The sequence below is a fragment of the Somniosus microcephalus genome, chromosome 16 (assembly GCF_052327205.1).
Source record: "Somniosus microcephalus isolate GS21.2 chromosome 16, FLI_Smic_1.0, whole genome shotgun sequence".
In the NCBI taxonomy this organism is placed as follows: Eukaryota; Metazoa; Chordata; class Chondrichthyes; order Squaliformes; family Somniosidae; genus Somniosus; species Somniosus microcephalus.
The window spans coordinates 83,344,923-83,417,011 of NC_141002.1; positions in this window are offsets into that span (position 1 = coordinate 83,344,923).

The following is a 72,089-nucleotide window of genomic DNA, read 5'->3' on the forward strand; positions in this document are numbered from 1 at the left end:
CAAACAAGCAAGCGTTCCATAAATCACGTGTAATGGTATTGTATCATTTTAAACAAATTAAGAGTTTGCACAAGGACAATCAAAAGGTCAGCAGGACAGAAATATCTCCAGACAAGGTTAGTTAATCATATATTCTGTCAGGAGGTTCTGTCTGAATCTTGTTACCAAAATGATTTACTTACTCATGTCTGATCATCTTGTTACCAAGATGATTAGCTTACTCAATAGTTTTGCTTCTTTGTCTAGCGACAATCATTAATAGTTTATCTATTCCATAGCCTTATGCCTCCCTTGTGCTAGTGAGTCAATTATAGCTGTTATCACATCCTCAATGTGGGTGGGTATTATGAAAGATCTCTTGGCCCTGGACACATTGTGACACATTTACTTTTTCTTGCTTTAGCTACAACCTAAGCAAGTTTGTTCTTTTACTTGGCCATTTTATTCTACCCAGCATGCTAAGTATAATGTCAATTTCCACCCCCCTCCGCTTTTTGTCGGTAACCCTGCAAGTTCCTCATCCTCAAGTACCTGTCCAACTCCCTTTTAAAATTATTTATGGAATCAGCTTCAACCACCTTTTCAGGTGGAGCCGTCCAGATCCCGACAATTCTCTGAGTGAAAAAAAATTCTCCTCAACTCCCTTCTAGATCTTTTGCCAATGATTTTAAATCTATAACCTCTGATTATTGACCCATTCGCCAGAAGGAACAGCCTTTTTCCATTTACTCTATCAAAAGCCCTCATCATCTTGAAAACCTCTATTAGGCTCCCTCTTAACTGTCTCTGTTCCAAGGAGAACAGTCTGAACAGATTTCTGACTGTCCATAAATTTGGGGGGTAGAATATGGACCTCATTGCAGCTTGTTTTATGGGCAATGAGGGACAATTTTGGGGACCAATGTCCAGCGCCTAAAGTACGCCTAAAGTACGCCTGAAAGACGCCTGACCTGATATTGGGTCGGGCCATTTCTTAGGCGCGGACCAATATCTAGGCCATAACACCTCAAATCATTTTAAAACAAGCTGGCGGCATGATGCAGTCACATGCTCAAGGGATTCTAGTGAGATTGCTGGTCCTACCTATGTGGACAGTCGTAGGTCTGGGCAACCTGGCTCAGGTACAGGCAACCCGCCTCTGATGAACCTTTGGGAAATCTTTATTGTCTTCTAATTGCCTGAAAGGAAGAGGACTTGAAAATGCAGGGCCCAACTAATTAGCAGGAGCTGTTGCCTATCACAATAAAACTGCATGGAGTGCGTTTTCCTCGTGAGCGATTTTTGGGTGGCTGGATAGCAAAACACGTGGACCGGGCCGCCTGGTGCTACTGGTATGAGGCCTGGTCCATTTTGAGGGCCAGGTCTTATTAGCATTGGGCCAGCAGGCTGCGGCCGGAGATGAAGTGCCCTGGGGCAACTCAGCTGGCCTCCGGGCTGCAAGAAGGTAAGTAAGAAGATGGAGTCCCGATCTCTGGAGGAAGGAGTGCTGGAGTGGCAGTGCCCAGGCTGGTTTAGTACTCAATGGGAAAGAAAATTGGGCAGGGGGGTAAAACGGGTTTGCTGACTCACTATTGCCCATTTTGCACTACCACCCAAGATCGGTTTCGCCTTCCTTATACCTACACACACTTCCTGTCTACGAAACCTTATTTTCTATTGTCACTTATCTTTACTCTTTTGTGTCAACCTTTTCCATTATTGATTCCTCTGTCCAAATTTGTAAAGGAGACTGTCTACCCTGTAATTGCACAAGCCAACTACTAGGTGGCACTACATTATCTTTTCCCCACAAATCAAAAGTTTGGACCTGCCATTTTAATTGAAATTTCTTATTTCCAAAATAAGAGTTTAAACAATTTTCAAAAATTATGCACTGCACAGTAACATGATTGCATTTTAATGCCTTTAGTAAAAATTTTATTTGATTTTGGATTTTATATTTCTGGCCAGAGCTGTGATATTGTTTGTTGAATTCAGGCTGTGCAGTTTGAGCAGGTGAAGTGTACCTAATTTCTAAGGATGCATTAATAACATTCAGCCAGTTGAAAGGCTGGAATATTTTTCTTTAGCTTTAGCAGTTTCTGCTCTGTTGTTTTCCCAAATGTTGAAAACTTTATTAAGGTAAATTTATGATGATTTCTAAAAATTTACACTGGGTTTTGTTTGATTTTTTTTACCCTATTGCTCCTGGCGGGGTAAGGGCGGGTTCGGCTCGGACTCCCGTGTTACACTACATCCAATTTTAAGCTCCATTGACCTCAATGTATTTTTTTAATGTAAAACTAGCATTTAACAGGAACCTGTCATGTTCCCACTCGGCGGCTTAGGCTAAGATTACCCCCATAGTGGCCGTGTGTGCCTGTGTGAGAATAAGAGAAAAGAAATACAAAATGCTAATTATATACCAATTATCGGTTTAGTTTTGTGTTTTATAAACTACACAAAGCATATTTGATTGAATGTCTTTCCTCATCCTAATTTTAGTTCATTTTTCTAAACAAAAGTTGAATTTCAAAGCAAGGAAAATCACTGTTTATCTCACCTCTGCTTTGTTGATAGTTAGAAAATGTAAAAATTCTAATTGCTAATACCTATGAGACAGAGGGGATGAGAGACAAAGAGACATACAGATAGAGAAAGACAGGCAGACTGACCAAGGCCGGGGTCCTCCTCTGCATACGCAGCAGAGAAGGCCAGAAAATGCAGGTGGTGTGGTCTACTGCCACCTGACCAGCCTGACTGGAATTGACTACCCGCCACGTGCCAATCATTGCAGGGGATTGTGGGGCCTAGGTCCCCAGTGGATTTCCCTCCTGTCACTCCTAGTTATTGTTGTTTCCTGGGGCCACCATGGGGAGAATGGTAATAGGCCCCAGGAAGAGATGGTAACGACCTTAGCTTTTCCTAAATAGAAAGAGAGGGCCATGTAAAAGAAACATAGGAACGGGAGCAGGCCATTCAGCCTATCGAGCCTGCTCTGCCATTCAATGAGATCAGGGCTGATCTGCGCTTTAACTCCATATACCAGCCTTTGGCCCATATCCCTTAATACCTCTGGTTAACAAAAAGCTATCAATTTCCGATTTAAAATTAACAATTGATCTCGCATCAATTGTCGTTTGTGGAAGAGAGTTCCAAACTTCTACCACCCTTTGTGTGTAGAAGTGTTTCCTAATTTCACTCCTGAAAAGTCTGGCTCTAATTTTTAGACTATGGCCCTAGAATTCCCAACCAGCGGAAATAGTTTCTCTCTATCTACCCTATTTGTTCCCCTTAATATCCTGAAAACTTCAATCAGATCACCCCTTAACCTTCTAAATTCTAGGGAATACAACCCTAATTTGTGTAATCTCACCTCGTAACTTAACCCTTGAAGTCCGGGTATCATTCTGGTAAACCTACGCTGCACTCCCTCCAAGGCCAATATATCCTTCCTAAGGTGTGGTGCCCAGAACTGCTCACAGTAAGAAAGAAAGAAAATACAACAGAAAATGCTGGAAAAACTCAGCAGGCCAGGCAACATCCGTGGAGAGAGAAACAGAGTTAACGTTTCAGGTCGAAACCCTTCTGCAGAACTGAGAAAAAGGCAGGAAATGAAACAGATTAAAAGGCCAGTTTGGGGGCTGGGAAATGGGGGAGGGGATGAAAGAACAAAAGGGAAAGTCAGAGAGGTGAAGTGATATTAAGAGATATTCAAGACGAGACAAGATGGTAATAGGACAGGTAAAGAGACAAAAGATGGCTCCAGATGAAGTGTTAAAGGCGCTGGCAGAATGAGAGACAGCTACCATGTGGGAGAGAAAAAAAGGAAAAGGCACAAACCAAAGGTGTGGATAAAAAATATATAAAAATATAATAGGGGCCGAGGCTATGATCTGAAATTGTTGAACTCGATATTGAGTCTGGAAGGCTGTAAAGTGCCTAATCGGAAGATGAGGTGCTGTTGCTATCGTAAGAAAGAAAGACTTGTGTTTATTGATGCAACGCCTTTCACAACCTCAAGATGTTCCGAAGTGCTTTACAACCAATGAAGTACTTTTGAAATGTAGTCACTGTTGTAATGTAGGAAACGTGGCAGCCAATTTGCACATAGCATGGTCCCACAAATAGCAATGTGACAATGACAAGATAATCTGCTTTAGTGTAGCTGGTTGAGGGATAAATATTGGCCAGTGTTATATCCGTGTATCTTAATGTTGTGTCCTTCAATAATCAGACTGCAGGGAACGATTCAACAGGTGTTTACTGAATGAGGGTTACTCTAGAACTAACTATACAGATCACTACTCAGGGTTTATATACAGGTGTGGTCACTGCCGGTACTACAGTATACAGGAGCTGTAAAAAGTAGTTCTCTCCCTCAAGGTATATATACATTACATACATTACAATTCCTCCCCTTTTAGATTAACAGTACCATAATACTCATTTAACAATTAACATTTTTAATATACAATGTTATATGAAAATAGTCCATTCATATATTCAGTCTCTGGGGAGGCTTCCTGATTCTTTCTGGATAACGCCTTTCCCTAGTGTCTCGCTCTTGGTGCGGAGGCGATTCTGGCCCCCTGTCGTCGGTTGGTTCATCAGCTTCCGATGCTACTGTTTCTGGGGTAGATGCTACCTGTACGTCGGGTTCATCACCAGGTACGTATGGGCGAGGCATGGGGTTGACTCGTTCCTGTGACTCTAGGATCTGGTCAGCATGGCATCTCACAATGTTCTCCCCAACATCCACTGTGTACATTAATGGCCCCTGCCGTGTGCATATCGTTCCTGGTTGCCATTTCTCTGTTCGGTAGTCGCGGGCTGTGGTGATTATTCTATGTTTAGTAAGAAGTATTGTGATTGGTTGTTTGTTTCCTGCCTTGGGATATGTGCTGTAATCTCATTGGTAGTTGATGTCATGTGATTTGTGGTGGCCATCTTAAATTCAGTTCTTTCCAGCCTTTAGTTGGGACTGGGTGTTGAAAGATGTGCTGCAGGATTTTTAAGTTAATAAAGCCTAGATTAGAAAGGCAAATCTATTCTTCATTTCAATTTATTAACTTTATGTCAGAATGGAGCGATATCTTCAACCAGAACGATTCAATGCTGACCCTAATTCTGCAGGAGTGGATGATAAATGGAAACACTGGTATTGTACATTTAAAAACTTTTTGGGCGTGTTGGATCAAGAGTCTCTAAATAAGCTGAATATGCTGATCAACTACATTGCTCCGGATGTGTATAAGTATATTTTGGACTGTAAAACTTACGAAGTGGCTATTTCTACATTGGAAAAGATTTTTGTTAAACCAAAGGATGAGGTATTTGCACGTCACCTTCTATCTGCCCGTAGGCAGCAGGTGGGAGAATCTTTGGATACTTATTTACAAGTTCGGTGCCTTAGTGTTAACTGTAATTATAAGGCCGTGACGGCTGAAGAATATAAGGAAGAATCGGTACGGAATGCTTTTATTAATGGATTACTGTCTAGATCAATTCATCAGCGGTTGTTAGAAAATAAGACTTTGGATCTTAAGAGTGCTTTTGAGCAAGCTTCTACATTGGATGTGGCTCAGAGAAGTTCGGATTCTTATGCTCTTTTTAATTGGCCTGTGACTGTGGTTTCGGCAGTTCCGGATGAAAAGGAATTATGTGGACTTAATAGGAGTGGTTTACTAGATTCTGAAACAGTTTCTACTTCAGCGGCTGTTGCCTCTAGGATTCAGAAGTGTTATTTTTGTGGGAACGTCCGGCACCCTCGTCTGAAGTGTCCTGCTCGGGAGGCTGTGTGTAGTAAATGCGGCAAGAGAGGTCATTACGCACGTGTGTGTAAATCATCAGGTTCAATTACCTCCTCTGTGACTATTCAGCCTTTAGATAGGGCGTTTATTGCATCAATTTCTGCTGCATTTGCTCATGGCCTAAACAAAGCTATAGTTACGGCCCAAGTTAATGGGTTGGAAGTGAAGGCCCTTATAGATACGGGCAGTACCGAGAGTTTTATAAGTCTTCAGTTTGCAAAGGAGAAGCATTTGAAAATTTCACCTGTTTCCTATCAGGTGTGTATGGCTCAGACGACTCTCACTTCACAAGTAGCTGGTTGTTGCCTTGTGAAATTGATTCTTCTAGGTAATACGTATACTGATATACGCCTATCTGTTTTGCCTAATCTCTGTGCGGATATTTTGATTGGTCATGATGTGCTTCAGTTACACGAGTCTCTCAGTCTTTCATTTGGAGGGACTAAGCCACCTTTATCTATTTGTGGATTAACCTCTTTATCCATTTCTCCATTATCACTTTTTTCCAATTTGATGCCGGATTGTAAGCCAATTGCTACCAAGTCAAGAAGGTATAGCAGTCAGGATAGAGAATTTATTAATTCTGAAGTTCAACGTCTCTTATTGGAAGGAATCATTGAACCTAGTTGTTCGCCTTGGCGGGCACAGGTAGTTGTCACGACTAACGAGAGACATAAGAAACGAATGGTGATAGACTATTCCCAAACTATTAATAGGTATACTCAATTAGATGCGTACCCTTTGCCTAAGATTGATGAGCTTATCAATAAAGTATCTCAGTATAAGGTTTTTAGCACTATTGACCTAAAGAGTGCTTATCATCAGATTCCTATTGTTAAGAAGGATCAACCATATACGGCCTTTGAGGCTGGTGGAAAGCTGTATCAGTTTTGCCGAATACCATTTGGTGTTACTAATGGTGTTGCTTGTTTTCAACGGGCAATGGATGCTTTTATAAGTGATAACTCTCTCTCTGACACCTTTTCATACTTAGATGACATCACGGTGTGTGGCAAATCAAGGGTGGAGCATGATTCTAATTTAGAAAGATTCCTTCAAGCTGCGGAAAAAGTTGGTTTAACTTTCAATAAAGAGAAGTGTACCTATTCGACCACTGAGGTAAATCTACTGGGGTACATTATCTCGGGAAACAAGATTAAACCAGACCCAGAACGTCTGCGACCATTGATTGATTTACCTTGTCCTACTAATTCTAAGGCTTTGCAACGAGTTGTTGGACTGTTTTCTTACTATTCTAATTGGATTGCAAATTTTTCACAGAAGATCCGGCCTCTTATTCGGGTTACGACATATCCTCTATCATGGGAGGCCAGGACGTGTTTTGATAATTTTAAAAAGGATATCCTTGGAGCAGTTGTGCATTCTATTGATGAGCAGGTTCCTTTTGTGATTGAGATGGATGCTTCTGATTTTGCAATTGGGGCTATTCTGAACCAAAATGGAAGACCTGTGGCCTTTTTCTCACGTACTTTGAACAATAGTGAAAAAAGGCATTCTTCAATAGAGAAAGAGGCGTATGCAATAGTAGAAGCACTGCGTAAATGGAGACATTATTTATCGGGGCGACATTTTACGTTGGTAACTGATCAAAAGTCTGTGTCCTTTATGTTTGATGTCAAACATTTTGGAAAGATTAAGAATGATAAAATAATGAGGTGGAGGATTGAGTTGGCATGTTACCATTTTGATATAGTTTATCGTCCGGGGAAGGACAATGTTGCTGCTGATGCACTGTCGAGGGCTTATTGTTCTGTGATTCACAGAGATACGCTTATTAATCTTCACAATGCCTTATGCCATCCTGGGGTTACGAGGATGATACACTTCGTACGCAGTAAGAATTTGCCCTTTTCAGTTGAAGACGTCAAGCGGATGACTTCATCATGTTCTATCTGTGCTCGGTGTAAACCGAATTTCTTTAAGCCTCAACGAGCTCATCTTATAAAGGCTACTTCTCCTTTTGAACGTTTGAGCGTCGATTTTAAGGGGCCTCTTCCTTCAACTACTCAAAACCGATATATATTTACTGTTGTGGATGAGTTTTCAAGGTTCCCTTTTGCTTTTCCTTGCGCAGATGTATCAGCTGCTACAGTTATCAAATGTCTGACTCAACTTTTTGTCATCTTTGGGATGCCTGCGTATATCCATTCGGATCAGGGAAGTTCTTTTATGTCTTCCCAGTTGAAGGAATACCTTCAGAGTCGGGGAATTTCTACTAGCAGAACTACCCCGTATAATCCCCAGGGTAATGGACAGTGTGAACGATACAATGGGGTGATCTGGAAGGCAGTTATGTTGGCTTTGACATCCCGGAACCTTAAGAATACACAGTGGGAAATGGTAATGCCTGATGCCCTGCATTCCATTAGATCATTGCTTTCAACGGCTACTAATGTGACCCCCCATGAAAGGCTCTTTAACTATCTGCGGAGATCTACTACGGGATATTCGGTACCTTCATGGCTTACTATGCAGGGACCTGTGCAGCTTCGACGCCATGTTAGATTGTCAAAATATGATCCTTTAGTGGAGGAGGTGGAGCTGTTGGAGGCAAATTCCCAATATGCTCATATTCGATTCCAAGATGGGAAAGAAAGTACCGTTTCAATTAAAGACTTGGCTCCTTGTGGTGGCCAGCCCTCTTCTGAGGATATTAACAATAGTCATGATTCAGATAATGTGGATGCTGTTACAGATACTACGAATATTTCCAATCCGACTGCAGATAATTATACTTCTATTAGTCAGCCCTCGATGGATGTTCATGACCGTCCCAGTTTACCTCCTGATGGGATTTCTAATCCGGAAACCGTTGAAAATCGGGATATGGATAGCCTTCCTGCAGAAGATACTTCTGTGTCTCCTGGTGTGGGAGGGCAAGGAATTTCACCAAGGTTAAGAAGGTCGACACGAACAAGATATCCGGTCGACTGATTGAAAATGGACTTTTAAATTGATAGTAATGTTTTAAAATTGTTGAAATATTATATTATATTGTTTTAGTTGAGAGATACTTAATACTTATGTGCAATGTTACTATTTGTTGTTGCTCACTTAGTATTGTGTCATGTTGAATAGTTTTATTTTGTCTGTGCATAGTTTTAGTTGTAAGTAATTAATTATAAATTGTAAAGGTTATTTAGGTTGGAGTATATTTTAAAAGGAGGGGTGAATGTGGTGATTATTCTATGTTTAGTAAGAAGTATTGTGATTGGTTGTTTGTTTCCTGCCTTGGGAATATGCTGTAATCTCATTGGTAGTTGATGTCATGTGATTTGTGGTGGCCATCTTAAATTCAGTTCTTTCCAGCCTTTAGTTGGGACTGGGTGTTGAAAGATGTGCTACAGGATTTTTAAGTGAATAAAGCCTAGATTAGAAAGGCAAATCTATTCTTCATTTCACGGGCCAAGACTGGTTGCCCTACATTGAAGCTCCTTGTCGGCTTCTCATTGATGTGCTGGAATTGCTTACTCTCAACATCTCTTCGTACATTTGGTCTGAGCAAATCCAGACGAGATCTCAACCTTCGGTTAAAGAACATCATGGCCGGGGCCTGGTTGGTGACTGCATGTGTCGCATTTCTGTAGGCTAACAGGAAATTGTCCACCTTATGCTGCAGTGGAATGTCGTCATCGCACATGGCCTTTACTGCTTTTTTAAAGGTTTGTACGAACCTCTCAGCCAATCCATTTGTGGCTGGATGATACGGGGCGGATGTGTAATGCCTTACCCCATTCCTTTTCATAAATCTTCGAAACTCTTCGGACACAAACTGTGGTCCGTTATCAGAGCAAATCTGCTCTGGCAAGCCGTTCCTGGCAAAAATGGTCCGTAGGACTGCAATAGTTTTCTCCGTGGTGGTGGAGGACATTTTGATCACCTCAGGCCATTTCGAGTGCGCATCCACGGCTATTAAAAACATTGAGTCCATGAATGGACCAACAAAATCAATATGCACCCGTTGCCATGGAGATGAGGGCCACTCCCATGGGTGTAGAGGGGCATGTGGTGGTGCATTTTGGACCTTCTGGCATCCTGAGCAGCTCTTTGTCAGGTCCTCGATTTGCTGATCGATCCCCAGCCACCACACATAAGCCCTAGCAAGGCTATTCATTTTCACCCCTCCCAGATGACCTTCGTGAAGCTCATTGAGCACTCTCTCCCTTAACTTGGGTGGAATTACCACTCGGGATCCACACATCAAGGTCCCCTGGCATACTGACAGCTGTTCTCTTCTGGATGAGAATGCTGGCAACAGTGAGTCGCCATGTGCTGGCCATCGCTTCACCGTCAAATCATATACCCGAGACAGTGTCGGGTCATTTCGGGTCTCCTTCTCTATACCAGCGTCAGTTACTGGCAAGCATTCAATTATAGTCGAATGAAATATTTCGACAGGATCCACTGCTGGTGCTTCCTCTGCAGTAGGCAGTGGCAGGCGTGATAGCCCATCAGCGTTTCCATGCTGTTTCGTGCCCTTATACTCGATTTCATATTGGTGCGCCCCTAGAAAAAGGGACCATCTTTGTAGCCGTTGCGCAGTCATCACCGGAACGCCCTTCTTTGGATTAAAGATGGAGACAAGTGGTTGGTGGTCAGTCAGCAAGGTGAACTTCTGCCCGTGCAGATAGTGATTGAACTTTTTCACTCCCCACACTAGGCTGAGGGCCTCCCTGTCAATCTGGGCGTAGTTACGCTCGGCTGAGGTTAGTGACCGAGACGCAAAGGCTACTGGCCTCTCCGAGCCGTCCGGGAATTTGTGCGACAGCACCGCTCCAATGCCATAGGGTGATGCATCACACGCCAACCGAATTGGTAGTGCTGGGTTGAAATGAGCCAACACCTCTTTTGATGTGCTCAATGCTCTGCTCTTCTGGAAAGCTCGTTTACATTCATCACTCCACTTCCATGGTACCCCCGTTTGCAGTAGGGTGTTCAGTGGGTGTAGTACGGTAGACAAATTCGGCAAGAACTTATGGTAGTAGTTCACCAGCCCGAGGAACGACCTCAGTTGTGACACATTTTCCGGTACTGGAGCCTTGACTACTGCCTCAATCTTTTCAGGGGACTTATGTAACCCCTCTTTATCAATAACGTGGCCACAATACGAGATCTGCTTCTGGAAAAACTCGCATTTGTGGCGATTAGCTCGGAGCCCATATTCCTTCAATCTAGTGAGCACCTGCTCCAGGTTGGCGAGGTGATCACTGTCATTTTCGCCCGTGACCAGGATGTCGTCCAAATAACACTGGGTCCCTGGAATCCCTTGCAGGACTTGTTCCATTGCCCTTTGCCAAATAGCCGGAGCTGATGCTACCCCGAACACCAGCCGGTTGTATTGGTAGAGACCTTTATGAGTGTTGATCGTGAGGTACTGTTTCGAGGCTTCTTCTACCTCCATTTGCAGGTACGCCTGGGCCAGATCAATCTTAGTGAAGCGTTTCCCTCCAGATAGCGAGGCGAAAATATCTTCAATCCGCGTAAGCGGATATTGTACAGTGTGAAGGACTGGGTTCACTGTCACCTTAAAGACCCCACAGATGCGAACCTTCTTTGGTTCCCCAGGCATATTACTCAACGACCTCTTCATTACAGGAACGATGGGTGTAGCCCACTCGCTCCAGTCCACTTTGGACAGTACTCCTGAACGTTCCAAACCTTCCAGCTTTGCTTCGACGGCTGGGCGGATCGCATAAGGTACCGGTCTGGCCTTAAAAAACTTTGGGCTTGCATTTTCCTCTATTTTGATCATCGCTGTTATGCCTTTTAGTGTTCCGAGTCCCTGCTGGAACACTTCTTGTGCGTCAGTTAGCATTTTTGATAGTCGTCCAGGTGTGACGTCGTCATCCTTTTTGGCATCTACAGTCAGTGCTTGTATGGAATGCTAATCTAGCTGTATCTTCCGGATCCATTCACGTCCTAGTAGTGGTGGTCCTCCATCTGGTAATACATATAGGTCCATTTTTGGTGTTTCCTTGCCGTTATATATAACGTTCACCCTTATTTTTCCTTTGGGGTAGACTTTTTGCCCTGTGTACGTCTTCAAGACAATCTTTGTATCTCTCAAGGGTATATGTGAGAATAACCGCTTGTAATCCCTTCGGTTTATGACTGTTAGGGCTGATCCTGTGTCCAATTCCATTTTCACTTGGACTCCTGCTATCTTGAGTGTGACCCAGATAGTTTGGTGATCCTCCGTTTTGATCACATTATGTAGTTTCAGACAACCCAGCTCCTTGCTTCCGGAGTCTGTATCACTTTTCTGTTCGTCTGAACTACTCTCCGTCACCTTATGTACCTTCTTGTACTTCTCCTGTGGAGATTTCTTGCTGCTGGTTTTCTTTCCCGACCTGCAGACTCTTGCTATGTGTCCTAATTTTCCACACTGTCTGCACACTTTGTCCTTGAACCAGCAATCCTTATGGTCGTGTGTTGTTCTGCCGCAGCGATAGCACTTCACTGTTCCGTATGACATTTCATTTGTGCCATATTCTTGCGGTCTCCGTTGTATCTCTGCAGCGCCCCGTGCTGCTGCTTCCTGTGATACTGCAATGCTGAAAGCCTTGTCCAGCGTAAGATCCTTTTCTGATAGAAGCCGTTTCTGGGTTCCTTCACTTTGAAGCCCACACACAAACTTGTCCCTTAAAGTATCTGCTAGTCCCGTTCCAAACTGGCAGTGTTTCGATAGCTTGCGCAGTTCCGTTAAATACTCAGCATTACTTTCATCTTTATGCTGGTTCCTTTTGTGAAACTTAAATCTTTCTGCTATCAGCAGCGGTGTGGGGTTTAAGTGGTCCTGTAGGATTGACACCATGTTTTCAAAATCCTTTTCTACTGGCTTCTCTGAGGTTACTAGGTTTCGTAGTAAGCCATACATTTTTGCACCCATTGAATGCAACAATACCAGCGCTTTCTTGTCATCTGGCACTTCATTCACCTTGCAGTATACTTCTATGCGTTCGACATATGTCGTTCAAACTTCGACTTCATTGTCGAACGCTGTGATACTGCCACTCTTCGGCATTTTTGGGTGTGGTTAGACTGGCTTAAAATGGTGTCTCCCGCGCTTTCCTTTCTTCCCCACTGCGGCTTAAAATGGCGTCTCCCGCGCTGCTGCCAACGCCGCTATCGGCGGTCCTCGTGGCAAATGGCGACGCCCTGTGGGTTTCGTGCGCTGCTCCTGCGCTGCTGCCAATGCCGCTCTCTGCGGCCCTCGTGGCAATGGCAGCGCCTCGCGTTTTCCTGCGCGCCTCTCTCCCCCATTGACGCTGCTCGGCCCTTGAACACCGGCTGCGCTCTGCTCTCTCTCGTCTCTCTCCCCGTTGACACCGCTCGGTCCTGAACACCAGCTGCGCCCTGTGCGCTCTGCCCTCTCTCTCTCCCCCGTCGACGCTGCTCGGCCTTTTTCTGTGCTTCTCGGTCGGGCTCTAGCCGCCACTGTCCGGGAAGGGTCTGCGCAGTACCTGTTGCCAGCCCGTTTCACTGGACCACCATGACTGGAAAGCCAAGCCTGGCTCTCGACAGCCTCCCCTGTGATGCTCAAATCTCTGCTGGATGACTGGGCGGTTGCCCGTGGTCGACGCCCGTGCTTCTGGACTCAACCTCCTTCCACTGTTCTCCAGGAGCGAATCCCTGGGAGGTGATGCAGAGTTGCAGGTAGGTTTGAATCTGCATCGTCGCCAATGTTATATCCGTGTATCTTAATGTTGTGTCCTTCAATAATCAGACTGCAGGGAATGATTCAACAGGTGTTTACTGAATGAGGGTTACTCTAGAACTAATTGTACAGATCACTACTCAGGGTTTATATACAGGTGTGGTCACTGCCGGTACTACAGTATACAGGAGCTGTAAAAAGTAGTTCTCTCCCTTAAGGTATATATACATTACATACATTACAGCCAGGACTCCCCTGCTATTCTTTGAAATAGTGCCATGGGATCTTTTACGTCCACCCGAGAAAGCAAACTTGGTTTAACGTTTTAATATCTGAAAGATAGCACCTCTAACAGTACAGTACTAAACAAGAGTATCAGCCTAAGTGTCAACAAGTGCCTTGGGACTCTTTACTGTTAAAGGCGCTATATAAATGCAAGTTGCTGTTGTTTTGTGCTGAAGTGTTTGGAGTGGGACTTGAAGCATCAACCTCTGACTCAGTCATGGCTCACTTTCCATTCCAGCCCCCACTTACCTTCTTGTGCAGTCCTTGGTCTCTGCTAAGGCCTACGAGGCAGCCAATGTTCCGATGTTCGGGGTGCTTCTGCTTCTTTATCTGCCTGGTCGGTCACTGCAGCATCACTGAAGTTCTGTGGCTTGCCAATGGCAGGCCCGCTCCTGCCAGCCGCCCACTGTGTGTACAGGTTGAGCCCTGAGCCAAGAAACTGGAATGGGGTTCTGGCAGTGAGAAAGAGGAAAGCGGGTGCTGGGAGTGGGAATCCTGACTACGTGTCTTTTTCCTCATCCTAATTTTATTTCTTTGTCAAATAAAGTTGAATGTTGAAATCAAACAAAGCCTCTTGGAGGGAAACTGATAGATGGGGAGGAGGGAAACAGGTTAAGGTTCAAAGGGCCTCTGGTCTCCCACCGCCTATCTTTGAGGGGAGCGAGTGGGATTGAGACGCAGAGTGGATGGAGGGTCATGGTTGAGGTGAGTAACAGTAGAATGAGGGGAAAGGGAGGATAGAGGGGTTGAGTGGGCAAGAAAGAATTTGCATTTATATTTATTGCCTTCCACTACCTCAGAAAGTCCCAGAGTGAAGTATTTTTGAAGTGTAGTCAATGTTGCAATGTAGGGAAATTCGGCAGCAAAATGCGCACAGCAAGGCCCCACAAAAAGCGATGAGATAAATGAACAGAAAGTCTGTTTTAGCGATGTTGGTTGAGGGAATAAATATTAGCCACGACACCAGTAGAACTCCTCTGCTCTTCTTTGAATAGTGCCATGAAATCCTTTACACCCACCTGAGAGTGCAGACAAAGCCTCAGTTTAACATCTCGTCCGACAGCACAGCATTCCTTCAGTACTGCATTGAAGTGTCAGGCTGGATTATGTGCTCATGTCCTGAAGTGGGGCTTGAACCGACAACCTTCTGACCCAGAGCTGAGTGCTACCATTGAGTCAAGGCTGTCACTTTGTTCAAAATACGTATTAAACGAGAGGAGATAGGGATTGCGTTAAAAGAAAGAAAAGAAAGACTTGCATTTCTATAGCGCCTTTCACGACCACCAGAATCCCAAAGCGTTTTACAGCCAATGAAGTACTTTTGAAGTGTAGTCACTGTTGTAATGTAGGAAATGCAGCAGCCAATTTGCACACAGCAAGGTCCCACAAACAGCAATGTGATTGGGATTCGCTTTGGGATTCCGGTGGTCGTGAAAGGCGCTATAGAAATGCAAGTCTTTCTTTTCTTTCTTTTAATGACCAGATAATCTGTTTTAGTGATGTTGGTTGAGGAATATATATTGGCCAGGACACCAGGGATAGCTCTCCTGCTCTTCTTTGAAATAGAGCCATGGAAGCTTTTACGTCCACCTGAGAGAGAAGACGGGACCTCGGTTTAACGTCTCATCCGAAAGACGGCACCTCCGACAGTACAGCACTCCCTCAGTACTGCACTGGAGTGTTAGCAAGGATTAGGGGTAATGATGGGAGTGAGGAGGCGATAGGAAGACAAAGTGATAAGGGGAAGCACGAGTGATGGGGAGGAGAGGGAGGGGAGCTGCTGGGGACCACATTTGCCTGTAACAGACACTGGTAATGCACTCTGTAGCTAACAGCAGTTTCTTTCCCTGCTGCACCAGCCATCACCTACCACCCGAAAGGAAAGAAGAGAAGAATAAAGAAAAAGAATAGAAAGACAGAGAGAAACAAAAAAAAAGAAGAAAAGAGAGAGAAAAACAGAAGAGAAAAAGAACGAGAAAGAGAAAGGGAAAGAAAAAGAGAAAGAGAGAACAGCCACACAAAAACAACAGAGATAGATGAGATAGAGGCTATGGCCGGTAATTTAATCAAAGCTACCGTAACTTCACTAAGTGTGGTGGAAACCCCACTAACGCAGATAAACAGGGTTTGCGTCACATTTCTGCAGTTTCCCCCTTTTAATAATTTATTGTTCAAACTAACCTGCATGCAAGGCACGTCGTGCTCACAACTCAGTATTTGTTTGCAAAATTCTCTTGCGAGATTTAATGTCACGACATTTAAACTGGTATTACAGTTTATACCACAAAACTACAAACAGATTCCTAAAAATGGAATTGTCGTAGCATTCCAAAACTAAGAAAAAGTTTAGACTATCTGTCAACAAATAAGCTTCCCACAATTTTATATACCTTGGCGATAACCTTTCGAATACCGACTCCTTGGCGACTTAAGGAATAGTAACATTTTATTTAACTATACAAAAATGAATTTGAAGATTACAAGATAAATAAACATTTGTTAACAGTTTTATTTAATTAAACTGAAAAATCTAAACTGGTAACATTCTTAAAGTAGTAATGACATATTACCATGAAATCAGTTAACATTATTAATTCTAGTGGTATGAAAAACATGTCTTCTGGCTCTTTTTAAAAAATTTGTTTATGGGATCAGGGCATCGCTGGCAATGCCAGCATTTATTGCCCATCCCTAATTGTCCTTGAGAAGGTGGTGGTGAGTCGCCTTCTTGAACCGCTGCAGTCCATATGGTGATGGTACTCCCACAGTGGTGTTAGGGAGGGAGTTCCAGGATTTTGAGCCAGCGACGATGAAGGATCAGTGATATACTTCTAAGTCAGGATGATGTGTGACTTGGAGGGGAACTTGGAGGTGGTGGTGTTCCCATGCGCCTGCTGCCCTTGTCCTTCTAGGTGGAAGAGGTCACGGGTTTGGGAGATGCTGCCGAAGAAGCCTTATTTGACATGTATTCCCAATAGTAAGGCTTACCATTTGACATCCCCAGGCTTATCCTTTCTGCACGTCCTCCATTTTTGACACAAATCCACCCCTTAGGTGCGTATTGTCATCTGCACCTCCCCCTCTTTCAGAAGTGCTGAACTTCTGGTATCCAAATCCCATCCCTGGAGCCGAATCCAGTCTGCTTCACAATATCATCCAGCCCAAGAAACAGCTTCTCATTGAAGAAGTGTTGCTTCATCTCATGGGCACAGTCAGGCATGTACCCATGTAGGACTACAGGCAGCACAGTGCAGGGTGGGCGACGTGGGCAGTGGGGCGCCGTGTTCAAAATGGTCTGACATTAACGGTGTCGACATCTGCGAAGAATTATCTCCAAAGTCTGCTTCCAATGAACTGTCGAGCTCCTCAAGAAGAGCAAACTTCAAGTTTCAAGAGCAAGTTCCCAAACACATGGATAGCACACAGGATCCTGCTAACCATGCCCGTATCGGTGGTGAGCAGTGAACGGAGCTTCTCGAAGTTGTAGCTCATAAAAACATATTTGCGATCGACCATGGGAGATGACAGGCTTTCTTGGTGAACAAAGTATTTTATTTGTTATTGTTATTTATTAGTTTAGTGAAACCTCTCCACCTCTCTACCTCTCTTTCCTCCTTTAAGACGCTCCTTATGACCTACCTCTTTGACCAAGCTTTTAGTCATCTGCCCTAATATTTCTTTATGTGGCTCAGTGTCAAATTTTGTTTTATAATGCTCCTGTGAAACGCATTGGGACGTTTTACTACGTTAAAGGCGCTATATAAATACAAGTTGTTGTTGTTGTAATGTTTGATTTAATTTTTAGTTTATTTGTCACTTAGCTATCATGTTATTTTTTATGACATATCATTTATTATTTAAATTATAAAAAACATTTGAGATTGCAGCTTTATTTCTGAAACTTTCACTAATACTGCTACATACTTAAACTCAAAGAAAGGGCGCCAAAATACAAGTTCGCCCAGGGTGCCATTTTCCCTGGTCTGCCCTGAGCATCTTGAGTCACTTAATTTGATTGACACTAATGGTGGTGAACGGCGCATTGTATGCACAGCCAAGGGTAACAAGATACCCCACTGGTGCCGACGGATTGAGGAGAGTGGAGGCAAAAGTTCCTGTGGAGCTCTGGCACACAGTATGAAAGAGCGCTTTGGGTCAGTGTGGATGCTTGTGGGCTTGGTGCTCGCTTTTCAGTTACAGAATGGACTCAGCAGATTGCTCGACTCAAAAGTCTGCCACGCATATATTTCAATCGCCAGACTGACCCATAGCATCCTGAACGTCAACAAATACACAGTGCAACGAAGAAAGAAAACACCAAGTCACTGGAGCGGTTCTGGTTCATCTGTACTGCTAGTCTGCAAAACACTTTGATTGATGTTTCCTGTGCCAAAGTTGACCAGCGTCACATGTGAGAGAGAAAGAAGAATCTGTCAGAAATTAGAAAGGAGCAGAAAGAGAGCGATCAACCAGGGAAAGGATCAGCCAAGGTGAAAACCAAGAGATATCAGACAGAGAAAGAGGACGAAACCAACAGAAGCAAATTAGCTCAGAGTGAAAAAAAGAAAGTTTCATGAGAAGAATGAGCCAAAGAAAGAAAGATTGAAAGGGGTCAAACAGAAAAGTAAATCACTGCCTGGTTATGGTGCACAATAATGTGCCTGCCCTGGAAGATTATGGGTAACAACAGATTAAGTGCTATATACAAACTTTAAATTGCTAGCTATGGCCCTGCTCCACCTTTTAACTTTAAAAAATGTTTTCCACCTGCCTGTGGTTGCCAGCCATGGGGGAACCACTGAAGAATCCTGAACCCTGTAGATCCGAAACCTGCCCCACTCATCATCGACAAGTTCCGAAAAGGGGGCCTTCAACGGGCATAAGGCCCAAAATTGACATATTTAAGGGGGCCTAACGCCTGATTTAGGCATCCGCCCGGGAGACCTAAAAGCAGGGCCTCATGAATTTCGCAGTGGGACCAACACATGAGCAGATTGGGCGCAGGCCCTCCCACTGTTAAATTGGTTTATTTTCCCACCCGTGTTGCGTCCAAATGGGAACACATACCAATTTCTACCCCAGAAAAGCAGTGGCATTAAAACCCCTGCGGTGTGGGAACGGAGAGGGGAATTCACCCGCTCCTTTTAACTGCCCCCACCCAGTTTCCAACGGGCGGGGCAGATAAAATTCCCCCCATGTCCTTGGATGATGTTGTCAAGCAGCAGCATATAGAAGAGGAAGAGGAGGGGATCAACGATAGATCCAGCAGTAATGTTGCAGGGACAAGAAGAGAAGCCATTGCTGGAATAAAAACAGAAAATGCTGGAAATACTCAGCAGGTCAGGCAGCATCTGTGGAGAGAGAAACAGAGTTAACGTTTCAGGTCAATGTTAACCCTCTTTCTCTCTTCACAGATGCTGCCTGGCCTGCTGAGTATTTCCAGCACTTTCTGTTTTTATTTCAGAATTCCAGCATCTGCAGTATTTTTGCTTTTGTAAGCCATTGCTGGAGATGCATTGGCTACGATTTGATAGACAGAAGTGGAACCAAGCAAGGGCAGTCCCACTGAGCTGGACAAATCACTCTCTAATACCCCCTCATTTATTTCTGCCCCATGAGTTACTGTACTCCCCTCTCCAAGACCATAACCCTTTACTTAAGCTTTTTGATCAAAAGAAAATATTTACATCTCTTCCCATTTATTATATCTGGCTTTCTTGTGACTAAATACTCCTCAGCAAACATGCCTCATAGCCTTTTTCATGGGTGCTTCTCTTTTGATACTTCTCTCTGGTGCTCCCCCTTTGACTTTAGTTCTTCTTGTTACTCCCCTTCTAAATTGTTCCCTTTTAAATTACCTGGTTTCCAATGCTGCCTCAGGGTTTCTGAGTGAAGGTCTCCCTGGATGAAGTACTGCACCACTTTCTTCCTTTACCTTCAAAACAGAGGAAGCTACAGGCCTGTAGGGAGAGAGAGCTGAGCTGTTTTAGATTTCTGTAGCAAAGAGCTGGCACTGACACCACGGGCTAAATGATCTCCTTCTGTGCTGTAAACTTCTATGGTGCAATGAACTTCCTTTAATCTGTTTCTGATTTCTCAAACGTTTGGCATCTGTGCACCTCAATGCTGTTGGATCGCTTTTGGCGATTGTGGGAATCCCTCCTGAGAAGAGCCATGCTGGTTAACCAGAAGTAGGGAATATTGGGGGAAAAATTCGGTATCGCCCCATTTGGGGCGCTATTATTGGCGGTGCGCAAAGTTTAGCGCCTGGCGCTAATTATCGCCTCCGACAGCAAACTTGGCTTCTATCGCCCCTGGAGGTGATTTGAGCGCTAAATCAGGTGCTACACACCTCTCTTAAGGCGCTAAGGCCGAGGAGCGAGGCGCTACCTCAGAGCGCTGGCGAAGCTCATGTGATTTCAGTCAGCAATGGAACACAGACACACTGGCACCGTCCAATTCCTAAAGGGGAGTTCTGAAGAATGGTCATCGACCTGAAACGTTAAATCTGTTTCTCTCTTCACAGATGCTGCTTGACCTGCTGAGTTTCTCCTGCATTTTCTGTTTTTATCTTAAAGGGGAGGGTTGATCTTGCTCTCCCTCCACATCCTGCTCATTGCAGCCTTGAATCTCGGACTGAATCTCAGCCTGGAGAGACCTGTACATCAAATCTGCTGGAAAGTACAACGGAGAGAACCAGGGGAAGAGCTCAGAGTGCAGACCCCACAGTCTCTTCTAAATCGATACAAGGAAGGGCAAATCAAAACCAACCTGCAAAGTGCTGCTCAGTGCCCACAACTCCTTCACACTGCGTTGAATCTCGCCAGAAATCTCCCTCTCTCTCTCAGAATGCGTGGTGCAAAAATGTCACCGACAAAAAAAGGCAGGAAGCGGTCGCCTTTAAATAGCGCTCCCCTAGTCCCTTTCTGACAGCATAACGCTTCCCTCAACCTGTCGTTGCTAGCGGCAGGCGGTAAGGCAGGGGGCGCCACTCAATTTCCGGTTCTGGGCACTAACGGGGCGTTGCGTACTCGACTGACGTCACGATCTGCCGGCGCAGGAGATCGTGGTGGTATTGTTTAGCGCCGCCGCAAAATGTCCAGTCAATTTCGCGAGAGGCGCAGATATCGCCGCGCCTGGGCGCTAGTTGCTTTGCACCCCACTTAGCGCCCTCGTAAGGCACTAACGGGTGGCGCTACCAACTGAATTTTTCCCCCATTCTGTTTTAAGATTGATTGCCACAGAGAAAGGAAAGAAAGTCTTGCCTTTATATAGCGCCTTTCACGACCTCAGGACGTCTGAAAGCACTTTACAGCCAATTATGAAGTGCAGTCACTGTTGTAATTACATAGGCCCATATTTTTCAATCGGAGGCTACCTGCGTGCGGAGGCCTCCGATCTAGAAAAAAATCTACGCCCTTACCTGAGGGCTCCGGAGATCCGGACATTTCCACTCCTGGGCCTTTGTGTAGGATAGAGTGTACCTGTAGGATTTAGTAAACATTATTAAGATTCTATAACCATTATTATATAACTATAATATGTGAAGTTGTATGTTAAAAACCTAAAAAGCCTGTATAAAATGGCAAATGGCTGAGACCAAAGCAGGATGGGAATTATGCCAACCTGACTAAACTCTGTTAGAAATTGATGTAATTCTGTAAAATGGCCTGTTAAGTAAACAAGGAGATAGTGGGGAACGAGAAATTCAGCAACATTGCAAAAGGAGATAGGGGGCTGGAGACAGTCACCACTCCCTGTCTTCTCAAAAATGCAGAACCGGCTAAACAATGAGCTGATTAAAAAGCAAAAAGACATCTGTGAGAATTTAGTGTGAAGGTTGTTCTCAGATAAGGATAGCTTGCTTACTAACTGCCACGTAGGCAAAACGGAGGGAAAAAAGGTATAAATGAATGGCTATTGAACACCGAAAGCAGCACAAAACCAGAGGATGAGAAGCTTCAGTCAACAGAACACAGCAAGAGAATAAAGAGCCACAGTCACTCGGAAGGAACGCCGGGGTTCAATGAACAGACTGCGACTATGTTCTTGTTCAGTATTACTTTCTCTGTACTGGATGTTTAATGTTTAATAAACCTGTTTTACTGATGCACAATAAACCTGGACCCAGAGTGGATTGTGTAGTCATGGACTGTTTTACTGATACACAATATACCTGGACCCAGAGTGGTTTGTGTAGTCACAGACTGTTTTACTGATACACAATAAACCTGGACCCAGAGTGGATTGTGTAGTCACAGACTGTTTTACTGATACACAATATACCTGGACCTAGAGTGGTTTGTGTAGTCACAGACTGTTTTACTGATACACAATAAACCTGGACCCAGAGTGGATTGTGTAGTCACGGACTGTTTTACTGATACACAATATACCTGGACCCAGAGTGGTTTGTGTAGTCACAGACTGTTTTACTGATACACAATAAACCTGGACCCAGAGTGGATTGTGTAGTCACAGACTGTTTTACTGATACACAATATACCTGGACCCAGAGTGGTTTGTGTAGTCACAGACTGTTTTACTGATACACAATAAACCTGGACCCAGAGTGGATTGTGTAGTCACGGACTGTTTTACTGATACACAATATACCTGGACCCAGAGTGGTTTGTGTAGTCACAGACTGTTTTACTGATGCACAATAAACCTGGATCCAGAGTGGATTGTGTAGTCACAGACTGTTTTACTGATACACAATATACCTGGATCCAGAGTGGTTTGTGTAGTCACAGACTGTTTTACTGATACACAATATACCTGGACCCAGAGAGGTTTGTGTAGTCACAGACTGTTTTACTGATACACAATATACCTGGACCCAGAGAGGATTGTGTAGTCACAGACTGTTTTACTGATACACAATAAACCTGGACCCAGAGTGGTTTGTGTAGTCACAGACTGTTTTACTGATACACAATATACCTGGATCCAGAGTGGTTTGTGTAGTCACAGACTGTTTTACTGATACACAATATACCTGGACCCAGAGTGGTTTGTGTAGTCACAGACTGTTTTACTGATACACAATATACCTGGACCCAGAGAGGTTTGTGTAGTCACAGACTGTTTTACTGATACACAATAAACCTGGACCCAGAGTGGATTGTGTAGTCACGGACAAATTATTATAAAGAGCTTTTAAAAGCTACAGATTGGCGCCCAACGTGCGGCTTTTTAAAAGCTACATCTGCTCTACGAAATGCGCAAGGCCCAGGTATCCCAGGGGCGCAGGCGGTTCGCAAGCATCCCTGGGATCACGTGGGCCATGGGGAACCCATGGAAGAAGGGAATCCTCCTTCACGGGTTTGACAGGTCTCTCAGCTTCGACCCATCAAAAGTATGAATGGGGATCACTCAAAAAACACATCAAAACATTAAATACATTTTTTAAATCACGTTTTTGAAATTAGTTAAAATCACATTAAATTAAATATTTTAAACAAAAGTTTAATTTTTTGAAAAAAAATTAATGTTTTTTACAGGGCTAAAAATAAACTTATCTTTTTTTAAAGTATTTAAAAATTATAAATGAGTGGGAAAAAAATATATTATTTACTTTTTTTAAATCTTATGTTGGTATAAGCAGGCCTTACGCCTGCTTTTACCGGGCGTAAGATTTTTAAGGGTTTTCAGCGGGCGGAGGTTCTGCAGAAAGTGGAACTCTCCCCCCGCGGAGGTCCTTCTCCCGGGCAGGCGGATGATCTGTCAAGAGAATTCTTGACAGATCAGAAGTGCCGCTTTTCAGCGCATGCGCTTCGCATGCCTGAAACCGGCACTTGCGAGGTCCCTACGGGTGTGTACACAGCTCGTAAACACCTGTAGGCATAAGAAAATACGGGCCAGTGTATTACATAGAATTTACAGCACAGAAACAGTCCATTTGGCCTTACTGGTCTAAGCCAGTGCTTATGCTCCACACAAGCCTCCTCCCACCTTACTTCATCTCACCCTATCAGCATGTCCTTCTATTCCTTTCTCCCAGGAAACAAGCACTTTGCCTTGCACTTAAACATGAGTTTTGGATCATTTTCATTGCTGGCACTTTCACTGGAATAGACTATGCGAACCATAGATAAAACAACTGTATAATCTAAATATTGCCCAAACCTCAGCTCTGGTTTTATACTATCACTGACATGTGGAGTCTGTATTTTGTTATTCAGTGACCTTTATCACTAATTCCTCTAACACCATCAGACTTTGTTTATCCCGTTCCATCTGCTTTATTCCTGACTCATTCTCATGTTTCAGTCTCTGCCTGCTTGTACATTTTCTATATCCCTGTTCTATATCCCTAAACCAACTCGTGTAGAGGGCAAATCAGCCGAAAGATTTGTTGATGCTATAAATGACCTTTTCCTAACACAACATGTTAGTGAGGAAACCGGGGACTGAGGATTACTTGAATTCGTTCTTTTTTCTGCAATCATCCTAATTCAGTATCAGACTTCCATGTGGGGCACACCTGGACAAAAGTGACCACAATAATATTAGACAGAGTCTGATCAACCAAACAAAAAGGTACTGACAATTTACTGCTAGTTCTGGATTTCTAGAGGGCTAATTAAAAAAAATGGCAGCAGATTTTAAACAAGTAGGTTGTGAAACCCTACTAGGCATGGAAATTACTAATGCTGATGAAAAATGGAAAGCTTTTAAAACCATTTTAAGGCAAAAAGAAGCATGTACGTCTCTCGGGTCAAAAGAACAGCACATGGTAAAACAGAACTTAAGTGGCTAACTGATCATTTGCAAGGGCTAATCAAACTTAAAACAAAAGTATTTTTACAAATGAAAAGAAAATAACTCTCAGGAGAACAAGAGATAGATACTAGTCTCAGCTAAAGGCAACAAAAGCTGCCATTAGTACAGTCAAAAGGTTTGTTGAAAAGATTGTGGGTAACTGTGATAGCAATAGCAAAGTCTTTTTAACTATGTTAGGACTCAGAAGGTAATAAAAGACTCCATAGGGCCATTAAAGGATACTGCAGGGCAAACTCTGGTGAACTCCCAGTCACAATGTTTAGTTACCATCAATACAATGCACAGTTAACACTAAAGTTGGGAATATCAAAGTGGGTGCAGATAAAATCCAGGGAAGAATAAGAGCTCTCACATATGATAGTGCCGCTGGGCTTGATGACCCCAGAGTGAACAATCAAGTTTATGCAACCTGTGCTCATAATATAGTCCTTTAAATCCTTTAGTAATAGCATAATGCACCTGACTGGCCTTGATTTTAACTCTGGGTGAGTCTTGGGAAGGTGGATGGTAAGGTGAGTAACGTGCCTCCAGTCCACTTCCCACCCCAAAGTGGCTGCCAGCCTGTGAAAAATTGGGCGGCCATTAGGTGGCGGTATCAGGTTGCAGGGGTGTAATGTATATACCTTTAAGGGGGTAACTATGTTTTACAGCTCATGTATACTGCAGTACCGGCAGTGACCACACCTGTATATAGCACTGAGTAGTAATCTGTACAGATCAGTTGCAGTGTGAGCCACGTTGAGTAAACATCTATTGTACCGTTCTCCGCAGTCTGTGTCTTATTATACACGGAAGCAACATTGGCGACGAGGCATGTTCGAACCTACCTGCAACTCTGCATCACCTCCCGGGGATTCGTTCCTGGAGATCAGTGGATTGGAGGTCAAGGCCAGAGACTCGGGCGTCGACCACGGGCAACTGCCCAGTCATCCAGCAGAGACTCGAGAATTGCGGGGGAGGCTGTCGAGAGCCAGGCTTGGCTTTCCAGTCGAGGTGGTCCAGCGAAACCGGCTGGCAACAGGTAGTGCGCAGACCCTTCCCGGGCAACGGCGGGCTAGAGCCCGACCGAGCAGCACAGCAAAGGGCCGAGCAGCGTCGACGGGGGAGAGAGAGAGAGGGCAGAGCGCACAGGGCGCAGCCGATGTTCAGGGGCCGAGCAGCGTCGGAGAGAGGGAGAGAGAGACACGCAGAAACCCGCGAGGCGCCGCCATTGCCACGAGGACCGCCGAGAGTGGCGTTGGCAGCAGCGCAGGAGAAGCGCGCAAAACCTACAGGGCGCCGCCATTGCCACGAGAACCGCCGGGAGCGGCGTTGGCAGCAGCGGGGGAGGAAGGAAAGCGCGGGAGATGCCATTTTAAGCCATTGGGAGACGCCATTTTAAACCACACCCAAAATGCCGAAGAGTGGCAGTATCACCGCATTTGACAATGAAGTCGAAGATTGGACTACATATGTCGAACGAATAGAGGTGTACTGCAAGGCAAATGAGGTGTCAGATGACAAGAAAGCGTCGGTATTGTTAAATTTAATGGGTGCAAAGACGAATGGTTTATTATGAAATCTAGTAACCCCAACGAAGCCAATGGAAAAGAGTTTTGAAGACATAGTAACGATACTAAAGGAACATTTAAACCCCACACCGCTGCTGATAGCAGAAAGATTCATGTTTCACAAACGGAACCAGCATAAGGATGAAAGCAATGCTGATTATTTAACAGAACTGCGCAAACTATCGAAACACTGCCAGTTTGGAGCGGGACTGGCAGATACCTTAAGGGACAAGTTTGTGTGTGGGCTTCAAAGTGAAGGAACCCAGAAACGGCTTTTATCTGAAAAGGACCTTACGCTGGAAAAGGCTTTCAGCATTGTGGTATCATATGAAGCAGCAGCACGGGGTGCTGCAGAGATACAACAGAGACCGCAAGAATATGGCACAAACAAAATGTCATATGGAACAGAGAAGTGCTATCGCTGCGGCAGAACAACACACGACCAGAATGATTGCTGGTTCAAAGACAAAGTGTGCAGACAGTGTGGAAAAGTAGGACATATAGCATGGGTCTGCAGGTCGGGAAAGAAAACCAGCAATAAGAAACCTACCAAAGAAAAGTACAAGAAGGTACATAAGATGATGGAGAATAGTTCAGACGAACAAAAGAGTGATAACGACTCCGAAAGCAGGGAACTGAGTTGTCTGAAACTACATAATGTGATCACAACGGAGGATCACCGAAGCATTTGGGTCACTCTCAAGTTAGCAGGAGTCCAGGTAAAGATGGAATTGGACACAGGATCAGCCCTAACAGTCATAAACCGACGGGACTACGAGCGGCTATTCTCACACATACCCTTGAGAGACATAAAAATTATTTTGAAGACGTACACGGGGCAAAAAGTCTACCCCAAAGGTAAAATAAGGGTGACCGTTATATATAACGGTAAGGAAACACCAAAACTAGACCTGTATGTGTTGCAAGATGGAGGACCACCATTACTGGGACGTTAATGGATCCGGAAAATACAACTGGATTGGCATTCCATACAGGCACTGACTGTGGCTGACAAAAAGGATGATGACGTCACACCTGGGCGACTGTCAAAGATCCTAACTGATGCGAAAGAAGTGTTCCAGCAAGGACTCGGAACACTAAAAGGCATGACAGCAATGATTAAAATTGAAGAAAACGCAAGCCCAAAATTTTTTAAGGCCAGACCAGTACCTTATGCGATCCGCCCAACCGTCGAAGCAGAGCTGGAGAGTCTGGAACGTTCAGGTGTACTGTCCAAGGTAGACTGGAGCGAGTGGGCTACACCGATCGTCCCTGTGATGAAAAAGTCATTGAGCAGCACGCCTGGGGAACCAAGGAAGGTTCGCATCTGTGGGGACTTTAAGGTAACAGTCAACCCGATCCTTCACACCGTACAATATCCACTTCCGCGGACTGAAGATATTTTCGCCTCGCTATCTGGAGGGAAACACTTCACTAAGATTGATATGGCCCAGGCGTACCTGCAAATGGAGGTAAAAGAAGCATCAAAAAAATACCTCACAATCAACACCCATAAAGGTCTCTACCAATACAACCGGCTGGTATTCGGGGTAGCATCAGCTCCGGCTATTTGGCAGAGGGCAATGGAACAAGTCCTGCAAGGGATCCCAGGGACCCAGTGTTATTTGGACGACATCCTGGTCACGGGCGAACATGACAGTGATCACCTTGCCAACCTGGAGCAGGTGCTCACTAGATTGCAGGAATATGCGCTCCGAGCTAACCGCCCCAAATGCGAGTTTTTTAGAAAACAGATCTCTTATTGTGGCCACGTTATCGATAAAGAGGGGTTACATAAGTCCCCAGAGAAGATTGAGACAGTAGTCAAGGCTCCAGCACCGGAAAATGTGTCACAACTGAGGTCGTTCCTCGGGCTGGTAAACTACTACCATAATTCTTGCCAAATTTGTCTACAATACTACACCCACTGAACACCCTACTGCAAACTGGGGTGCCATGGAAGTGGAGTGACGAATGTAGACGAGCTTTCCAGAAGAGCAAAACACTAATCACATCGAAAGAGGTATTGGCCCATTACAACCCGGCATTACCAATTCGGTTGGCATGTGATGCGTCACCCTACGGCATTGGAGCGGTGCTGTCGCACAAATTCTCAGACGGCTCAGAGAGGCCAATAGCCTTTGCGTCACGATCGCTAACCTCAGCCGAGCGTAACTACGCCCGATTGACAGGGAGGCCCTCAGCCTAGTGTGGGGAGTGAAAAAGTTCAATCACTATCTGCACGGGCAGAAATTCACCTTGCTGACTGATCACCAGCCTCTTGTCTCCATTTTTAATCCGAAGAAGGGCGTTCCGGCGATGACTGCGCAATGACTACAAAGATGGTCACTTTTTCTAGGGGCGCACCACTATGAGATTGAATATAAGGGCACGAAACAGCATGGAAATGCTGATGGGCTATCACGCCTGCCACTGCCTACTGCGGAGGAAGCACCAGCAGTGGATCCTGTTGAAATATTCCATTCGACTATAGTTGCATACCTACCGGTAACTAACGCTTGTATCGAAAAGGAAACCCGAAATGACCCGACACTGTCTCGGGTATATGATTTGACGGTGAAGGGATGGCCAGCACATGGCGACTCACTGTTGCCAGCATTCTTGACAAGGAGAGAACAGCTGTCAGTGTGCCGGGGGACCTTGATGTGTGGATCCCGAGTGGTAATTCCACCCAAGTTAAGGGATAGAGTGCTCAATGAGCTTCATGAGGGTCATCTGGGAGGGGTAAAAATGAAAAGCCTAGCCAGGGCTTATGTGTTGTGGCCAGGAATCGATAAACAAATCGAGGACCTGACCAAGAGCTGCTCAGGATGCCAGAAAGTCCAAAATGCACCACCACAGGCCCCTCTACACCCATGGGAGTGGCCTTCATCTCCATGGCAACGGGTGCATATTGATTTTGCTGGTCCATTCATGGACTCAATGTTTTTAATAGCCGTGGATGCGCACTCGAAATGGCCTGAGGTCATCAAAATGTCCTCCACCACCACGGAGAAAACTATTGCAGTCCTACGGACCATTTTTGCCAGGAATGGCTTGCCAGAACAGATTTGCTCCGACAACGGACCACAGTTTGTGTCCGAAGAGTTCCGGAGGTTCTTGAAAAAGAATGGGGTAAGGCATTACACATCCGCCCCGTATCATCCAGCCACAAATGGATTGGCTGAGAGGTTCGTACAAACCTTTAAGAAGGCAATAAAGGCTATGTACAATGACAACATTCCGCTGCAGCACAAGGTGGACAATCTCCTGTTCGCCTACCGGAATGTGACACATGCAGTCACCAACCAGGCCCCAGCCATGACGTTCTTTAACCGAAGGTTAAGATCTCGCCTGGATTTGCTCAGACCAAACATACGAAGAGATGTTGAGAGTAAGCAATTCCAGCACATCCATGAGAAGCCAACAAGGAGCTTCAATGTAGGGCAACCAGTCTTGGCCCGCGACTACCGAACAGAAAAATGGCAGCCAGGAACGATATGCACATGGCAGGGCCCACTAATGTACACAGTGGATGTTGGGGAGAGCATCGTGAGATGCCATACTGACCAGATCCTAGAGTCACACTAACAAGTCAACCCCATGCCTTGCCCATACGTACCTGGTGATGAACCCGACGTACAGGTCGCATCTACCCCAGAAACAGTAGCATCGGAAGCTGATGAACCAACCGACGACAGGGGGCCAGAATCACCTCCGCACCAAGAGCAAGACACTCGTGAAAGGCGCTATCCAGAAAGGATCAGGAAGCCTCCCCAAAGACTGAATATATAAATAGACTATTTTCAGCTAATGTTGCATGTTAAAAGTGTTAATTGTAATTAGTTTGATATTTAATTGTTAAATGAGTGTTATGGTACTGTTAATCTAAAAGGGGAGGAATTGTAATGTATATACCTTTAAGGGGGGGAACTATCTTTTACAGCTCATGTATACTGCAGTACCGGCAGTGACCACACCTGTATATAGCACTGAGTAGTAATCTGTACAGATCAGTTGCAGTGTGAGCCACGTTGAGTAAACACCTGTTGTACCGTTCTCCACAGTCTGTGTCTTATTATACACGGACGCAACAAGGGGCATCTCACGGGGGTCTCGCGTTCGGGAAGGGGGCATTCCCGGGCAGTTGAGACCTAAGCACTCCTGCTCCTCCTGGCCCCACAAAAGAAAGGAAAGCACTTACCTTTTATGGGCTCTTCTGGGGATGATCCACTTCCGTCCTGGGTTAGCCTGGTGGGAAAGCTGCAGCCATTTCCCTGCTCAGGCCAGAGTTAGAATTACAGCTGGGTGGCGATGACATCATCGGGATCTGACATGAATATGTAAAGAAGAACCCTACCGGCTTTGGGCGGTTGTCCTTGATGCCTGATCAGGCGAACAGATTAAAATCGTGGACGGTGGATCTTGGTGGCTCCAGGGAGGGTATGTAACTCGGGATATTTTTGCCTAACGGCCCGGTTTCACTGAGTGGATAGGGTTAAAATCACCCTCATTATCTGTTAAGAGTACAGTGTGGCGGAGCCACTTAATGACTCTGGGCAATTGTATATAATTCCCTTTAACGATGTTCTAACACCAGCCTAAGCCTGTAACATTGTGTTAGACATTTCTGTGTGTTGTACATAGTGTTTGTATGTACGGGGCGTGGCCCCTTTAAGAGCACGGGAAAACGCGGACAAACGCGATGATGTCACATCGCAAACCACGTGACTGCCCAGGCAGTCCTCGTGGAAGCTCCATCTTGTACAGACCTGATTTCGTGGTTCTCCTGTATCGATCTCAACAAACTGTTTAAACTCGTTTAGTTTTACATTAAAAACCTGCTTGTTTGATCGCCTGAGTCGACCTCAGTTCTTAGTTAGGAATTCATAAATTCCTACAACAGCAGTATTCTCTTATTTGGAGCGGAGTGGGATTTCCACCCAACCCTCCATATCCAACCCATTTTCCTAGATTGGGACTCATAGTGGACTCTCACTGTCAAGAGAATCCTGGCGGTGCTGCCATGAAGATGCCACAGCAGCACTAGAAAAGTTTTGAGGGAACGTTAAGGAACATAAATGCCTTGAAGATTGGATTTGAGGCTCCCTCAGCCTCAGCTAAGCCCTTCAGCAAGTAAGTGTCTAGGGCTGACTGGAGGGAGAGGAGACTACTCTAAGGCCCTATTCCTCCATTGAGGCAACTCTGGGCCTTTATCACCACCTTATACATGGTGGGTGAGAAGCGGCGGTAATTGGGGCGGAAACGAGGAAAATCTGCGAAGGACCCGGGACCTAGTCCCCCACCGCCATCTGCATGTGGCAGGCAAGGAAGGAGCGGCCAGAGATTCCAGTGGAGGCAGGAAATCCTATTCGGGGTGGTGAGACAACAGTCAATCTCATTGACCGAATTTTCCAACATTCTCCGCTGCGATCCTGCCCAATTTCAGATGGGAATTTGGAGGGGAATTTACCCCCCTAAGCATCCAATAAATTCAAAGCCTGTTTGTAAAAAAAAAAAAATCCTTTCTAAGACTCAATCCAATGAACAATGTGCAACCACAACAAAACTGACTAATTAAATGGGCAAAACAATTTTTCAAGTGTTTATAGAATAATAATGGTGTAAACAAATTGAAAAATCCAGCTAAATATAACTAAAAATTATCAGTAAACTTGCCCAAGGTCTAATATAAATCTCCAACTATTTTTTTTCCTATGGGTCTCACCTCTTTCAGGGACCTGGGGATTGGCTTGTGCTCCATTTCTAGAGCTTAGAATGTTCATCTGGGTCTTCCTTGCCTTTATTGTTCAGCCCTCTACACTTTCATGCCATGACTGTCACTCAATGACCTCTATTTTCCTCCTCCCTAGTCTCAGGTGGCCTCAGTGATGGCAGGGACTTCTAGGTTGTTTAATTTTAATTTTTTTTAGAAAATGATGGGCAACGGCAAAGCAATATAAATGGATCAGCTCTGCTCAATCTTCTACATTGATTGGATTAATAAATCTGGATTACAGCACCAGGGCTCGGAATTTAAAAAAAATGCATCTGCAATGTAGGTTTTTTCAAGGTTATTTAACTTTGTTTTTCTCCACATGATCTTCCCAAGTCATGTGCTACTTGCATCTCTCTCCAAAACTGTGTGCTACAATTGCCACCAACATGAAACTAAATTAGATTTAACATGTGATTTATGTTTTAGAGACATTTGATTTCATAGTTACCATTGTAGCAGTTATTTTTTTAAATAAAGTTAAACTTTTACTTGATCTGCATGAATGTTTCTTTGTGGTTTTCCGCTAACACTGCAAAAATATATCACGTCAAACCTTAACAAATATGCTGTTTCCTTGTACATGGTATCTGGACTACATTTGCAGAAATAATGCTTCACTTCCTTCCTGGGAAATGCTCCAGATTTAATTTACAATGCGATTTATCTACTGCACAGATGTGGTCACAGTTTCTCATTCAATGAGTAACAATAACTGCCTTGTGGATTGGGAGTCAGTTAAAGGCCAGTTACAAATTTTTATCCCTCTTTGGTATGGTACTGCTCCTTGCATATAGAAGCTACTCCACTTCAGAGCTAGTTCAACTGTGGCACTTTTAAGTGATTATATATCCCATTTACACTCATTACACGAGTGTGAAATTGTCATTTTGGCTAATGTAGCCCCTGATCTTTGGTGGTAGACCCATCACGTTCTATGACACTTTCTAGATCTAGAGCTTGCCTTGTAGGGGATAAAGGATCATCACGCATGCAGTGTGCACTCTGAATCCCATGTCTTTGGGGCTAGAGTGTTTTATTCTACGCCAGATGTCATGTTGTCATCCTTCCTGACATTCTCTGACATAGTGATCGCTTCTGAGTGTGACTCTGAGGTCCAAGCTATAGAAGGAAAGAGAAAAGAAAGATGTGCATTTATATAGCGCCTTTCAGGACTTCAGGGCGTCCCAAAGCACTCTACAGCCAATAAAGTACTTCTGAAGTGTCGTCACTGTTGTAATGTAGATAACGTGGCAGCCAATTTTCACACAGCAAGGTCCCACAAATGGCAATAAGCTAATGACCACATAATGGCCTAGATTTTCAGTGTGCCGTGAGGCGGGCTTTTAGGCGGGCAGGGGGCAAAAATCCCGAATTCAGTGCTCCCGACACCATCCCGCCCAAAACCCGCCTCCCCGTAAGTTTCAGAGGAGGCGGGTACCCGCCCCGCACTGGGACCCGCCGACCTGAGGCGGGAAGGGATTAGTGCCAATTAACTGCCTGTTAACAGGTAGTTAACAGGCAGTTTTTAGCCTCATCCCTATTTTGAGGGGTGTCGTGTGGGATTCCCGATGGCTCCAAACCATGCCAGGTTAGAGCAGGCGGGCCGTCGGGTTGAAGGACTTGGAGGGGTCGCGATGTCGGTGTTCAGGTGAGTGATGGATGCATGAGTGCAAAGGTAAGTGTGTTTGGTGTGTCTAAAGTGTGTAAAGAAGTTTAAATTACCTGTACTTACCTTAACAGCCTTTCTTCCTGTAGGCGTCAGGAGTCCATCACTCAGCCGGCACTGAAAGCTGAATGGCTGCGATCTGTCAAAAGTGACAGCCTTCAGCTTTTAGTGTCGGTGAGAGTTCTAACTGAGTCTGCGTAGAAGGACTCAGGTTAGATGTCAGACTGTCAGTGTTTGACAGCTTCAAACAGCTGTGAAACACTGATATTTCATCTGTCAAGACCTCTTGACAGATGAAATTTCAGTCTGTGACGTCACCTGTTGCCGGGTGGCCCTTAATTGGCCTGCTGAGCCCGCTGGGCGGGCTCAACAAGGTCAATCAAGGGGAAATCACGTGGGTTGGCCGGACATCGATGTAGGCGGGACTAAAACCCGAAAGTTGTAGTCCCGCCTCCTTCCTGACAGCTTAATGAAAATCGACCCCAATGTTTTTAATTATGTTAAAAGTCACACAACACCAGGTTATAGTCCAACAGCTTTATTTGAAATCACAAGCTTTCGGAGCGCTGCTCCTCCTTCAGGTGAAGTGGAGAAATGCATAAAGACACAGCTTATATAGTCAGAGAATCATGTCAGATGTTTACAGGTAACCTTTCCAACTGCCATTAATCACACCTCGGCAGAGAGATAATCACAGCAGTCAAAGGTGTGAATGGTGTCCAAACAGGTCAGTCAGGGAAACATTACATCAAAGAACAATGAGGTGGGGTCACAAGGGGTCAAATATTGCAGATGCTGGGGTCTGTATGAAAAACAAAAAAACAGACAAAAAACATTTTTTTTTTTTTTTTTTTTGGGCTGGAAATCACAGCAGGTCCGGCCGCATCCGTGTAGAGAGAACAAGCCAATGTCGACTCGAGTCTGGATGACCCTGCATCAGGTGGGGTTACATGTAGCGTGACATGAACCCAAGATCTCTGTTGAGGCCGTCCTCATGGGTGCGGAACTTGGCTATCAGTTTCTGCTCGACGATTTTGCGTTGTCGTGTGTCTCGAAGGCCACCTTGGAGAATGCTTACCCGAAGATCGGAGGCTGAATGTCCTTGACTGCTGAAGTGTTCCCCGACTGGGAGGGAACACTCCTGCCTGGTGATTGTTGCGCGGTGTCCGTTCATCCGTTGTCGCAGTGTCTGCATGGTCTCGCCGATGTACCATGCTCCGGGGCATCCTTTCCTGCAACGTATGAGGTAGACAACGTTGGCCGAGTCACATGAGTATGTACCATGTACCTGGTGGGTGGTGTCCTCACGTGTGATGATGGTATCTGTGTTGATGATCTGGCATGTCTTGCAGAGGTTGCTGTGGCAGGGTTGTGTGGTGTCGTGGTCACTGTTCTCCTGAAAGCTGGGTAATTTGCTGCGAACGATGGTCTGTTTGAGGTTAGGCGGCTGTTTGAAAGCGAGTAGTGGAGGCGTGGGGGTGGCCTTAGCGAGGTGTTCATCGTCATCGATGACATGTTGAAGGCTGCGAAGAACATGGCATAGTTTCTCCGCTCCGGGGAAGTACTGGACGACGAAGGGTACTCTGTTGGTTGTGTCCCGTGTTTGTCTTCTGAGGAGGCCTATGCGATTTTTCGCTGTGGCCCGTCGGAACTGTCGATCGACGAGTCGAGCGTCATATCCCGTTCTTACAAGGGCGTCTTTCAGTGTCTGTAGGTGTCCATCGCGTTCCTCCTCGTCTGAGCAGATCCTGTGTATTCGCAGGGCTTGTCCATAGGGGATGGCTTCTTTAACGTGGTTAGGGTGGAAGCTGGAGAAGTGAAGCATCGTGAGGTTGTCCGTGGGCTTGCGGTAGAGTGAAGTGCTGAGGTGTCCGTCTTTGATGGAGATTCTTGTGTCCAGGAATGAGATTGATTCTGAGGAGTAGTCCATGGTGAGTTTGATGGTGGGATGGAACTTGTTGATGTTATCGTGTAGTCTTTTCAGTGATTCTTCGCCGTGGGTCCATAGGAAGAAAATGTCGTCGATGTATCTGGTGTGTAGCGTTGGTTGGAGATCCTGTGCAGCGAAGAAGTCTTGCTCGAACTTGTGCATGAAGATGTTTGCGTATTGGGGTGCGAATTTGGTCCCCATGGCTGTTCCGTGTGTTTGGGTAAAGAACTGGTTGTCGAAGGTGAAGACATTGTGGTCAAGGATGAAGCGGATGAGTTGTAGGATGGCGTCTGGAGATTGGCTGTTGTTGGTGTTGAGTACTGAGGCTGTCGCAGCGATGCCGTCATCGTGGGGGATACTGGTGTAGAGTGCCGAGACGTCCATCGTGGTGAGGAGTGTTCCTGGTTCAACTGGTCCGTGGGTGCTGAGCTTCTGTAAGAAGTCTGTAGTGTCACGGCAGAAGCTGGGGGTTCCCTGTACGATGGGTTTCAGGATGCCCTCGACATATCCAGAGAGGTTCTCACACAGGGTTCCGTTGCCTGATGCGATAGGACGTCCAGGTGTGTTGGCTTTGTGTATCTTTGGGAGGCAGTAGAAGTCTCCCACGCGGGGAGTACGTGGGATGAGAGCATGTAGGATGCTTTGAAGGTCTGGGTCGAAGGTTTTGATCAGTCTGTTGAGTTGGCGGGTGTGTTCTTTGGTCGGATCTGCGGGTAACTGTCTGTAGTGTTCCTGGTTGTCCAGTTGTCGGTATACTTCTTTGCAATAGCCCGTTCTGTTCTGTATGACGATGGCACCTCCTTTGTCTCCTGGTTTGATGACGATGTTGCGGTTGGTCTTGAGAGCGTGGATGGCGTTGCGTTGTGCTCGGGTGACATTCTGGACTGTCTTGTGAGTGCGGCTGATGAATCTGGCGTTGATGCATCTCCTAACAGCTTGAGCATACATGTCAAGCTTAGGGCAGCGACCCTCCGGAGGGGTCCAATTTGACTCTTTCTTCTTCGGTTGCTGCACTGCGGATCCCTCTGTCTGCTGTTCCGGATCATTGATTGTCTCATTGGGTTCGCTGCTGACATCTTGGGATTTGTGGAAGAATTCCCGGAGCCTCATTCTCCTGATGAATTGCTCTGTGTCTGCCGCGAGACCGATGGGGTCCATTTTGGTGGTGGGGCAGAAATTGAGCCCTCGGCTGAGAACTTCAATTTCGTCTGGTTGAAGGGTGTGGTCGGACAGGTTGACGATGGATTTCCCTGTGGTTTCAACCGTGGTACCGGGGGAGGCTTGGTTGCTGCTGCTGGTGATGCCAAGTTTCTCAAGCTTCCTGTACTTGGTGTGCATGTAGGTAGCGTAGTTCCGTTGCCTTGTTTGTTTGGCGGTGTCTCGTAGCTGGTCTGCTGCGTCCTGAGCACAGGCTGAGAACATGGACTCCATCTCGGTTTCGAGGTTGCGGCATCTGCTGTAGAGCTGGTGTACGAGATGGTTGAGGAGTGTGCGAGAGGTACGACGGCAGAGTCTCTCAGCGTAGTCTGTGTTGTAGGTCGACTTGAGTGGGTTAGTGATCTGAAGTCCTTTCGGGATCTTGTCTGCTTTCCCATCTGGTGTATAGCATTGGTTGGAGATCCTGTGCAGCGAAGAAGTCTTGCTCGAACTTGTGCATGAAGATGTTTGCGTATTGGGGTGCGAATTTGGTCCCCATGGCTGTTCCGTGTGTTTGGGTAAAGAACTGGTTGTCGAAGGTGAAGACATTGTGGTCAAGGATGAAGCGGATGAGTTGTAGGATGGCGTCTGGAGTCTGTGTTGTACAGGGAACCCCCAGCTTCTGTCGTGACACTACAGACTTCTTACAGAAGCTCAGCACCCACGGACCAGTTGAACCAGGAACACTCCTCGCCACGCTGGACGTCTCGGCACTCTACACCAGTATCCCCCACGATGACGGCATCGCTGCGACAGCCTCAGTACTCAACACCAACAACAGCCAATCTCCAGACGCCATCCTACAACTCATCCGCTTCATCCTTGACCACAATGTCTTCACCTTCGACAACCAGTTCTTTACCCAAACACACGGAACAGCCATGGGGACCAAATTCGCACCCCAATACGCAAACATCTTTATGCACAAGTTCGAGCAAGACTTCTTCGCTGCACAGGATCTCCAACCAACGCTATACACCAGATACATCGACGACATTTTCTTCCTATGGACCCACGGCGAAGAATCACTGAAAAGACTACACGATAACATCAACAAGTTCCATCCCACCATCAAACTCACCATGGACTACTCCTCAGAATCAATCTCATTCCTGGACACAAGAATCTCCATCAAAGACGGACACCTCAGCACTTCACTCTACCGCAAGCCCACGGACAACCTCACGATGCTTCACTTCTCCAGCTTCCACCCTAACCACGTTAAAGAAGCCATCCCCTATGGACAAGCCCTGCGAATACACAGGATCTGCTCAGACGAGGAGGAACGCGATGGACACCTACAGACACTGAAAGACGCCCTTGTAAGAACGGGATATGACGCTCGACTCGTCGATCGACAGTTCCGACGGGCCACAGCGAAAAATCGCATAGGCCTCCTCAGAAGACAAACACGGGACACAACCAACAGAGTACCCTTCGTCGTCCAGTACTTCCCCGGAGCGGAGAAACTACGCCATGTTCTTCGCAGCCTTCAACATGTCATCGATGACGATGAACACCTCGCTAAGGCCATCCCCATGCCTCCACTACTCGCTTTCAAACAGCCGCCTAACCTCAAACAGACCATCGTTCGCAGCAAATTACCCAGCTTTCAGGAGAACAGTGACCACGACACCACACAACCCTGCCACAGCAACCTCTGCAAGACATGCCAGATCATCAACACAGATACCATCATCACACGTGAGGACACCACCCACCAGGTACATGGTACATACTCATGTGACTCGGCCAACGTTGTCTACCTCATACGTTGCAGGAAAGGATGCCCCGGAGCATGGTACATCGGCGAGACCATGCAGACACTGCGACAACGGATGAACGGACACCGCGCAACAATCACCAGGCAGGAGTGTTCCCTCCCAGTCGGGGAACACTTCAGCAGTCAAGGACATTCAGCCTCCGATCTTCGGGTAAGCATTCTCCAAGGTGGCCTTCGAGACACACGACAACGCAAAATCGTCGAGCAGAAACTGATAGCCAAGTTCCGCACCCATGAGGACGGCCTCAACAGAGATCTTGGGTTCATGTCACGCTACATGTAACCCCACCTGATGCAGGGTCATCCAGACTCGAGTCGACATTGGCTTGTTCTCTCTACATGGATGCGGCCGGACCTGCTGTGATTTCCAGCCAAAAAAAAAAAAAAAAATGTTTTTTGTCTGTTTTTTTGTTTTTCATACAGACCCCAGCATCTGCAATATTTGACCCCTTGTGACCCCACCTCATTGTTCTTTGATGTAATGTTTCCCTGACTGACCTGTTTGGACACCATTCACACCTTTGACTGCTGTGATTATCTCTCTGCCGAGGTGTGATTAATGGCAGTTGGAAAGGTTACCTGTAAACATCTGACATGATTCTCTGACTATATAAGCTGTGTCTTTATGCATTTCTCCACTTCACCTGAAGAAGGAGCAGCGCTCCGAAAGCTTGTGATTTCAAATAAAGCTGTTGGACTATAACCTGGTGTTGTGTGACTTTTTACATTTGTCCACCCCAGTCCAACTCCAGCATCTCCACACTTTAATTATGTTGGTTGAGGGATAAACATTGGCTAGGCCACCAGGAAAAGTCCTCTGCTCGTCATTTAAATAGTGCCATAGGATCCTTTACGACTACCTGAGAAGGCAGCTGAGGCTTTGTTTTAATGTCTTATCCTAAAGATGGCACATCCCACAGTGCAACACTCGCTCAGTACTGCACTGGAGTGTCAGCCTAGATTTTGTGCTCAAGTTTCTGCAGTGGGGCTTGAGCCCGCAACCTTCTGGCTCAGAGGTGACATTGCTATTATGAGCCACAGCTGACACTGTGAATCACAAAGAAAGAAAGATTATATATTTTATATAAGAACATAAGAATTAGGAGCAGGAGTAGGACATATGGTCCTTCGAGCCTGCTCTGCCATTCAATAAGATCATGGCTGATCTTCGACCTCAACTCTCCATATCCCTTGATTTCCCGAGAGTCCAAAATTCTATCGATCTCAGCCTTGAATATACTCAAAGATTCAGCATCCACAGCCCTTTGGGATAGAGAATTCCAAAGATTCACAACCCTCTGAGTGAAGAAATTCCTCCTCATCTCATTCTTAAATGGCCGACCCCTTATCCTGAGACTATGCCCCCAGTTCTGGACTCTTCAGCCAGGGAAACAACCTCTCAGCATCTACCCTGTCAATCTCCCTCAGAATCTTATATGTTTCAATGAGATCACCTCTCACTCTTCTAAACTCCAGAGAGTATAAGCTCAATCTCTCCTCATAGGACAACACTCCCATCCCAGGGATCAAGCTAGTGAATCTTCGTTGCACTGCCTCTAAGGCATGTATGTCCTTTCTCAGAAAAGGAGATCAAAACTGTGCAAAGTCTTCCAGATGTGGTCTCGCCAAAGCCTTGTACAATTGTAGTAAGACTTCCTTACTTTTGTACCTCAACCCCCTTGCAATGAAGGCCAACATGCCGTTTGCCTTTCTAATTGCTTGCTCTACCTGCATGTGAACTCTCTGTGTTTCCTGTACGAGGAAACACTCCAGTCACTGGAGTGGGACTTGAACCCGCAATCTTCTGACTCAAAGGTGAGACTGCTACTGAGCCACAGCTGACACCACTGACATCATAGAATCATAGAATGGTTACAGCACAGAAGGAGGCCATTCGGCCTGTCGAGCCCATGCCAGCTCTCTGTAAGAGCACCTCAGCTAGTCCCACTCCCCTGCCCTTTCCCCGTAACCCTGCAATTTTTTTTTCCTTCATGTACTTATCCAATTCCCTTTCGAAAGCCACGATTGAGGTTGCCTCCACCACCCTTTCAGGCAGTGCATTCCAGGTCCTAACCACTCGCTGCGTAAAAAAGTTTTCCCTCATGTCGTCTTTGGCTCTTCTGCCAATCACCTTAAATCTGTGTCCTCTGGTCTCGAACCTTCCGCCAATGGGAACAGTTTCTCTCTATCTATTCTGTCTAGACCCCTCATGATTTTGAACACCTCTATGAAATCTCCTCTCAACCTTCTCTGCTCTAAGGAGAACAACCCCAGTTTCTCCAGTCTATCCACGTAACTGAAGTCCCTCATCCCTGGAACCATTCTTGTAAATCTTTTCTGCACCCTCTCTAAGGCCTTCACATCCTTCCTAAAATGTGGTGGCCAAAATTGGACACAATACTCTAGCTGAGGCTGAACCAGTGTTTTATAAAGGTTCATCATAATTTCCTTGCTTTTGTACTCTGCCTCGATTTATGAAGCCCAGGATCCCGTATGCTTTTTTAACCGCTTTCTCAACCTGCCCTGCCACCTTCAATGATTTGTGCACATATACCCCAGGTCTCTCTGTTCATGCACCCACTTTAGGATTGTACCCCTTAGTTTATATTGCCTCTCCTCGTTCTTTCTACCAAAATGTATCACTTCGCACTTTTCTGCATTAAATTTCATCTGCCACGTGTCCGCCCATTCCACCAGCCTGTCTATGTCCTCTTGAAGTCTATCATGATCCTCCTCACTGTTCACTATACTTCCAAATTTTGTGTCATCTGCAAATTTTGAAATTGTGCCCTGTACACCCAAGTCCAAGTCATTAATATATATCAAGAAAAACAGTGGTCCTAGTAGTGACCCCTGGGGAACACCATTCCTCCAGTCCAAAAAACAACCGTTCGCCACTACTCTCTGTTTCCTGTCACTTAGCCAACTTCATAACCATGCTGCCACTGTCTCTTTTATTCCATGGGCTTTAACTTTGCTGGCAAGCCTATTAAGTGGCACTTTGTTGAACGCCTTTTGGAAGTCCATGTACACCACATCAACCGCATTGCCCTCATCAACCCTCTCTGTTACCTCATCAAAAAACTCAATCAAGTTAGTTAAACCCGATTTGCCTTTAACAAATCCATGCTGGCTTACCTTAATTCATCCATACTTGTCCAAGTGACTGTTAATTTTGTCCCAGATTATTGATTCTAAAAGCTTCCCCACTACCAAGGTTAAATTGACTGGCCTGTAGCTGCTGGGTTTATCCTTACACCCTTTTTTGAACAATGGTGTAACATTTGCAATTCTCCAGTCCTCTGGCACCAACCCCGTATCCAAGGAGGATTGAAAGATTATGACCAGTTCCTCCGCGATTTCCTCCTTTAATATTTCTGCTATGTCCTGTAGCAGTTTGTAAATATAGTTGAAATCTGCAGTAAGGTTCTCCAGATACGGCAATCATGAATGCTGCAATATACATCTTTCTTTGTTGTCACATCTCTGGAAACTTCAAAGTGCCGCCTTACCAACTGCCATGTGAGACAGCCAATGAGAACCCAGGGTATGGAGAAAACTGGCACACACAGCTGCTCAATGGACTGAATACTGAAAGTTAGAGTGGGCTGGATGAAATGTTGGCCCGTACACCACCAGTTGGTGTCCAACTCTGATATTGGAACCTACAAGAAATAGTTTCACAAGATTTTTTTTTTAATTGTAGTGTATGTGATGGGCCACTAGTTGCAAATAACAGAAAGAAATTAATATTTAATTATGTTTGTTAGTGTATTTTATTATGCTTGTAAAGCCAGCGATTCATTACCTAAAGTCACTCCATCACTGTTTAAAACCGTGACATATAAAACAATAGTTGAGTCTAGCCATATTTGTCAGCAAGCTTCAACAACTCTTGGACACCAACTCCCCTCCGGAACCTTTTTCCCCTTCACTTTCCTCTGACCCTATCCCTTCTTCCGATCTCACCCCCTGCCGTGTTTTCACTATCCCCTCTGACCTTCCCCTCTCGGACCCCGAATGATCAGTCCTCAGCAAAGGCCTGAGCTTCATCCCCTTATGCCCCCACCTCAATGAATTTCGAGCTCAGCATGACACTGAGCTCTTTTTCCGTCGCCTTCGTCTCCATGCCCATTTCTTTGGCCAGGAGTCTTCCCCCACCCACGGCACAGCTGAACCTTTCTCCCGTTTTCAGAATTCTTGTTCTACCTGGACCCCGCCCTCTGGCCTCTTAACCTCTCTAGGTCCTTTTATTGCAAAGTGCCGGTGTGGCATCAGCCGACTCAATTTCTATGCTCCCCTTACCCACTCCAACCTACCTCCCTCTGAACTTGCAGCACTCCTTTCTCTCAGATCCAACCCCGACATTGTCATTAAACCTGCTGACAAGGGTGGTGCTGTTGTTGTTTGGCGAATCGACCTCTACCTAGCGGAGGCTGAACGCCAACTCTCCGACACCTCCTCCTACCTCCCCCTGGACCATGACCCCACTACTGAACATCAAGCCACCATTTCCAAGACTGTCACTGACCTCATCTCCTCTGGAGATCTTCCCTCCACGGCCGCCAACCTCATAGTTCCCCAACCCCGCACAGCCCGCTTCTACCTCCTTCCCAAGATCCACAAACAAGGCTGCCCTGGTAGACCCATCGTTTCAGCTAGTTCTTGCCCCATGGAACTTATCTCTTCCTATCTCGACTCTATTTTTTTCTCCCCTTGTCCAGTCTCTTCCCACCTACATCCGCGACTCTTCCGACACCCTCCGCCACTTTAACAGTTTCCTGTTTCCTGGCCCCAACTGTCTCCTTTTCACTATGGACGTCCAATCCCTCTACACCTCCATCCCCCACCAGGACGGCCTTCGGGCGCTCCACTTCTTCCTTGAACAGAGACCCAACCAGTCCCCATTCACCACCACCCTCCTTTGCCTGGCTGAACTTGTTCTCACATTGAACAACTTCTCCTTTGACTCCACTCACTTCCTCCAAATTAAAGGTGTTGTTATGGGAACCCACATGGGTCCTAGCTATGCCTGCCTTTTCGTGGGATATGTGGAACATTCTTTGTTCCAGTCCTACTCAGGTCCCCTCCCTCACCTCTTTTTCTGGTACATTGATGACTGTATTGGTGCCGTTTCCTGCTCTCACCCTGAACTAGAAAATTTCATTCACTTTGCTTCCAATTTCCACCCTTCCCTCGCCTTCACATGGTCCATCTCCAACTCTTCTCTTCCCTTCCTCGACATCTCTGTCTCCATCTCTGGGGATAGGCTATTGACAAACATTTATTATAAGCCCACTGACTCCCACAGCTACCTGGACTACACTTCCTTCCACCCCACTTCCTGTAAGGACTCTATTCCATTCTCCCAGTTTCTCCGTCTCCACCGCATCTGCTCTGACAATGCCACTTTCCATAGTGCTTCCAATATGTCTTCCTTTTTCCTCAACCAAGGATTCCCCTCTACTGTGGTTGACACAGCCCTTGACTGTGTCCGTTCTATTTCCCGCACTTCTGCTCTCACCCCTGCCCCTCCCTCCCGGAACCATGATATGATTTCCCTTGTCCTCACCTTTCACCACACCAGCCTCCACATTCAAAGGACCATCCTCCGCCATTTCCGCCACCTCCAGCATGATCCCACCACCAAACACATCTTCACCTCACCTCCCCTTTTAGCATTCCGAAGGGACGCTCCCTCCACGACCACCTGGTCCACTCATCTATCACCCCCAACACCCCTTCCCCCGGCACCTTCCCATGCAAGCTCAGCAGATGCAACACCTGCCCTTTTACCTCCACCCTGCCCACTGTCCAGGGCCCCAAACACTCCTTCCAGGTGAAATAGCGCTTTACTTGTACTTCTTGCAATTTAATATAATATATTCACTGCTCACGATGTGGTCTCCTCTACATTGGGGAGACCAAATGCAGATTGGGTGACCACTTTGCAGAACACCTTCGTTTAGTTCGTAAGGGTGACCCTGAGCTTCCGGTCACCTGTCAATTGAATTCTCCGCTCCACTTCCACTCTGACGTCTCTGTCTTTGGCCTCTTACACTGATCCAATGAAGCTAAACCTAAACTCGAGGAACAGCACCTCATCTTTCAATTAGGCACTTTACAGCCTTCTGGACTCAACATCGAGTTCAACAATTTCAGACTATAACCTCTGCCCGTATCTTTTTTTTCATTTTTTTCTCTCTCTCTCACATGGCAGCTGTCGATCAATCTGCCATTGCCATTTACACTTCATCTAGAGCCATCTTTTGTTTCTTAACTTGTCCCATTACCATCTCCTTTTGCCTCGCACCATCATCCCTTTTGTCTCTTAATCTCTCCTGCCTTCCATCCTATCACAGACCTGCTCTTTCCTCCCCTCCCCCCTCTCCCTGCCCCTACACTTGCTTAAAAACCTGTTCCATCTCCAACTTTTTCCGGTTCTGACGAAGGGTCATTGACCTGAAATGTTAACTTTGTTTCTCTCTCCACAGATGCTGCCTGACCTGCTGAGTATTTCCAGCATTTTCTGTTTTTATTTTTGTCAGTGAGAATTAATTTCCCTCTGCTGGTTTGTGGAACATTTCGTGGCATTTGTGGGGGAATTTTCTGATACTGGGTGCTGAAGCAACAAGACCAGGAAGCAGTGAGCTTAGTGCTTACCAATATCACATCAGGCTAATCCTGTGGAATTTTCCAAGGTTAGCCTTCTTAATTATTGACAGTAAATTACTGTTTATGGGACCTTGCTGTATGCAAATTTGGCAGTTGTGCTTCCCTGCATTCCAGCAGTGACTGCTCTTCAAAATTACTTCATTGCCTGTGAAATGTTTGGGATACCCTGAGGTCATGAAAAGCACTACATAAATGCAAGTTCTTTCTTTTCTTTCATCAATGCTAGGACAATCTTTATTTTCATTATTATTTTGGCAGACTATCCAACTGGGACACCTTTGATCTTTCAATGGTATCTGATTAGAGAGCTAATCAACCATATTTAATATTTAGAAAGATGCTAAATCGCAGTGCTCAATATTCATCTCAATGAATATTTTATTGCCATATCTTTGACACTGGCATTTTAATTCTCCTTGTTCTTACCTTGTGTATGATCAGGTAGCAAGGAATGAACAGTCAATCCTAACTGGTCCAGACTGCAGCAACATTCTCTGCATTATGTCCTCTCTCAGCAAACTCCATTTCCTCTCATTCTTTTGCCAGCATCAAGCAACAAACTCTAAAGACTTGTAGTGGAATACGCAAAGGTAAAAAGATTGACAGACGAATTAACAATCGGACAACAGGAGAAATAATAAGGATCAAACCAACTGAGATTGAAGTGCCACAATGGAAAGGACAAAAAAACTGAGAAAGGTTGCACATTTCAGAGAGGACATATTATTCCAGATAAAATCCTTATGTGAATATTCCTACAGTGAGAAGTATTAAGGGAAGCAAAACCAAGCACAAATGTTGGCTAGGTCTTTGTTGCTCCATACTATTAGACACACCTGTTGGTTATAAGGAGAGAAACTAGAAGTGGCTTTCATCTAACGGGAGCCCCGTGCAAAGGTTTCATTTGAAATCCCTACATTTTACTGGACAGTGATACTACTGTACTTCACCTGGTATCAAATCCACACACGTACGATTGTTTGCAATATGTAATATAAAAATAGTTGACAAAATGATAAGCAATAGATGGAAATGAAGGAATCAATTAGTATTTTTATGAATAAACGAATGAGATTCTATTTTTCATTTTGGACCTCAAAGAATTCATGTAGACATAGTGTTACTGTGCACAAGTTTCTTTGAAGCTCAATCTAGTGCAACAAATAAATGTACTTTTCTTTCCTTCAGTATTATATATAGTTGTTTCTTCAATACTCCATTTGTTTAGTCAGTACACTTCACACCTAATCTCAGCCTATTACCATCTTGTCTGGCTTCGAATACCTTTTATTGTCTCTTTTACTGCTTTTGTCTCTTTTACTTCTTTTGTCCCATCGCAGCCCTGCCTTCGATCTATTTTCTTTTCTTTCCAGTTTTGAAGAAGGGTTCGACCCGAAACGTCAACTCAAATTTCTCTCCACGGATGTTGCCTGACCTGCTGAGTTTTTCCAGCATTTTCTGTTGTTATTTCCATAACAATAAAGCTTGGATCTGAGAGATTTGGGCCCCGATTTTCTCCCAGCCGTCGGGCGGGTTTTCAGGCGTGTGGGCGGGGAAAATCGCAAAACCAGTGGGTCGCGACCCCCCCCCCCCCCGCCTGATTCCCCACCCCGTCCGACTTTCGGACCACCGTTTCTCTCCGACCCGAATCAGTCCCGCCCGCCGCTGGCGGGACTGGCTGTCGGGACCCTAATCAGCAATTATTGGCATGTTTAATGCCATTTTAAGGGGCCCTTGTTATTTTCAAGGGTTTCCCATGCTAAACACACCTGCGGGAAACCCTGCTGATGAAACCTGGCGTGAAGCATCCCGGCTTGCTTGCTCTCAGCTGCAGGTCATTCAGGAAAGCTGAGATTTAATCGGAGAGCATTTGTATGTTAAAGGGCCTTGTTGTTGCAGGCTTGGGGCTACTTGTTCAAGGCTTAGGCACAGCTGTGGAAGGTTGGAGCCTCACACACTTCTCCGATGTGAACTCCTGGGAAGCCCCTCTCGCCACCCTCACTCAGCGCTTCCTCAGCGGAGGCATCTACCAGAAGCATGGGATGCCTTTTTTTCCTTCCCTTCTTGCCATTAGAGGATCTCCAGCAGCAGAGGCGGCAGCAGCAGAACCAGGAACAGCAGGATCAGCAACAGGAGCACCAGGCTGCTGTTCACTCACCTGAAGCTGCACAGGCCAGAAGGGGCCAGCGCTTGGAAGTGGCTTGAGAGCACCTTTCTGCGCATTAGGGGGCCATGGGGACCTGTATCTGCACTGGCAGTCCTACTCAGAAGGACTTCCATGAAGGTCTGGTTTCTCTGTTCAATAGATGGCCATCGCTCCTCAAGAGATGTCATTCTCTTATGAGCACTCACCATGTTTTCCATACCCTGGCGACTTATCTCCTCCATGGAGGTTGCCAACCTTTCCATGGTGATGCGTTCATGCGCCAATGACTCCACAAAGGCTCTGCTCATGGTCACTATGGACTCCTCCATTCGCTCCACACTCGCAGCGACCCTGGAGACAAAACCTGCCAGAGACTCCTGCGTCTGTGCATGGAGATCCATCACCTCTTCTCTTGCGGATGGACCCAGAGGCAGAGGGTCGGCATGCAGCGCAGCTGAGCTGAGCTGGCAGAGTCCTGCGCCCTCCGACGAGGACTCTCCACTGCTGTCCCTGTCTCCAGAATCTGCTGAGGCTCACTTGTGAGCTGTGAAACACCAGGTGACAACACTACTCTATGTCCCGAAGGTCCCCCCGAGGTGTGAGTGTCTGCGCTGGTGCTGGGTGCGCTTACTTCTGCTGACGCTGCGCCCTCAGAGGTTGGAGCTTCCTCTGAGGAGTCTGGCTGCACAGCCTCTTCCTCCTCCACAGTGGGGACGGGGGCTCTGGATGGTCCTGTGGGGGAGTAGAAGAAGGAGTTAGAGATGTGATGCCAAGGTTACATGCACATTGGAGTTGGCAGATGTTCATAAGTCCAAATGATGTAGCTTCAGAATCACAACAGCGACTCATGCTATGTCAATGAGAGAGATGGAAAACTATTCCGTCCCCAGCTTGCGGGACTGCCCCCGTCTCTCCTTCCCCAACTTCCGCGGCCACATCAGCCCCAACAATTTCCAGCACTCCTTCCTTCCAGGGGGTCAGGTGGGCTACTGAGGGTGGGCCTCCTCCAGTCCTGGCTCGCTCTCTGTTGTTGTGAGTTCTCTTTTCCTGCAATGAGGGAGACAAGTGGCGTTTGAGTGAGAATGAAGGAGTGAGTGTAGAGATTGCATAGCATAGATACTTAGAGGGAGATAAAGATGGTGTGAGGCTGCAAGACCAAGGGCCCTCCCTGTGTGTTGTCAGCTGTGTTCAAAGCATCAGAGTGAGAGGGAGTGTGAGGGCTGCATGGTGGAATAGTTATGTGAATGTGAGCATACAGAGAGATGAAATGGGTAAGTGTTAAGTCTGTGTGTCCCAGTTATGCTTATTATAAATCACTGGACACAGACCACAAGAATAACTTTTAACAGGTCTTTACTATTCGGAGGTCAGGCCTGAACTGCCCAGCAAATCCCTACACAACGTTTATATACCGGTGTGGTCACCACCGGTATTACAGTATACAGCAGCCAAGAGAAAGTAGTACATCTCTTAAGGTAGTTCTCTTAAGGTGGAACAGGTTACATACACCACAATCCTCCCTTTTTAGCTTAACAGTTATATCCCCATTTGACATAACATAATAACATATAGATATATATGTATACAACTTCATGCAAAACAGTTCAAAGATTCAGTCTCTGAGGAGGCCTCCTGATTCGAGTTGGATAACGCCTTTCAGGGGTCTCTGATTCTCATTGCTGGGGTGACTCATCTAGTTGATCTCTTATGGATTGGACATCATCCTCAGGTACATTCACTTCTGAGGTAGATGCTTTAGGTTCACTAACTTCTTCCACAGTTGTCTCTGCCGTAACCCTGGGTTCGACCCTTGTTCTCGATTCTACCAGTTGGTCAGCATGACGCCGTATTACATTTTCACCAATATCTACCGTGTACATCAGGGGTCCTTGTCTGGCCCGAATTGTTCCAGATTGCCATTTCTCGTTTTTATAGTCCCGGGCTAACACTGGTTGTCCTATTTCGAAACTCCGAGTGGTCTTGTTATTTATATGCTGGAACTGTTTGTTTTCAACTTCCCTCCGCACATTTGGTTTTAACAAGTCCAACCTGGACCGCAACCTCCTGTTATAGAACATCATGGCAGGACTTTGGTTTGTCACTGCATGAGTGGCGTTTTGATATGCCAGTAGGAATTTGTCCACCTTGTGTTGTAGTGGAATCTGATCTTCGCTCATGGCCTTTATTGCTTTTTTGAACGTTTGTACAAATCTCTCGGCCAACCCGTTTGTAGCCGGATGATATGGGGCAGAGGTATAATGTTTCACCCCATTCTTCTTCATGAATTTCTGGAATTCTTCTGACACGAACTGCGGTCCGTTGTCTGAACATATTTGTTCTGGCAATCCATTTCTTGCAAATATCGTTCTTAGCACTGCGATCGTCTTTTCCGAGGTAGTGGTAGTCATCTTAATCACTTCTGGCCATTTAGAATGTGCGTCCACCGCAATTAAAAACGTGGAGTCCATGAATGGACCAGCAAAGTCAATATGTACACATTGCCATGGGGTTGAAGGCCATTCCCATGGATGCAGCGGTGCAATCGGAGGTGCATTTTGCACTTTTTGGCACCCTGAGCAGCTTTTCGTCAGATCCTCTATCTGTTGGTCGATACCAGGCCACCGCACATAAGCCCTAGCAAGGCTTTTCATCTTGACTCCCCCCAGATAACCTTCATGCAGTTCCTTTAGAACTCTCTCTCTTAACTTAGGAGGAATAATCACCCTTGTTCCATACATCAATGTTCCTTGACAGACGGACAGCTGTTCTCGTCTTGCTGAGAATGCCGGTAACAGTGGATCACCATGTGCTGGCCATCCCTTCACTGTCACTTCGTAGACCCGGGACAGTGTCGGGTCGTTCCTGGTTTCTCTTTCAATACTTGCATTGGTGACTGGTAAACATTCGATGATGGTCGAGTGAAATAACTCAACAGGGTCAACCATCGGTGCCTCCTCCTCTGTAGGTAGTGGCAGGCGCGACAGCCCATCAGCATTACCATGCTGCTTTGTACCTTTGAATTCGATCTGATATTGATGTGCCCCTAGGAAAAGGGACCATCTCTGGAGTCTCTGTGCTGGCATCACCGAAACACCCTTCTTAGGGTTAAAAATGGATACCAACGGCTGGTGGTCTGTCAGAAGCGTAAACTTTTGGCCCTGCAGGTAATGATTAAACTTCTTTACTCCCCACACAAGGCTGAGAGCCTCCCTATCTATCTGAGCATAGTTGCGCTCAGCGGAGGTCAATGATCTGGATGCGAACGCAACTGGCCTCTCCAGGCCATTTGGCAACTTGTGTGAGAGTACTGCCCCAATACCATATGGAGAAGCATCACAAGCCAAACGAATAGGCAGCGTTGGGTTGAAGTGAGCCAACACTTCCTCTGAGGTGATCAATGCCTTGCTTTTGCGAAAGGCCCTCTTACAGTCCTCGCTCCACTTCCATGGTACTCCCTTCTGCAAAAGAGCGTTCAGCGGGTGCAGCACCGTGGATAAATTTGGCAGAAACTTATGGTAATAGTTAATCAACCCTAGGAACGACCTCGACTGGGATACATTATCCGGAGCGGGAGCCTTCACAACAGCTTCAATCTTGTCAGGAGACTTATGAAGCCCCTCCTGGTCAATGACATGACCACAGTACGAGATCCGCTTCTGAAAGAACTCACATTTCTGGCGATTAACTCGAAGTCCATATTCTTTCAATCTGGTGAGCACCAGTTCCAAATTTGCAAGGTGTTCCTCGTCATCATCTCCTGTAATCAGAATATCGTCCAGGTAACATTGTGTGCCTGGAATTCCCTGTAATACCTGCTCCATGGCCCTCTGTCAAATTGCTGGAGCTGATGCCACTCCAAAAACCAGTCTATTATACCGGTACAAGCCTCTATGCGTGTTGATCGTGAGATACTGGCGTGACTCTTCCTCAACTTCCATCTGTAAGTACGCCTGCGCCAGGTCTATCTTGGTGAAGTGTTTCCCGCCAGACAACGAAGCGAAGATATCCTCAATCCGCGGAAGCGGATACTGCACCGTGTGAAGCACCGGATTAACAGTGATCTTGAAATCTCCACAGATGCGAACCTTCCCCGGTTCCCCCGGCTTGTTGCTCGATGAACGCTTCATGACGGGAACAATGGGCGTGGCCCACTCACTCCAGTCTACCTTAGACAGTACTCCTGAACGTTCTAGCCCTTCCAGCTCAGCTTCCACAGCAGGTCGTATTGCATAAGGTACCGGTCTGGCTTTGAAAAATTTCGGGTTTGCATGTTCTTCAACCTTGATGTTTGCCGTAATTCCTCTCAGTGTTCCCAGTCCCTGTTGGAACACCTCTTTAGCATCGTCCAATATTCTGGACAATCGTTTAGGTTTGACATCTTTTTTACCGGAATCTACCGTTAGTGCTTTTAAGGAATGCCAATCCATATTTAATTTCCTAATCCACTCCCGTCCCAGTAGTGGTGGACCTCCCTCAGGTAGCACATATAAGTCCATTCCTCGGCTTTCTTTGCCCTTGTGGACCACCTTTACCTCTATCTTCCCGATGGGGTATACTCTTTGCCCCGTGTATGTTTTCAATACAATCTCCGTATCCCGTAGGGGAATATGTGGGAATAACCTTTTGTAATCTTGCTTATTCATGACCGTCAATGCCGATCCAGTGTCCAATTCCATCTTCACTTGGACTCCTGCTATCTGAAGTGTGACCCAGATTGTTTGGAGGTCTGCTTCATTACCAACATTGTGTACTCTTAGACTACCCAGTTCATTACTGCTGGAGTCTGAATTTGACTTCTGTTCGTTCGAACTGTTCTCTGTCACCTTGTGTACCTTTCTGTACTTTTCCTGCGGTGACTTTTTGTTGCTGGTCTTCTTTCCTGACCGGCGTACTTTAGCTATGTGACCAAGTCTGCCACATTTTCTGCATTCCTGATTTTTGAACCAGCACTGGTTCTGATCGTGCATTGTCTTTCCACAACGATAACATTTTACTGTACCCAAGACCATTTGATTGGTGCTGAGTTCCGGTGACCGTAGCTGCATTTCCGCAGTGCCTCTCGCTGCGGCTTCGTGCGATACTGCAATAGTGACAGCTTTATCAAGCGTAAGATCATTCTCCTCAAGCAGTCGCTTTTGTGTTCCTTCTTTTAACAATCCACACACAAATTTATCTCTCAGCGCATCTGCTAGTCCTGTTCCAAACTGAGAGTACTTTGATAGCTTATGCAGTTCAATTAAAAATTCAGCATTGCTTTCGTCTTTCAGCTGCGTTCTTCTGTAAAATTTAAATCGTTCCGCTATCATCAGCGGCTTGGGGTTTAAATGATTTTTCAGGACAGTAACAATATTCGCGAAAGTCTGATCCGCCGGTTTATCTGGTGATAGAAGGTGCTTCAATAGCCCGTATGTCTTCGCACCCATTGACCTTAAGAAGGTTAGTGCTTTCTCATCATCTGGTACCTTATTTGCTTTACAATAAACTTCCATGCGTTCTACATACGTGGTCCAATCTTCGATATCGCTATCAAAGGTATTAATGTTCCCATGTTTAGGCATCCTTGCAAGTTTTTTAAATTTTTCTTTTTCTCAAAATGGCGGCTTCCCGCGCTTGTCTTCTTCCCCCGCCTACTAAAATGGCGGCTTCCCGCGCTTGGCGGTCTTTCCCACGCTCGTCTTCTTCCCCCGCCGACTACAATGGCGGATTCCCGCGTTTGCCTTCTTCCCCCGCTGGCTGCAATGGCGATTGCTGTGCTGCTGCCGTTCTCGCCTCCCCAGCGGTTCTCAATTCCCCGACGCTGCTTTTACTCCCCCGCGGTTCCCGTGGGCATTCACGCTTCCCCTGCTGTTGCACCTCTCAGCCCCGCATGCAGCCCGGTCCTTTACACCGGCTGCGTTTGAGTTCTCCGCGGCTCTCGTGCCTTAAGCTGCCCCAGTCGCTGCGCCTCTCGGCCTCGATTGCAGCCCGGCCCTTTTCACCGGCCGTGGTCGAGTTCTCCGCCCTTTTTCCTCCGTTTTCCCTCCCCCACTCCACAGTCAACGCGGCCGACTTTCTGCTCGTGTCGCTGATCGGCCTACCCACCACCGTGGTAGAAGGGATGATCACTGCCTGTCGCTGATGGAGGGCTTCGTGGTCAGAATTTTTTCTTTTTAACCCGGGTTCTCGATGTCTCCCGTGCGATGGTGCTCAGCAGGATGATGAGGGCGGATGCCTCTTCTTGACGCCCGTTCTGAGGACGAAGCTGCCTTGGATGTAAAACTGCCGCAGGGTAAGATCGGACTCGTTGCCACTGTTAAGTCTGTGTGTCCCAGTTATGCTTATTATAAATCACTGGACACAGACCACAAGAATAACTTTTAACAGGTCTTTACTATTCGGAGGTCAGGGCTGAACTGCCCAGCAAATCCCTACACAACGTTTATATACCGGTGTGGTCACCACCGGTATTACAGTATACAGCAGCCAAGAGAAAGTCGTACATCTCTTAAGGTAGTTCTCTTAAGGTGGAACAGGTTACATACACCACAGTAAGGGTGCATGGATGTGACTGTGAAGTGGGATGTGGAGGAAGAGAGTGCTAAAGCTGAGTGCTGGTGGGGAAAGGCAATGGGGATCAGGCTGAGGGTGTTGGAAACTTCATTCTTACTTTTCCTGTACGGTGAAGGTCATGGAATCGTTTCCGACACTGTATCCAGGTTCTTCTGGTGACTCCCAGCGAGTTGACATCTGCTGACACCTGCATCCATGCAGCCTTGGTCTCAGTGGGAGGCCTCTTCCTGCCTGACCTAGGGAAGAGGACCTCCCTGTGGGCCCTAACCCCATCCAATAATGCCTGCAGTGAAGCTTCGTCGAATTTGGAGGCAGCTCGGGGTCTGGCACTGGCCACAGCTGCTGCAGGCTCCTCTGCCATCCTGTATGGTTTGTTTGGAAGCCAACAGAGGAAGCAATGCTTGCTGTGGGCCTTGAAAGCACCACGAATGATGACATCATACTGTGGGGCTTTCTGACTGGAAATGGACAATTAGCAAGGCTGCCCACACGCTGGAACTTAATTGGCCACTTGAGGGAAAATTGCGTGCAGCTGGCTGACCCATTTTTTTTCGGGTCGGAACCCGACATTCGGGGAACCCGAAAATTTCCCGCACGATCCAGAAAATCGGGCCCTTGGTATATGTATTATTTAAAGCAAAAACAAAATGGGTACTTGCACCCCATGGTGTAGTACTGAGCCATACAGATAAAGGGTCTTGGGTTTGATTACAGATCTGAGTGATAGAATTGGCCTCAGCGCCCTGGTTGAGGGTTGGGGTATAAGGGACTATCAGCCAGGATTCCTGCTCCAGATCCTATCGAGTGATCCATGGGAAGTGTGTGCATATCTGGTTAAGACAGAAAGGGCTGGCTTGGCATGTCCAAATTCATTTACCAAGCTCTCACATGAAAATTGGCCAATTCGATGAGGGCCCAGAGGGCACCTGGCATCCATGCAACCGCTAACCCAACAAAAGTCTACTGTGGGAGCAAGGGGTTAGCCAAATATATAAAAAAACATCAGCATTATGCTTGTGGAGGCATGAAGGAATTCATTCCATGAACTGCAGATGTGTTTATAATAAAACTACTTCAGGGAATAACAACCAAAATATAATTATATATGCCAAACACAGGGAACGAATATACTATATCGGGCCAGAAATTAGGATCGGGTGCTTGTCGCGCATGCAAGCCCCCGATGTGCACTCACCCGACGCGCCGACATCTGAAGCCTGGGCCTGCTTGGAATTCCTGTCACTGGCCCGGTTCAGGTGTCGGCGCGATGTGCTTGCCTGATCCAGCGGCGTAGTTAGTGCGATGTGACGGCTGGGATCAGGTGAGCACTGTGCAGCCAATCAGGGGAGCGGAAACTTCATTCATGAGTTTGATAGTAAGAACTGTCAAACTCATGAAAAGTACGGGCGCCCAAAAGACTAGTTTAACTTTAAATAAAATTTTTAAAAACATCCCAATAATTAAATAAACTATAAATAACTTAAAAAAAACTATTTTAAACAATTAATAAAATCTTTGAAAAAAATAATTTTTTAAGAAATTGGGTCTAAAAATAAACTTACCTTACTGTAAAGTCCTTAAAAACAATGAAGCTGTGGAAAAAATGTAATAATTTTAAATAATAGACCACTTACCTTCAAGAATCCAGTCCTTACGCCTCCTTTTTATATGTGTAAAAAGTTCAGGCCCTTGCACATGGGCTGTGGTGTATATAACCTGTTCCACCTTAAGAGAACTTAAGCCTGGTCCACCTTAAGAAAGGTACTACTTTCTTTGGCTGCTGTATATGTAATACCGGTGGTGACCACACCGGTATATAAGCACAGTGTAATAATATTGTATTCAGCATAGTCCGACCTCCAACCAGTAAAGACCTGTTGAATTTACTCTTGTGGTCTGTGTAGTAATTCTCACTATAACACACAGACTTAACAGTGGTGACGAGTCCGATTCTTACCCTGCTGCAGTAATTTCCACGGCGACTTCGTCCACAGACAGGACGTCGAAGAGAGGTTTCCACCCTCATCACCTACGGGAAGACACGTCGAGCGGCAGGCATCGAGCAACCGGAGTGCAGAAGACATCCTGACCTCGAAGCCTCCATCAGCGACTGTCAGCTTCTTCTACTACCTCGTGGTGGGTAAGCCGGGCAGCGACGCGACAGAAAGTCAACCGCGTTGGCTGTACAGACGGGGCTGGGAAGACGGAGGAATAAGGGCGGTGAGGTCGATCGCGACCAGAGATACGGGCCGGGCCGCTTTCGAGCGAGAGGCACAGCGCGGGACATCGATTGCGACCGGAGATAAGGGCCGCATTCGGGCTAAAGGCGCAGCGTCTGGGGAAACTGAAGGCGCGAGAGCCGCGGTGAAGCGGAGACAGCGTCGGGGGACGGGTGAAGACCGCCAAGCGTGGGAAAACCGCCATTTTGTGGGCGGAGGACGACGGCAAGAGCGGGAAGCCGCCATCTTAGATAACATTAAAAATACGATAAATTGCTACAATGCCTAAACATGGGAACATTAATGCCTTCGACAGTGATATAGAAGACTGGGCTATGTACGTAGAACGCGTACAAAACTATTGTAAGGCAAATAAAATTCCTGAGACAGATAAAGCACTAACATTACTAAACTTAATGGGTGCGAAGACATACGGGCAATTGAAACACCTGTTATCACCAGATGAACTGGCGGATAAGACGTTCGAACAGATTGTTACTGTCCTAAAAAATCATTTTAGCCCCACGCCGCTGATGCTAGCGGAACGATTTAAATTTTACGATAGAAGACAGCTGCAAAATGAAAGCAATGCTGAATATTTGATGGAATTACGTAAGCTAGCAAAATATTGTCAGTTTGGAACGGGACTGACAGAGGCACTTCGAGATAGATTTGTGTGTGGTTTATTTAAACAGGATACACAAAGGCGACTGCTCGAGGAGAATGAGCTGTCTCTCGAGAAGGCGGTCACTATGGCAGCAGCACACGAGGCCGCAGCGAGAGGCACGGCAGTAATGCAGCTACGGCCACCGGAACTCGGTACAAACAAATTGGGGTTCAGTTCTGTCAAATGTTATCGTTGTGGAAAGACAACGCACGATCAGAACCAGTGTTGGTTTAAAAACCAAGAATGCAGAACGTGTGGCAGGCTTGGCCACATAGCTAAAGTATGCCGGTCAGGAAAGAAGACCAGCAATAAAAAGCCACCGCAAGGAAAATATGCAAAGGTACACAAGGTGACAAAGAACAGTTTGACAGAACAGAAGTCAGATTCAGACGCTAGCAGTAATGAACTGGATAGCTTAAGAATACACAACGTTGGTAAGGATACAGACCTCCAGACAATTTGGGTCACTCTTAAGATAGCAGGAGTCCAAGTAAAAATGGAATTGGACACTGGATCGGCATTGACGGTCATGAATAAGAAAGATTACAGAAGGTTATTCCAACATATTCCCTTACAGGATACGGAGATTATATTGAAAACGTACACGGGGCAAAGAGTGTACCCCATCAGAAAAATAGAGGTAGAAGTGGTCCACAAGGGCGAAGGAAGCCAAGTAATGGACTTATATGTGCTACCTGAAGGAGGTCCACCACTACTAGGACGGGAGTGGATTAGGAAAATGAATATGGACTGGCACTCCTTGAAAGCACTAACGGTAGATTCCGGGGAAACAGCTGTCAAACCTAAACGATTGTCCAGAATATTGGATGAGGCTAAAGAGGTGTTCCAGCCGGGACTGGGAACACTGAGAGGAATTACGGCAAACATCAAGATTGATGAACATGCACAACCAAAATTTTTTAAAGCCAGGCCGGTACCCTATGCAATACGACCTGCGGTTGAAGCGGAGCTGGAAGCACTAGAACGTTCAGGGGTACTGTCTAAAGTAGATTGGAGTGAGTGGGCTATGCCCATTGTTCCCGTTATGAAACGTCCTGCGAACAATAAGCCAGGAGATCCAGGGAAGGTTCGCATCTGTGGAGATTTCAAGATCACCGTTAATCCGGTGCTTCACACGGTGCAGTATCCGCTTCCACGGATTGAGGATATTTTCGCTTCACTGTCTGGCGGGAAACACTTCACCAAGATAGACCTGGCGCAGGCGTACTTGCAGATGGAGGTTGACGAAGAGTCACGCCAATACCTCACGATCAACACGCATCGAGGGTTGTACCGGTACAATAGGCTGGTTTTTGGTGTGGCATCGGCTCCAGCAATTTGGCAGAGGGCCATGGAGCAGGTATTAAAGGGAATTCCAGGCACACAATGTTACCTGGACAACATTCTGATCACAGGTGATGGTGATGAACAGCATCTCGCTAACTTGGAACTGGTGCTCAACAGACTGAAAGAGTATGGACTTAGAGTAAATCGGCAGAAATGTGAGTTCTTCCAGAAGCGGATCTCGTACTGTGGTCATGTCATTGACCGGGAGGGGCTTCATAAGTCTCCTGACAAGATAGCGGCAGTTGTAAAGGCTCCCGCTCCGGAGAATGTCTCTCAGTTGAGGTCGTTTCTAGGATTCATTAACTATTACCATAAATTTCTGCCAAATCTATCCACGGTGCTGCATCCGTTGAACGCTCTTTTACAGAAAGGGGTACCGTGGGACTGGGGCGAAAACTGTAAGAAGGCATTTCGCAAAAGCAAAGAATTGATCACCTCAGAGGAAGTGTTGGCTCACTTCAACCCGACACTGCCTATTTGGTTGGCTTGTGATGCTTCTCCATATGGTATTGGGGCAGTACTCTCACATAAATTGCCAAATGGCACGGAAAGGCCAGTCGCGTTTGCATCCAGATCATTGACCTCCGCTGAGCGCAACTATGCGCAGATCGATAGGGAGGCCCTTAGCCTTGTGTGGGGAGTGAAGAAGTTTAATCATTACCTACAGGGCCAAAAATTCACACTTCTGACGGACCATCAACCGTTGGTGTCCATTTTTAACCCTAAGAAGGGTGTTTCGGTGATGACAGCACAGCGTCTCCAGAGATGGTCTCTTTTCTTAGGGGCACATCAATATCAGATAGAATTCAAAGGTACGAAACAGCACGGCAATGCTGATGGCCTGTCGCGCCTGCCACTACCTGAAGATGAAGACACGACGGAAGTTGACCCTGTTGAGTTATTTCATTCGACCATTATCGAGTGTTTACCTGTCACCAACGCAAGTATTGAAAGAGAAACCAGGAACGACCCGACACTGTCCAGAGTCTACGAGGTGACAGTGAAAGGATGGCCAACACGGGGTGATCCTCTGTTACCGGCATTCTCGTCAAGGCGAGACCAGCTGTCCGTCTGCCATGGTACTTTGATGTACGGGACAAGAGTGATTATTCCTCCCAAGTTAAGGGAAAGAGTTTTAAAAGAACTACATGAAGGTCATCTGGGGGGAGTTAAAATGAAAAGTCTTGCTAGGGCTTACGTATGGTGGCCGGGTATTGACCAACAGATTGAGGAGTTAACGAAAAGCTGCGCTGGGTGTCAAAAAGTGCAAAATGCACCTCCGATAGCACCGCTACACCCATGGGAATGGCCTTCAGCCCCATGGCAACGCGTACACATTGACTTTGCTGGTCCATTCATGGACTCCATGTTCCTAATCGCGGTGGACGCACATTCCAAATGGCCAGAAGTCATCAAGATGAATACCACTACTTCAGAAAAGACAATTGCGGTGTTAAGAACAATATTCGCAAGGAACGGATTGCCAGAACAGATCTGTTCGGACAACGGACCACAGTTTGTATCGGAAGAATTCCAACAATTCTTAAAGAAGAATGGAGTTAAACATTATACCTCTGCCCCATATCATCCGGCGACAAACGGGTTGGCTGAAAGATTTGTCCAGACATTCAAAAAGGCTATTAAGGCCATGAATGATGATCAGATTCCGCTGCAACACAAGGTCGATAAGTTCCTGATGTCATATAGAAACGCCGATCATGCCGTGACTAACCAAAGCCCTGCTATGATGTTTTATAACAGGAGGTTGCGGTCCAAGTTGGACTTGTTAAAACCAAATGTGCGGAGGGAAGTGGAAAACAAACAGTTTCGGCATATTAACAGCAAGACCACTCGAACTTTCGACGTAGGACAACCAGTGATGGCAAGGGGCTATGGAAACGACAAATGGCAGTCCGGAACAATCCGGGCCAGACAAGGACCTCTGATGTACACCGTAGATATTGGTCATAATGTGATAAGGCGTCATGCGGATCAACTGGTAGAGTCGAGAGCAAGGGTCGAACCCATGGTTGTGACAGAGACAGCTGTGGAAGACGTTCATGAACCTGAAGCATCTACCTCGGCCGAGAATGTATTTGATGATGATGACACCCAATACATTGGCAACCAACTAGAAGAGGCACCTCAACGACAAGAATCAGAGACCACTGAAAGGCGTTATCCAAGCTGAATCAGAAAGCCTCCTGAGAGACTGAACCTTTGAACTGTTATACCTGAAGTTATATATGTATATGTGTTATGTTTATTTGGGGATATGACTGTTAAGCTAAAAAGGGAGGATTGTGGTGTATGTAACCTGTTCCACCTTAAGAGAACTTAAGCCTGGTCCACCTTAAGAAAGGTACTACTTTCTTTGGCTGCTGTATACGTAATACCGGTGGTGACCACACCGGTATATAAGCACAGTGTAATAATATTGTATTCAGTATAGTCCGACCTCCAACCAGTAAAGACCTGTTGAATTTACTCTTGTGGTCTGTGTAGTAATTCTCACTATAACACACAGACTTAACATGGGCAAACCTGTCAAAAAGAAGGAAGTTCAATGCGTGCGCGCAGAGTCCTGCGCGCACGCATTGGACCTCTGAAACCCATGGAGGAAATGCCGGTTTCCCGCGCATGCGCTGTGCATGCTGAAATCCGGCACTTCCAACGGGCCCACGCGTGAGTACCCCATCCGTACTCACGCGTTGGGACCGGAATTACTGGCCCATTATGTTGTATCCGTGTGTTAATGGAGACACGGAATGCAGGAGTTGGTTTCACAGGTGTTTACTGAACAAAGTCTGGAGGTGAACTAACAGATACAAGACACTAAACAGGCTTATATAGCCTGAGTGGCCATTACCGGCATTACAGTACACAGGGGGCTCTTAAAGGCACATACACCACAATTCCTCCCCTTTTAGACAACCAGTACATATCATTTTAAGTAATCATTAATGAACATGTTACAAGAACAATAATCTACACATTTGCTGCAGTTAATCAATTATAAGTCAGTCTCTCTGGAGGCTTCCTGACTTGGTCCGGATAACGCCTCGGTGGTGTAGTAGTTTTTGGTGGTGTAGTAGGTTCTTTTGGCAAGGTCGATTCGGCTTGAATGCCAGTGTCGGGTTCATCTGGTTCCAGTATCACCGGATCGGAGGTAGATACTATGGGTATCTCTGCTTCATCATTAGGCGTATAGAGTTGTGGTGTAGGTTCATAGAGTCATAGAGTCATAGAGTAATACAGCACAGATAGAGGCCCTTCGGCCCATCGTGTCCATGCCGGCCATCAAGCCCTGTCTAATCTAATCCCATATTCCAGCATTTGGCCCGTAGCCTTGTATGCTATGGCATTTCAAATGCTCATCCAAATGCTTCTTAAATGTTGTGAGGGTTTCTGCCTCCACAACCCTTTCAGGCAGTGAGTTCCAGACTCCAACCACCCTCTGGGTGAAAAAGTTCTTTCTCAAATCCCCTCTAAACCTCCCTCCCTTTACCTTGAATCTATGCCCCCTAGTTATTGACCCCTCTACTAAGGGGAAAAGCTCCTCAGCATCCATCCTATCTATGCCCCTCACAATTTTGTACACCTCAATCATGTCCCCCCTCAGCCTCCTCTGCTCCAAGGAAAACAAACCCAATCTGCCCAGTCTCTCTTCATAGCTGAAGCGCTCCAGCCCTGGTAACATCCTGGTGAACCTCCTCTGCACCCTCTCTAACGCGATCACATCTTTCCTGTAGTGTGGCGACCAGAACTGCACACAGTATTCCAGCTGTGGCCTAACCAGTGTTTTATACAGCTCCATCATAACCTCCTTGCTCTTATATTCTATGCCTCGGCTAATGAAGGCAAGTATCCCATATGCCTTTTTTACCACCTTATCCACCTGTTCCGCCGCCTTCAGGGATCTGTGTACCTGCACACCCAGATCCCTCTGACCCTCCGTCTTGCCTAGGGTCTTACCATTCATTGTGTATTCCCTTGCCTTGTTAGACCCCCCAAAGTGCATCACCTCGCACTTTTCCGGGTTAAATTCCATTTGCCACTGTTCCGCCCATCTGACCAACCCATCTATATCGTTCTGCAGACTGAGGCTACCCTCCTCGCTATTTACCACCCTACCAATTTTAGTATCATCCGCGAATTTACTGATCATACCCTTTACATTCATATCCAAGTCATTAATGTAGACCACAAACAGCAAGGGACCCAGCACCGATCCCTGTGGTACCCCACTGGCCACAGGTTTCCAGTCACAAAAACAACCTTCGACCATCACCCTCTGCCTTCTGCCACTAAGCCAGTTTTGTATCCAATGTGCCAAGGCACCCTGGATTCCATGGGCTCTTACCTTCTTGACCAGTCTCCTGTGCGGGACTTTATCGAAGGCCTTACTGAAATCCATGTATACCACATCCACTGCGTTACCCTCATCCACACACCTAGTCACCCCCTCAAAAAATTCAATCAAATTAGTCAGACATGATCTTCCCTTGACAAAGCCATGTTGACTATCCCTGATTAATCCTTGCCTCTCCAAGTGGAGACAAATTTTGTCCCTCAGGATTTTTTCCAGTAATTTTCCTACCACTGATGTTAGGCTCACTGGCCTGTAGTTCCCCGGTTTTTCCCTACTACCCTTCTTGAATAATGGTACTACATTAGCGGTTCTCCAGTCCTCTGGCACATCCCCTGTGGCCAGAGAGGTCCTGAATATATGTGTTAGAGCCCCCGCAATCTCCTCCTTTGCCTCACACAGCAGCCTGGGGTACATTTCATCGGGGCCTGGGGATTTATCCATTTTTAGGCCAGCTAAAACCGCCAATACCTCCTCCCTCTCGATGTTAATATGTTCGAGCATATCACAGTCCCCCCGCCCTATTTCTATGTCTACGTCGTCCTTCTCCATAGTGAAAACAGATGCAAAAAATTCATTTAGAACCCCTCCTACATCTTCCGGCTCCACACACAGATTGCCACTTTTGTCCCTAATGGGCCCTATTTTTTCCCTAGTTATCCTTTTACCCTTAATATACTTATAAAACATCTTCGGATTTTCCTTTATTTTGCTCGCCAGTGTTATTTCATGGCCCCTCCTTGATCTCCTAATTTCTTTTTTAAGTATCCCCCTGCACTTTTTGTACTCCTCTAGGGCTTCCTCCGTCTTTAGCCTTTTGTATCTACCAAAAGCCCTCCTTTTTTTCCTAATCCATTCCCGTATATCCCCTGACATCCACGGTTCCCTGTGGTTTTTGGAACCACTCTTGACCTTTATGGGAACATGTTGCCCTTGTATGATCTCAATCTCCCTTCTGAAAGCCTCCCATTGCTCCGATGCGGATTTTCCTACAAGTAGCTGATCCCAGTCCATTTTGGCCAGATCCTGCCTTATCCTATTAAAATCGGTTGTCCCTTTTCGGATGACTCTATGATCTGGTCAGCATGGCGCCTTATTATGCTTTCTCCAATGTCCACGGTATACATCAGCGGTCCTAGTCGTGTGCAAATAGTTCCAGGCTGCCATTTCTCGGTACGGTAGTCCCGGGCCAAAACTTGTTGACCTATCTGGAAGGTTCTAGTTGGCCTTTCATTCATGCCTTGAAATTGCCGGTTCTCCACGTCCCTTCTGATGTTTGGCTTGATCAAATCCAGCCGGCATCTTAGGCTTCTATTGAAGAACATCATGGCGGGAGTTTGGTTTGTAACCACATGTGTTGCATTCCTGTATGCAAACAAGAAGTTATCTATCTTATGCTGCAGATTTATGTCTTCATTACCCATGGCCTTTATGGCCTTCTTGAAGGTCTGGACAAACCTTTCAGCCAATCCATTGGTGGCGGGATGGTATGGGGCGGACGTGTAGTGCTTAACCCCATTGTTTTTTAAGAACTTCCTGAATTCTTCGGACACAAATTGCGGTCCATTATCAGAACAGATCTGTTCAGGCAGCCCATTCCTGGCAAATATGGTCCTTAATACTGTGATGGTTTTTTCCGCGGTGGTGGAGGACATCTTTATTACCTCTGGCCACTTGGAGTGTGCATCAACCGCGATGAAGAACATTGAGTCCATAAATGGACCAGCAAAGTCGATGTGTACCCTTTGCCATGGAGATGAGGGCCACTCCCATGGATGTAGAGGGGCTTGTGGTGGGGCGTTTTGGACCTTCTGGCATCCTAGGCAGCTCTTGGTCATTTCTTCGATGTCTCCATCGAGGCCACCACACAAACGCTCTGGCTAGGTTCTTCATTTTCACTCCACCCAGATGCCCCTCGTGAAGCTCCTTTAGCACTTTATCCTGGAGTTTGGGTGGAATCACCACTCTGGATCCACACATCAAGGTTCCTCGGCACACTGACAGCTGTTCTCTTCTTTGCAAGAATGCTGGCAACAGTGGTTCGCCATGTGCTGGCCATCCCTTCACCGTTAAATCGTAGACTCGTGAGAGAGTCGGGTCATTTCTCGTTTCCCTTTCAATGGGAGAATTTGTTACTGGTAGACATTCCACTATGGTTGAGTGGAACATCTCCACTGGGTCCACTGTAGGTGCCTCTTCTACCATTGGCAACCCTTCCTCGTTAATTATGTGGCCACAATATGATATTTGTTTCTGGAAAAATTCGCACTTGGGGCGATTTGCTCATAGGCCCCGTTCTCTCAGCCTAGTGAGCACCTGCTCCAAATTGGCAAGGTGCTCGTTGTCGTTTTCTCCTGTTACAAGGATGTCGTCTAGGTAGCATTGAGTCCCCGGAATCCCTTGGAGGACTTGTTCCATAGCTCTTTGCCAGATAGCTGGAGCTGATGCTACTCCGAAAACCAGTCGATTGTACTGGTACAGGCCTTTGTGTGTGTTTATCGTGAGATACTTTTTAGAGGCCTCTTCAACCTCCATCTGTAGATATGCCTGTGCCAAGTCAATTTTGGTGAAACGTTTCCCTCCGGATAGTGAGGCGAAAATATCTTCTATCCTCGGAAGAGGATACTGTACCGTGTGAAGGACCGGGTTTACAGTCACCTTGAAGTCCCCACAGATGCTAATTTTTCTCTGTTCTTCAGATTTATCATTATTCAATGTTTTCTTCATGACCGGGACGATGGGTGTTGCCCACTCGCTCCAATCTATCTTGGATAATACGCCTGCCTTTTCCAAATTCTCCAGCTCTGCCTCGACTGCTGGACGAATTGCGTATGGCACCGGCCTTGCCTTAAAAAACTTGGGAATTGCCGCATCTTCCACTTTTATTGAGGCGGTGACGCCTTTCAAGGTTCCTAGTTCCTGTTGAAACACTTCCTTGGCGTTGGCCAAGATGTCTTTTAATCGTTCAGGTATGACGTCATCATCATTTTTTTTCTTACTGGTCACCGTCAGTGCCTGAATGGAGTGCCAGTCTAAACGTATCTTCCTGATCCATTCACGTCCCAACAGCGGTGGACCACCATCTTGCAGAACGTATAAATACAACTTCTGTATTTCCTTGCCGTTTTATACAACAGGCACCCTTATTTTCCCTTTGGGGTATACTTTCTGCCCCGTATATGTTTTCAAGATAATGGATGTGTCTTTCAAAGGTATATGCGGAAATAACCACTCGTAATCCCGTCGACTTATGATGGTCAGAGCTGATCCTGTATCTAGCTCCCTTTTAACTGGGGACCCCGCTATTGTGAGGGTAACCCAAATGGTCTGGTAATCTTCTTTGGCAATTACATTATGTAATTTGAGACAGCTTAGTCTCTTGTTTCCGGAGTCGCTATCGCTCTTCTGGTCTTCGGAGCTACTGTCCGTCATCATTTGTACCTTTCTGTACTTTTCCTTATTGATTTTTTTCCTGTCCGTGGATTTTTTGTTTCCAGATTGGCATACACGTGCAATGTGTCCAATCTTTCCGCATTGCCTGCATGCTTTGTCCTTGAACCAGCAGTCCCTCTGGTCATGGGTGGATCTGCCGCAGCGATAACATCTCTCGAAACCCTGTGTCATTTCATGGGTGCCGAAGTCCTGTGGCTTTTGCTGTATCTCTGCAGCTCCTCTTGCGGCTGCTTCGTATGATACAGCCACACTGAAAGCCTTGTCCAGTGTCAAATCTTTCTCAGAAAGTAACCTTTTCTGTGTTCCTTCACTTAGGAGACCGCAGACGAATTTGCCTCGAAGAGAATCTGCCAGTCCTGCCCCGAATTGGCAGTGCTTTGACAGCTTCCTTAATTCGGTGAGGTAATCAGTGTTACTTTCATTCTTGTGCTGATTCCTCCTGAAGAATTTGAATCGTTCCGCTATCAGCAGCGGTGTTGGGTTTAAGTGCTCCTGTAGGGTATCAACAATCTCCTTAAAATTCTTGTCCCTCGGTTTGGCTGGAGTGATTAAGTTTCGTAACAGCCCGTATGTCCTTGCGCCCATTAGATTTAGAAGTACTGATGCCTTTTTATCATCCTCTATTTCATTTGCTGTGCAATATACCTCCACTCTTTCCACATATGTGGTCCAATCCTCTATATCGCTATCGAAAGCAGTAATATTGCCAGTCTTAGGCATCCTGAAAAAAAATGGCGCCTCCCGCGCTTTCCTTTCTTCCCCGCAGAAAAAAAAGGCGCCTCCCGCGCTTTCCCGCCGCTGCCGCTGCCGCTGCTGACAACGCTGTTCTCCGCGGTTTTTATTTACACAGGTATTTTTTTAATAGGTGGAGACTCATTCCCGCCGGACTCTCTGGGACTTTTCCCTCCCTCTGCTTGGTCCGAACGCCGACCTGCTTTGCAGCACCGGCCGTCTCCCGAGTGCTCCACCCTCTGTCTCTGTTTGCCTCTGCCTTCGCTGCTCGGCCCCGCTGCAGAGCAAGCCGATGGAGCCCCAGCCCGTTGCCCAGGAAGGATTATTGCAGTACCAGCCACCAGCTCGGCTAGCTGGTGAAACCACAGTCTTTTTTCTTTTCTTTCTTGTTTTTCTTCGACTTTCGTCTGAGGAATCGATCTCCTTGAGGTGCTGCCGAATTGCAGGTAAGTCCGTTTCCAATTCGTCGCCACTGTTGTATCCGTGTGTTAATGGAGACACGGAATGCAGGAGTTGGTTTCACAGGTGTTTACTGAACAAAGTCTGGAGGTGAACTAACAGATACAAGACACTATACAGGCTTATATAGCCCGAGTGGCCATTACCGGCATTACAGTACACAGGGGGCTCTTAAAGGCACATACACCACACATTATATCCCAAATGTGATTTTCAGTCTTTACTAAATGTCATTGGCAAGCCTGTCATAGAAACTTTATGAAATTGCTACCTTGTTCCTTAGTTATGAGTCAAGTTAAACAAAACATGTATATAAGGCTTACCAGCAAATAAATACTCCAAAGATATGTTGGCTCCTTCACCTAGAAGACTGAAATGTTTGGCTGTCATTTTCTCTGGTCAACTGAGTATCTTCTTGGTGACCAGTTGACTCTGTTTCTCTCCATAATGTTCCTTATTGTGTGCCATTTTTCATTTGGACATGTTTTAATTCTTTGGTACGTACATGAATCACAGAAAGTTAACATGCAGGTACTGCAAGGAATCAGGAAGGCAAATGATATGTTAACCTTTATTGCAAGGGGATTGGAGTATAAGAGTAAGGAAGTCTTGCTGCAATTATATAAGACTTTGGTGAGACCACACCTGGAGTACTGTGTACAGTTTTGATCTCATTACCTAAGGAAGGTTATACTTGCCTTAGAGGGGGTGCAATGAAGGTTCACTAGATTGATTCTTGGGATGAGAGGGTTGTCCTATGAGGAGAGATTGAGTAGAATGGGCCTATATTCGCTGGTGTTTAGAAAAATGAGAGGTGATCTCATTAAAACGTATAACATTCTTAGAGGGTTTGACAGGGTAGATGCTGAGAGGTTGTTTCCCCTGGCTGGAGAGTCTAGAACTAGGAGTCATAGGCCGGAATTTTCTCAAGGGAAGTGGGTTAGGGGCGGGGGGCCTCCAAGGCCGGTGGGAAACCCGGGAGACCGGGGCCTGATTTGAATGCGAGGCCTCGGATTCCCGCCCACAGCCAGCCAGATTGAGAGGCTGGCTGGCTGCGGGCGGGTTGGCCTCAGAAGTGAGGGGTCGGTCTAGGGGAGGGATCATGGGAGGAGGGTTGGCAATCGGCCGGGGTCGGGAATTAGGGAGGGAGCTGGGCGGAGAAGATTGGCAGTGGTCAGGGATCGGGGTGGGGGGGGTGGTTGGAGAGAGAGCAACGGCAGTGGTTGGGGATCGGGAGGGGGAGAGCATCGGCTGGGGTCGGCGTTCAGGGCGAGGGAGTAGTCGGCCGGGGATTGGGGGGGGGGTGGGGGCGAGCTGCTGGGGATCGCAGGGGGGGCAGGGGAGGCCCAGGAATCGGGGGGGGGTCGGCTGGGGATCGCGGGGGAGGAGAGAGAGGATTGGGGCCGTCCACCGGAGGAGCGACAATGCAACTTCAACTCTGATGATGCTTGGAAAGCCGAATGGACTTCACAAGAAGTCAGAAACAAACACCTCAGGAAAGACCTGATGTGGAAGATTCCTGGCTTCGATCTTCCGCGAAGCTTATGGGCAACCGTAAACGACATCCGCATAAACCATGGCAGATGTGGATAATTGATGAACAAATGGAGAACTAAAAACTGCCCAGTGTGCGACTGTGGTCACACACAACAGACCATGGAACATATAACCAATCAATGCCCGATTCACAAATACGAAGGAGGCATCACAGCAATACACTCTGCTACCCCTGACGCAATTATCTGGCTTAACCACCTAAATGTAAAATTATAGTTGTTGCTCTACATCTACATCAGCCAGTAGTAGTGCTGGTAGTAGTAGTAGCAGTTCCAGAGCCCCGAGAGAGCGGAGAGTCGGTGGACCTGCGAGGGAGCACCAGAGGCGGCACATAAAGAGCACCAGAGGCGGCGAGCAGCGAGGCCCAGAGCCCCGAGAGAGCGGAGAGTCGGTGGACCTGCGAGGGAGCACCAGAGGCGGCACATAAAGAGCACCAGAGGCGGCGAGCAGCGAGGCCCAGAGCGCCGAGAGAGCGGAGAGTCGGTGGACCTGCGAGGGAGCACCAGAGGCGGCACATAAAGAGCACCAGAGGCGGCGAGCAGCGAGGCCCAGAGCCCCGAGAGAGCGGAGAGTCGGCAGACCTGCGAGGGAGCACCAGAGGCGGCACATAAAGAGCACCAGAGGTGGCGAGCAGCGAGGCCCAGAGCCCCGAGAGAGCGGAGAGTCGGCAGACCTGCGAGGGAGCACCAGAGGCGGCTTACCAATTCAGGTTCCGGGAGAGAGGTAAAAAGTAATCCAAGTGTGACGTCACCAGGAAGCAGGTAAGTGATTGGTTGGTGAGTATTTCTTTCTCCTTTTCATTACAAGCTTAAATTCTGCGGTTTATATTTTCTTGGGTCTCTGTGGTATAGTGGGGACAGTTGGTAAATAAGCGCCCTAGAGTATATCTTTAACTGGTGGTATTGAATTAATTTAAATTAATTAAAGGGGTAAGTCATGCCAGGAGAGCCCAGCCCCGTGTTATGCTCCTCTTGCTCTATGTGGGAATTCAGGGACGCTGCCAGTGTCCCTGATGACCACGTGTGCCAGAAATGCATCCAGCTGCAGCTACTAACGGGCCATATTGAGGCGCTGGAGTTGCGGATGGATGGGTTGTGGAGCATTCATGATGCTGAGAGGGTCGTGGATTACACGTTTGATGAGTTGGTCATGCCGCAGGGTAGGGCTGCACAGGCAGAAGGGAAATGGGTGACCACCAGGCAGAGCAATAGAAGCAGGCAGGTAGTGCAGGGGACCCCTGTGGCCATCCCCCTTTCAAACAGGTATAACAATTTGGATACTGTTGAGGGGGATGACTCACCAGGGGAAGGCAGCAGCAGCCAACTTCCTGGCACCAGGGGTGCTTCTGCTGCTCAGGAAGGGAGGAAAAAGAGTGGGAGAGCAATAGTGGTAGGGGATTCTATCGTAAGGGGAACAGATAGGCGTTTCTGTGGCCATAGACGTGACTCCAGGATGGTTTGTTGCCTCCCTGGTGCCAGGGTCAAGGATGTCACTGAACGGCTGCAGGGCATTCTGAAGGGGGAGGGTGAACAGGCAGAGGTCGTGGTTCACATTGGGACCAACGACATAGGTAGGAAGAGGGATGAGGTCCTGCAGCAAGAATTTAGGGAGCTAGGTAGCAGATTAAAGAGTAGGACCTCAAAGGTTGTAATCTCTGGATTACTCCCGGTGCCACGTGCTAGTGAGTATAGGAATAGGAGGATAGAGCAGATGAATGCGTGGCTAAAGAGTTGGTGCAGGAGGGAGGGCTTTAGTTTCCTGGATCACTGGGCCTGCTTCTGGGGAAGGTGGGACTTATACAAGTCGGACGGGTTGCACCTGAACCAGAGCGGGACAAATATCCTTGCGGGGAGGTTCGCTAGCACTGTTCGGGGGGGTTTAAACTAAAATGGCAGGGGGTTGGGAACCCCCTCTCCAACAGATACACCACTTTGAGTACTGTTGGGGGGGATGGCTTATCAGAGGAAGGCAGCAGCCAACTTCCTGGCACCAGGGGTGGCTCTGCTGCACAGAATGGGAGGAAAAAGAGTGGTAGAGCTATAGTAATAGGGGATTCAATTGTAAGGGGAATAGATAGGCGTTTCTGCGGCCGCAAACGAGACTCCAGGGTGGTGTGTTGCCTCCCTGGTGCAAGGGTCAAGGATGTCTCTGAGTGGCTGCAGAACATCTTGGAAGGGGAGGGTGAACAGCCAGTTGTCATGGTGCATATAGGCACCAACGATGTAGGTAAAAAGCGGGATGAGGTCCTAAAAGCGGAATATAGGGAGTTAGGAGGTAAATTAGAAAACAGGACCTCAAAGGTAGTAATCTCAGGATTGCTACCAGTGCCACGTGCTAGTCAGAGTAGAAATAGAAGGATACTTCAGATGAATACGTGGCTAGAGGAATGGTGCCAGGGGGAGGGATTCAAGTTCCTGGGACATTGGAACCGATGCTGGGGGAGGTGGGACCAGTTCAAACCAGACGGTCTGCACCTGGGCAGGGCTGGAACCGATGTCCTAGGGGGTTTGTTTGCTAGTGCTGTGGGGGAGGGTTTAAACTAAAATGGAAGGAGGTTGGGAACCTGAGCAGGGAGACAGAGGAAAGGGAAACGAGGATAAAAGCAAAAGATAGGAAGGAGAAAAACAAAAGTGGCAGTCAGAGAAATCAATGGTTTAAATCAAACATGGCCACAGTAAATAATAATTCTAATAGGTCTAAGAGCGTTAAAAAAACAAGCCTGAAGGCTTTGTGTCTTAATGCGAGGAGCATTTGTAATAAGGTGGATGAATTGGCTGCGCAAATAGAGGTAAACGAATATGATTTGGTTGGGATTACGGAAACGTGGCTCAAGGATGGCCAAGACTAGAAACTCAACATCCAGGGGTATTCGATATTCAAGAAAGATAGGCAAAAAGGAAAGGGAGGTGGGGTAGCATTACTGGTGAAAGAAGGGATTAACACAATTGTAATGAAGGATATTAGCTCTGATGATGTGGAATCTGTATGGGTAGAATTGAGAAATACTAAGGGGAAAAAAACATTAGTGGGAGTGGTATATAGATCTCCAAACAGTAAGACGGAGGTTGGGGATGGCATTAAAAGGGAAATTAAAGAAGCGTGCAATAAGGGCACAGCAGTCATCATGGGTGACTTTAATCTACATATAGATTGGGCTAACCAAATTGGTAACAATGCTGTGGAGGAGGAATTCCTGGAGTGTTTACGGGATGGTTTCCTGGACCAATATGTCGAGGAACCAACCAGAGATCAGGCCATCTTAGACTGGGTATTATGTAATGAGAAAGGATTAATTAGCAATCTTGTTGTACGAGGCCCCTTGGGTCGGAGCGATCATAATATGATCGAATTCTTCATTAAGATGGAGAATGAAATAGTTGACTCAGAGACAAGTGCCCTCAATTTAAATAAAGGAAACTATGATGGTCTGAGGAGCGAGTTGGGTAGGATTGATTGGGGAATGGCACT